Raw genomic sequence first — 72,089 nt, 5'->3', positions numbered from 1 at the left:
CACTTCTTTGTAAATGGGTTCATCAGTACTTTCTTCCAGATTCCATATATATACATTAATATATGCTATTTGTTTTTCATTTCCTGATCTACTTCACTCTGTATAATAGTCTTTAGGTTCATCCACCTCATTAAAACGGACTGAAATGCATTCCTTTTTTATGGTTGAGTGACATTCCGTTGTATATATGTACCACAACTTCTTTATCCACTCTTCTAGGTCAATGGACATATATAGTTAAGTTTTAAAAAAAAAATAGGAAACTTCCCTGGTGTTCTAGTGATTATGACTCCAAGCTTCCATTGCAGGGAATGAGGTTGGATCCCTGGTAGGGGAACTAAGATCTCACCCATGCAGTGCAGTGTGGCCAAAAAAAATTAAGATTTTAGAAATTTGCAGTGTCATTTATTCATTTTGTAAATATTTACTAAGTATCTATTCTCTAGATATGATAATGAGCAAGAAGTACATTGCCTTTTTTTCCATAGAACATACTTTCTAATGGCGAAGGAGACCCAATAAATATGTGAATGAATATCTAAGTGGGCTGGATGTTGTCTGTTGACCCTCCAAAACCATTGAGTGCTCTGCCTGGAATGACAACACATCTGGAGTATAACTGTGGACTTTCTTGGCCTCTGGTTTTCAGTTGGTTTTGGCCAATGGGAAACACCAACAGAATATCATAAAAATGGAGGAGAGTGAGGTCAGGGTATTTGTTTTCTTAGCTCCTTCCCTACAGATCACCGTGCAAGGGTTTCTGTCCCTTGAATGGACATCAGAGCTCCATGATCTGGTATACCGAGTCTTTTCAATTACAATTTCTTACTCCTTGTCTGTTCTGATATTTTCTCAGTAGCTTGACATGCAATTTCTAAATGTCTTTAAAAAGAAAATGTAGAAAGGAATTGCCTGGTGGTGCAGAAGTTAGGACTCAGCACTTCCACTGCTGTGGGCCTGGGTTTAATCCATGGAGCGGGAATTAAGATCCCGCAAGCCATGAGGTGCAGTCAAAAAGATGTAGAAGGCTTCAGTTATGCAATTTTTGGAATTAATATTCACATTTTTAAGGGCACAAACTATAATAATTTGTTCTCCCCACCAGCATTTTGCATGTTGTAATAACTACACAAAGAAAGTGAAAGTTGCTCAGTCATGTCCGACTCTTTGCAACCACATGGACTATACAGTCCATGGAATTCTCCAGGGCAGAATACTGGAGTGGGTAGCCTTTCCCTTCTCCAGGGGATCTTCCCAACCCAGGGATCAAACCCAGGTCTCCGTATTGCAGGTGGATTCTTTACCAGCTGAGACACCTGGGAAGCCCAAGAATACTGGAGTGGGTTGCCTATTCCTTCTTCAGTGGATCTTCATGACCCAGGAATCAAACTTGGGTCCCCTGCATTGCAGGCGAATTCTTTACCAGCTGAGCTACAAGGGAATCCCAAATAACTACACAAATACCACAGAAAACAAAAGCCAATGTTTTCGGAATTTATGAAAAATAACACCCATCAAAATTCATGGATAAAGGATATAATTTTGCCAAAATCCAAACAGGTCAACCAGATTCCCTGTTTAAATCTGTGTGGGGCCAGAAATTAATTTAGTCTTAATTTTTTAAGAGATCAAAGTCACATAATGTAAAATTTACCATTTAACCCATTTTATAGTGTATATAATTCAGTGTCTCATCAAAGAGTCAAAGTGTGCAACCACATGGTGCCATGATTTTAACCATCTTCTGTTCCAAGCTTAAAATTAAAAGGTGCTGGTTCCTTGAAAGGAAAGCAATGACAAACTTAGAAAGCATATTAAAAAGCAAAGACATCACTTTGCCGACAAAGGACCATATAGTCACAGCTATGGTTTTTCCAGTAGTCATGCATAGATGTGAGAGTTGGACCATCAAGAAGGCTAAGCACTGAAGAATTGGTGCTTTTGAACTGTGGGGTTGGAGAAGACTTTTGACAGTCCCTTGGACAGCAAGGAAAACAAACCAGTCAATCCTAAAGGGATCAACCCTGACTATTCATTGGAAGGGCTGATGCTGAAGCTGAAGCTCTAATACTTTGGCCACCTGATGGGAAGAGCCAACTCATTGGAAAAGACCCTGATGCTGGGAAAGATTGAAGGCGGGAGGAGAAGAGGGTGATGGAGGATGAGATGGTTGGATAGCCAACATGAACTTGTGCAAACTCTGGGAGACAGTGGAAGACAGTGGAGCCTGGTGTGATGCAGTCCATGGGGTCGCAAAGAGTCAGACATGATTTTGTGACTGAAGAACTAAGAGGTTCCAAGCCCACTTGGTACAAAGAGTTTGTTTGAAACAGAAGTGATGGTATACTCTACAATCAAGGTTCAGTTCATGCCCAGTGAGCCAGGCAAAAAAAAAATATGTGTATAAGTCACTAACCAGGACCATTTGGCATCAAATCTAAGCTGCCATTCTAATAGGGCAGAGACACTGGGCTTTACTTTATTCTTGTGTCTTGCAGGATGAGACACCTTCATCATATTTTCAACCAATTCCCACACCAAAACCCACCATTTCAAAGTGTGTGTTGTTCGGTGAGAAACACTTGTTTGTAGATGATGGGCAATAGAGGAAGTAGCATTTATGTTTTGTGCTTTAAGTTCATGTGTTGGTCAAAGGAGAATGTTTCCTTCTTTTCTTGGAATATATCTTCCTCTTCCATGACAGTGGCTAAGAAAGGTTTAGCTTCAGGACTTCCCTGGTAGTCCAGTGGCTAAGAATCTGCCTGCCCATGCAGGGGGACTCAGGTTGGATCCCTGGTCCAGGAACTAAGATCCCACATGGCATGGGACAACTAAGCCCATGTGCCACAACTACTGAGCCCAGGTTCCAGAGCCCATACTCCACAACAAAAGAAGCCCCCACGATGAGAAGCCTAGGTACTGCAACTGGAGAATAGCCCCTACTTTCTCTACAACTAGAGAAAGTCAGCAGCACAGACCCAGCACAGCCCAAAATAAATACATAAGATTTTTAAAAGACTATCTTAAAAAAAAAAGAGAGAGAAGTTTAGCTTCTTGGTAGAATGGTAGATATGCTAGAGTGCCAGGGTGTGTATTAGTTAGTGACTTGGTGAGAAGCAGCTGGACCAATCAAGTGAATTAAACAGAGACTTAATGAAGAGACTTAATAGTGTGGGCAGATAAAAGCAGTTCTGAACCTAGTACCGATGTGTGTGGTTTTCACAAAACCATTCTCTGACACCAGCTGAAAGTCCAACAATTCAACTCAACGGTGATACTGTCTACCCAGAGGTAGCATTATAAGTTCAGGACTTGGTTCCACAAGACTGCGCCCCCTCCCTGCAACTCCCAATTTCAGATGCCAACACAAGTCCAGGTTGTCACCTGTGCTTCTGTCCAACAGATTATAGATCAGAGATTCCCATGACCCCCTCCATGAGTTCCATGAGTTTGCTAGAATGGCTCACAAAATTCAGAAAACATTTTACTTACTAGATTACTGGTTTATTATCAAAGGTATAACTCAAGATTTGTCAAGTGGAAGAGATGTATAGGACAAGGTACTAGGAAAGCACACATTATTTCTGTTCCCTCTTCCCAAATCTCTGTGTGTTCTCTAACCCAGAAGCTCTCTGAATCCCAAGCTTTTGAGTTTTTATAGAGCTCATTACACAGGATTCCCTGATGGCTCAGCAGGTAAAGAACCTGCCTGCAATGCAGGAGACACAGGAGACGTGGGTTCAATCCCTGGGTCATGAAGATCTCCTGGAGGAGGAAATGGCAACCCACTCCAGTATTGTTGCCTGGGAAATTCCAAGGACAGAGGAGCCTGTTGAACCACAGTCCAATGGAGTGGCAAAGAGTCAGACACGACTGAGCATGAGCATAGGGCATTACGTAGGAATGACTGATTAGATTATTGCTACTGAGCATGAGCATAGGGCATTACGTAGGAATGACTGATTAGATTATTGCCATTGGTGACTGATTTGACCTCGAGCCCCTTTCCCCTCCCTGGAAATCAGGAGGATGGGACTGAAAGTTCCTACCTTTCATTATGTGGTTGGTTCCACTGGCAACCAGCCCCAACCATTAGGTACTTTCCCAAAGTCACCTCATTAACATAAATGCAGTTGTGGTGGAAAGGGGCTTGTTATGAATAATTCATATTCACCTCTAGACAGCATATTAAAAAGCAGAGACATTACTTTGCCAACAAAGTCCATCTAGTCAAAGCTATGGTTTTTCCAGCAGTCATGTATGGTTGTGAGAGTTGGACCATAAAGAAAGCTGAGCACTGAAGAATTGATGCTTTTGACCTGTGGTATAGAAGAAGACTCTCGAGAGCCCCTTGAACAGCAAGGAGATCAAAGCAGTCAATCCTAAAGTAAACCAACCCTGAATATTCATTGGAAAGACTGATGCTCAAGCTGAAGCTCCAGTCCTTTGGCCACCTGATGTGAAGAGTCAACTCATTGGAAAAGACCCTGATGCTGGGAAAGATTGAAGGCAGGAGGAGGAGGGGGTGACAGAGGATGAGATGGTTGTATGGCATCACCGACTCGATGGACATGAGTTTGAGTAAACTCCAGGAGATAGTGAAGGATAGGGAAGCTTGGTGTGCTACAGTCCATGGGGTCACAAAGAGTCAGACACGACTGAGTGACTGAACAACAACAATATATTCACCTCTATGGCTGTAAAGTGGTTTCAGGAATCAAAGACAAGATATTGTAATAAAAGATGTTCCCATTGCTCTCATCACTCAGGAAGTTCCAAGGTTTTTAGAATCTCTATGCCAGAAATAGGATGAAGACCAAATACATATTTCTTATTTTAAAACACAATATCAGACCTCCCTGGTGATCCAGTGGTTAAGAATCCTCCTGCCAATGCAGGGGACACGAGTTTTATCCCTGGTCCGGGAAGATTTCACATGCCATGGGGCAATTAACCCCGTGTACCACAACTACTGAGCCTGTGCTCTAGAGCCTGTGCTCTGCAATAAGAGAAGCCACGTCAATGAGAAGCCTGCACACTGCAACTAGAGAAAGCTTGTGCATAGCAACAAGGATCAAGTGCAGCCAAAAAGAGAAAAGAATTAAATGATTTTTAAAAGCCCACAATACCACAACAGGTTTAAAAGAAACAAAGGAGAGTGGGGCACCCTGGAAGTATAATAGCAGTGGGGGAGGTGGGGTTCTTATAACTTCTTGGCTTAAGGGAGCATCTGGATGGAGCAAGTATAGCAAACTGGAAAGGGTTTTAGCCTGTGACAGAAGAATCCAACCACTGTCCAGATGTGCAGTCCCTGCCAGGAAGAAGGAGTTGGGAAAATAAATATCCTCAACTCTCTTTTTTAAATCCTTCTTCCCTCCTTCAGGTGGCTTTGTTGTTGTTCAGTCGCTCAGTCGTGTCTGACTCTTTGCGACCCCATGGACTGTAGCACACCAAGCTTCCCTATCCTTCACTATCTCATGGAGTTTGCTCAAACTCATGTCCATCGAGTCAGTGATGCCATCTAACCATCTCATCCTCTGTCACCCCCTCCTCCTCCTGCCTTCAATCTTTCCCAACATCAGGGTCTTTTCCAATGAGTTGACTCTTCACATCAGGTGGCCAAAGGATTGGAGCTTCAGCTTCAGCATCAGTCCTTCCAATGAATATTCAGAGTTGATTTCCTTTAGGATTGACTAGTTTGATCTTGCTGTCCCAGGGACTTCAAGAGTCTTTTCCAGCACTGCAATTAGAAAGCATCAATTCTTTGGTACCTAGCCTTCTTTAGGGTCCAACTCTCATATCTGTACATGACTACTGGAAAAACCATAGCTTTGACTATATGACCCTTTGTTGGAGTTTTTCAAGTGGTTTCCACTGACATTTGTCTGTTTCTTTCTCTTCCAAACCCAACTGGAAGAGAGAGCACAAGAAGAGCCTGATTATATGATCCATACAGGACAACTCCAAGTACACAGAGCAGCATCTAAAAGGATGGTAGGATGGAGAGCAGATTCTTCCACAATCATTCAAACTGAACAGTCTCGTGTTTATTAAAGCTTGAGAGGTTGGCCATACCCTACTGAACTGTTCCCTAGATGGAACATTTGCTCCCTTGGTTGGCGAAGGAAAGAACTGGAATCCTGTGATGTGTGACAGGCTACTGCTTGACCAAGGAAGGATGAGGTCATCAGCAGATTCTCCTGTCTGATGATCTCTGCTTTTGTTCTTTTTCAATTTGTTCCTTGATTTATGGGACACTGCATTGTCTGCCTGGATCCCTCTCTAGCGGGCTTTGGATTCAAACTCTCCAAGAGAGACACAACTTGGATAGATTGATCAATCAACATCCAATAGAGAGAACTGCTCTAAGATAGACTTCTCTGCTTGGGATACATCATAGGTTATTGACACCCACAGACCAAACCATGGTCCAATCCTAAAGGATGGGAGGTGGAGTCACATGGTATGATGCCTGGCAACATGTGTGGAAAGAACTCCTTCCAGTCCACTTTGTGAAGTGTATCAGTTAGACTTGGCTGTGCAGCAAACAGTCCCCAAATTTCATTTGCTTAAAATAACAACTGTATTATTCTGTACATGATTTTGTGGGTTGGCAAGTGATTTCTTCTGGTCTAGTCTACCTGGCTGGTCTTGGCTGGTTCTTTCATGCATTTTTGGTCAGTTGGTGGGTCAGCTGTTTGCTGGATAATCAAACAGCCCACTCCTACATCTGGCAGGTTGGCAATCAGGGTGAAGAATTATTGGCTAGACAACCTTGGTTCTCTTCCACATGGCCTCTCATTCTCTAGCAGGTTAACTTGGGCTCATTTACATGGTGATCTTAGGGTTTCAAGTGCATCAGGGGAGGGAAAGCCCCAATACGTGAGCATTTTCCAAATCTCTGTTTGTATCCTGTTAACTTGCTATTCCACTGGCCAAAGTCAGTTACGTGGCCAAGTGTAGAGCCAGCATGGGTGGACTACACACAAAGATGGGTCATTCTTGCATCTATTCATGCAAATAATCTCTCACTTGCAGACTGATCTTCGAGCACACGGAATGCTCAGAATTTCATGGACTTCTCTTGGATTCAGGCATTTCACTTTAATATTTAGACACTTTTCACTTCACCTCAGCTGACAAAGATAGATCTAAACCTTCTTTAAGTTGCCATGCAAAATAAACTTTTTTCCATATTTTAATAACTGTAATTTTTAAAAATTTTATTGAAGTATGGTTGATTTACAAGGCTGTATTATTTCAAAAGAAACATTTTTTGAGTATCACATGAATCAAATATTTTGAATACTACCAGAGGGGTTGACTGCCAGCCTACCTATGCAGCCATATCTAGGTATTGTTTGAATATTTTACTGCATTGACTCTAAATAATTTATAACAAGAAACGGGAAACTGAAAGATACTCATTGCAAGGACGTGAAGCTGAATAAAGCAAACGGTATTTAAAATGGAGTTGGGAAAGCCAGAAAGGGGCGCTGTCATGCCTTACCAGTCACTGCCATTTGCAGACCTCAAACAGAAAGAGAGGTACTTTGCATTTTCAACAGGAAGACTACTGCTTTATTAGCCAATGGGAGGGAGGAAGGTTTTCTTCTTACTTGGTGACAGCCCAGCCAATGAGAGATTGTCGCAGGTCAGCCAATGATAAGCCCCTACACTTTCAACTCCCAGATTCCTCCAATGATCCTTTGTTTACAATAACCCTTCCCAACTGCTTTTCCCCTCTAAAAAGCAGTTTTCTGCCGCTGCTGCTTAGTCGCTTCAGTCGTATCCAACTCTGTGCGACCCCATAGACGGCAGCCCACCAGGCTCCCCTGTCCCTGGGATTCTCCAGGCAAGAACCCTGGAGTGGGTTGCCATTTCCTTCTCCAATGCATGAAAGTGAAAAGTGAATGTGAAGTCGCTCAGTCGTGTCCGACTCTTAGCGACCCCATGGACTGTGGCCCACCAGGCTCTTCCGTCCATGGGATTTTCCAGGCAAGAGTGCTGGAGTGGGGTGCCATTGTCTTCTCCGAAAAAGCAGTTTTAGTTCCCCTCTAAAAAGCAGTTTTAGTTCCCCTCTAAAAAGCAGTTCCTCTCCTTTGTTTCTCTGGACTTACATATAGTTTTTGCGATAGCATGCTTGTCCTGTATTGCAATTCTCTGCTACTTTCAAAGAAACTCATTTTTCTGGTAAAATAACTAGCTGTTTTATTTTTGTCTTTATTTAAAAAAAATTTTTATTGAAGCATTTACAATGTGACATTAATTGGGCTGTTTTATTTTCAAGGTCAACAGGGATATGTTTCACAACTATAATACAACCAGGGCAAGACATCAATCACTAAATGTATATTTGAACTTGTCAAACTAGGAGATATTTGCAATATTTGTGGTGGATCATACCAAGACTCTTTAAATATGAATGAGAAGACAATTTCAGGACACCGTATTAATGGGACCAGTCATGAATTTTACTAGTCAAGTGGTTGAATTTAATTACATTGGGTGATGGGGCTTCCCCAGTGGCTCAACAGTAGAAGAATCCACCCGTGATGCAGGACATGCAGCAGGAGCCATAGGTTTGATTCCTGGGTCAGGAAGATGCCCCAGAGGAGAAAATGGCAACTTGCTCCAGTATTCATGCCTGGAGAATCCTATGGACAGAGGAGCCTGGTGGGTTACAGTCCATGGTGTCACAAAAAAGTTGGACACAACCTAGTGAGTAAACAGCAACAATAACACACTAGGTGACCCTATCTCTAAGACCAGAGTTACGGGTACTCACTTTGCAGAAGTGGTAAGCTGAGAAATGAAAGGATAACAGGGAACTGGGTAACATAAAGTTTATCACACTCTTCCACACTCTGGACTTCAACCCTCTCATTAAAGAAGCCTTCTCGAAGTTGCATCCATTTTCTTGGCATAGATGGAGATTGGGACCACTCGCCATTACCTGGTTTTCCGCCTTGGCCACCATCATTGTTTCCAAATTCATTTTCTGAAGTATGGTCCATCCTGGTGATGTACTATTTAAATTACTTGGATGAAAAGAGAACTAATGGACCCTTATGCAATGAGAAGTAATGGACCCATCATGCAAGTGCTCCTACTGAAAAGTTGTTATGGAGCCATGAAAAACGCTGGGATTCTTGGCCTCCGGAGGAAAGAAATTCAGTCCAGGGCCAGTGACGAGGCTTGATCACTTGGAGCTTTTGTGTAATAAAGTTTTATTAAAGTATAAAAGAGATAGAGAAAGCTTCTGACATAGACATCAGAATGGGGCAGAATGAGTGCCCCCCTGCTAGTCTCTAGCAGGGGACTATATACCTACTGCTGCTGCTGCTGCTAAGTCGCTTCAGTCGTGTCCGACTCTGCGACCCCAGAGATGGCAGCCCGCCAGGCTCCCCCGTCCCTGGGATTCTCCAGGCAAGAACACTGGAGTGGGTTGCCATTTCCTCCTCCAATGCATGAAAGTGAAAAGTGAAAGTGAAGTCGCTCAGTCGTGTCCGACTCTTAGCGACCCCATGGACTGCAGCCTACCAGACTCCTCCGTCCATGGGATTTTCCAGGCAAGGGTACTGGAGTGGGGTGCCATTGCCTTCTCCCTAGCAGGCTGCTAATTAGAGAAAGGAAATGTCTCATAACTCAGAGAGTGGCACCAGGCCCCTCACACACAACATGCATTTTGAGATAACATTGGCACAAGGTGAGTCATCTTGGGTGATAAAACGATTGACATGAGTCTTGAAGAAACACAGATTTCCAAGCAAATACATAGTCTCATTAATATAGCTTAAGAGAACATTTACATGAGTAAAACATACTGGTTTGTTGAGTGAAACATACTGATTTGTCAAGTCGGTTCTGAGTCTTAGACAGAACCAACTTGAAGAAAGAGAGTCTAAGGTAGATACGTAGTTCATTAACATAGCTTAAGGAAAACATTTCCATAAGTAAAATGCATAGGCTAGCTCAAGGTTTGAGAAAAGTTAAGTTTAGGTGTAATCAGGTGTTGTTATGGCAACGCAGAATTTTAAAAGAAACCTCCTTTCAATTTTGTATAGAAAAGGGAAAAAAATCTGATACTTGTCCTCCTGCTGCTGAGCTCAATTCAGTTCAGTCACTCAGTCGTGTCCGACTCTTTGAGACCCAATAGCCTGCAGCATGCCAGGCCCCCTGTCCATCACCAACTCCTGGAGCTTGCTCAAACTCATGTCCATCAAGTCGGTGATGCCATCCAACTAGCTCACCCTCTGTTGTCCCCTTCTCCTCTGCCTTCAATCTTTCCCAGCATCAGGGTCTTTTCCAAGGAGTCAGTTCTTCACATCAGCTGGCCAAAGTATTGGAGTTTCAGCTTTAGATCAGTCCTTCCAGTGAATATTCAGGACTGATTACCTTTAGGATGGACTGGTTTGATCTCCTTGCAGTCCAAGGAACTCTCAAGAGTTTTGTCCAACACCACAGTTTAAAAACATCCATTCTTCAGCGCTCAGCTTTCTTTATAGTCCAACTCTCACATCCATACATGACTACTGGAAAAGCCATAGCTTTGACTGGATGGACCTTTGTCAGCAAAGTCATGTCTCTACTTTTTAATATGCTGTCTAGGTCTGTCATAGATTTTCTTCCAAGGAGCAAGTGTCTTTTAGTTTCATGGCTGTAGTCACCATCTGCAGTGATTTTGGAGATCAAGAAAATAAAGTCTGTCACTGTTTCCATTGTTTCCCCATCTATATTCCATGAAATGATGGGACCAGATGCCATGATCTTCATTTTTTGAATGTTAATTTTTAAACCAGCTTTTTCACTCTCCTTTTTTACTTTGATCAAGAGGCTCTCTAGTTCTTCTTCACTTTCTGCCATCAGGATAGTGTCATCTGTGTATCTGAGATTATTGATATTTCTCCTGCAATCTTGATTCCAGCTTGTGCTTCATCCAGCCTATCATTTTGCTTGATGTACTCTGCATATAAATTAAATAAGCAGGGTGACAATATACAGCCTTGATGTACTCCTTTCCCAATTTGGAACCAGTTTGTTGTTCCATGTCCAGTATTTCTCAAGAGGCAGGTTAGGTGGTCTGGTATTCCCATCTCTTGAAGAATTTTGTGATCACAGTTTGTTGTGATCTACACAGTCAAGGCGTAATCAATAAAGCAGAAGTAGATGTTTTTCTGGTATTCTCTTGCTTTTTTGATGATCCAACAGATGTTGGTAATTTGATCTCTGGTTCCTCAACCTTTTCTAAATCCAGCTTGAACATCTGGAAATTCACAGTTTATGTAGTGTTGGAGCCTGGCTTGGAGAATTTTGAGCATTACTTTACTAGCGTGTGAGATGAGTGCAATTGTGTGGTAGCTGAACATTCTTTGGCATTGCCTTTCTTTGGGATTGAAATGAAAACTGACCTTTTCCAGTCCTGTGGCCACTGCTGAGTTTTCCAGATTTGCTAGCATATTGAGTACAGCACTTTCACAGCATCATCTTTTAGGATTTGAAATAGCTCACCTGGAATTCCATCACCTCCACTAGCTTTGTCCATAGTGATGCTTCCTAAGGCCCACTTGACTTTGCATTCTAGTATGTCTGGCTCTAGGTGAGTGATCACACCATTGTGGTTATCTGGGTCATGAAGATCTTTTTTGTATCTTTCTTTTGTGTATTATTGCCACCTCCTCTTAGTATTTTCTGCTTCTGTTAGGTCCATACCATTTCTGTCCTTTATTGTGCCCATGTTTGCATGAAATGTTCCCTTGCTATCTCTAATTTTCTTGAAGAGATCTCTAGTCTTTCCCATTATATTATTTTCCTCTATTTCTTTGCACTGATCCCTGAGGGAGGTTTTCTTATCTCTCCTTGCTATTCTTTGGAACTCTTCATTCAAATGGGTATATCTTTCCTTTCTCCTTTGCCTTTAGCTTCTCTTCTTTTCTCAGCTATTTGTAAGGCCTCCTCAGACAACCATTTTTGCCTTTTTGCATTTCTGCTACTTAAGAGAAATAAAAAATGTCTGACTCTTGCAGCCTATTTCCTCCATTTGGGGGGCCTTACCCTTCTTGAACGTTACCATCTCGCTACCAATGCCTGCAGTCATCTCATCCAGCCACAAGACTCCTTGAGAAACTAAAGTTCAAGATAAGAAGAGATGAACTTCCTGTTTTGGTTGTTGTTAGCATGAAGAAGCTGCCAGACTGGGTGACCAGTGAGAATTTTCATCTTGTGGGTAAGGAGGAACTGGTTTTGCGTTTTTTCCACTGAAAATACAAAATGCTTTGTTTGTGATCTTGAGTCTTAAAAAAATATACTGGCTCTGGAAAGATTTTAAAGGATAGCTCGTTATATGTCCTGTTGCTTTATTTTTTAATTTAAATTTATTTTAAAATTTATTTTTAATTGGAGAATAATTGCTTTACAACATTGTATTGGTTTCTGCCATGCTTTATCTCTTGAAAGATGCTCTAGAAACATTATTTCATATTTATTTTCCCATTTCAGTTTAGTATGTATAGGACATACTAAAATGTTTTTCAAATACTCAAAAGAAATCATGAATTGTGTGTTGAGGGGCTTAAGGAGAACTAAAATAAAAGTTTCAATGAACAGAGTCTGAAGCAAATACTCTTTTCTCTCTATCTCTGTGAAATAAAATGTATTTTTTATAATGGGTCTTGTTTAAAAACAAGCAAACAAAATACTCTGTAAATCAATGTTGCTAGATATGTGAAATAAATCAGACCCAAAGAACAAATACCATATGATCTCACTTAGATGTAGAAACTACGGTAGTCAAATGCATAGAAGCATAGACTGATGTTTTCCAGGGATTGGGGAGGGAGGAAGATGGGAGTGGAAGTTCATAGGGTATAAAGTTTTGGTTACACAAGACGAAAAACTCCAGTAATGTATATACAGCTTAGTGTCTATAGCTAATGATACTGTGTTGTATACTTAAAATTTTCTAAGAAGGTAGATCTTATGTTAAGTTTTATTCACATACACACACACACTCAAATCATAAAGAGGGCAGGAGGATATTTTCAGATATGCTGGATATGTTTATGTCCTTAATGGTAGTGACAGTTTCATATGTATATATTTATTCTAAACTTATCAAGTTATATACATAAAATATGTACTTTTGCATGCTTTTTACATGATGACCATCCCTCAGTAAAGTGGTTAAAAAAAAAAAAGAAATCAACATCACTAGAGGTCTCAGCTCTTCTGAAAAATATTATCACCCTTTTCACACAAGATATTCACTTCAGTTAAACTGGTTTCAAAAGAGTCTTTAAAGATAAAGAATAACGACTAACTAGACTGGGTTTCTCTACGTTAAGAGTTTCTATAGTTTATCTTACAGTAGGCTTTTGGAAGGGAAGAGAAATATAAATAAAAAAGGAAATGAATGTTGAGAGAAGGGAAAGGATCAGGAAGTAACAAAGGTAAAGTCCATGGTCTCCAGATCTCCAGAGTTCTAATTATTCCCTCCAGATCCCAAGTGGCCTCATTTATTTATATTCCAAGTTTAGACCTAGGAGACAAGGGGGTTTGGGCTTCCCAAGTGGCATTAGTGGTAAAGAACCTCCCTGCTAGTGCAAGAGACTTAAGAAATGCAGGTTTGACCCCTGGGTTGGGAAGACCTCCTGAAGGAAGGCATGGCAACCCGCTCCAGTGTTCTTGCCTGGAGAATCCCATGGACAGAGGAGCCTGGAGGGCTACAGTCCATAGGGTGGCAAAGAGTCGAACAGTACTGAGCGACGACTACTGCTACTACTAACCTTGCTCCTAGGAGCCATTATGCTATAATCATCCTTGCAGAACCTTGCTTATTTCCCGGAATTGGAGTTGTTGAGTCAAAAGACAAGTAGAAATGAAAGGGTTTTGATAAACATCAACCACTTGCCTTCTAAATTTTGTGACCATCCAAAATAAATCCTCATGGGGCTTATTTATCCCAGGAACCCTTGTCACATCCTGCTTGGGAGTGCTTCTAAGGTTGTCATTCCTGGAACCTCGACTGCTATGGGAAGCAGGTGCCTGTTGCTACTCTCTGGTGAGTAGAACAAAGAATTCTCCCCACCCTCCAGTACCCTGGATACCCCAGCTTTGGTTGCTTTCCAGAATTTGGCACTTTCTCCAGAAATTCCTGTGTGTGTGTGCCCTATTCCAAACTCTGATACCGAGTCTCTTAGTTGCTCTCCTCCAAAGCAGAACTGAGACAAAAACTTGGATTTAATTAATTTAGGCTTCCCAGATGGTGCTAGTGGTAAAGAACATGCCTGCCAATGCAGGAGACGTAAGAGATCTGGGTTCGATCCCTCGGTGGGGAAGATCCCCTGGAGAAGGGCATGGCAACCACTCCAGTATTCTTGCCTGAAGAATCTCATGGACAGAGGATCCTGGGGGGCTACAGTCCATAGGGTCCCAAAGAGCCGGACACAACTGAAGCAACTGAGCACAAACAGTTTGGGAAGGAATCCCGGGAAGGAATCCCAGGAAGTCTTTAGGATCCTTTGGGAAGGGAAGCCAAAGAGGGAAGAGGGAAGAGAGAAGACTGGCAGTGAGGGGCCAGCACTGTGGGTAACTGGCACTCCAGTCCTGCTGGGTATCCTTTCTACTGCACAGTATGTAATGTGCCTTAGAACGGCAAAGAATCTGGATCAGTTCCCCTCCCGTGCTTCTTGATGCCCTTCACGGGTTGCAGAAAAACATCCTTTTACAGAAAGATACGGTAAGTTATCTGCTTACTGTGCAACCCCTTCCTGGGTAGGCTTAGGGGTCATGGCAAGCATCTAACATGCTGACTGACCACTATGCGGGTCCAAACTTGGAGGATCATTGCTTAGTATATTATTGTAACTGGAACCTACCCACCTGTCTGCTCTGAGCTTTAGGGACTTCAAGATAATAAAAAATACCACTGGGGGAATCAAACACAGTTTAAGTCTAGGCAGTTTGTAAGCAGTTCTTAGAGGCAAGCACGTGATGGCCATTACTTTATGACAGAAATGAACATATTTTTTCTTTTTGTAAAGATCCAGGTAATCATTATTCTCAGCTTTGGGGGCCATTTTGATCCCTGTCTTAATGCCTCAACTCTGCTTGTTGCTTTATAAAAGCAGCCAGAGTGGGACAGATCTTTTGGAATTTGTCTAGTGGGGTTTTCACAAAACTGCACTGGAAAACCTCATCCCCACCCACAAAAAAAGTAAATAAATAAATAAAAGCAGCCATCAACCTTTTGTGAACTGATGGGCACTGCTGTGTTCCAATAAATCTTGATTTATAGACATAGGAATGTGAATTTCAGGTAATTTTCACATTCCATGCATGCACTATATTCTCCTTGATTAAAAAAAAAAAAAACATTTAAAAACCACTAAAAACTTGGCAACCCACTCTAGTACTCTTGCCTGGAAAATCCCATGGACGGAGGAGCCTGGTGGGCTGCAGTCCATAGGGTCACTAGGAGTCGGACACGACTGAGCGACTTCACTTTCACTTTCATGCATTGGAGAAGGAAATGGCAACCCACTCCAGTGTTCTTGCCTGGAGAATCCCAGGGACGGGGGGAGCCTGGTGGGCTGCTGTCTATGGAGTTGCACAGAGTTGGACACGACTGAAGCGATTTAGCAGCAGCAGCAAAAACAATTCTTAGCTCATGGGCTGCACAAAACCAGGCGGGGGTCTGCATTTGGCCTAAGGCCATAGTTGGCTGACCTCTGCCCTGTGGTCATACTTCTTCTTTATGTGTCAAAAAAGTATTCACAAGGAAAATGCAGAGGCTTGAGGGTTTTTTTAGCTGTGCTGGATCTTCGTTACTGCTTGCAGACTACTTTCTAGTTATGGTGCTCAGGCTTCTCATTGCGGGGGCTTCTCTTGTTGTAGAGTACTGGCTCTAGGGTGCACGGGCTTCAGCAGTTGTGACGCACTGGCTTAGTTGCCCCATGGCATGTGGGATCTTCCCAGACCAGAGATCTACCCTATATCCCGCACATTGGCAGGTAGATTCTTGACCACTGAGCCACCTGGGATGCCCAACGAAGTGTCTATAAAAGCCCCCAAATCATGGGATTCCGAGAGCCTCTGGGTTGGTGAACACATGGAGATTTGAGGAAAGTGGTGCCAAGAGGGCGTGGAACCCCCACTCCCTTCCTCATACCTTGTCCAGTGTATGTCTTCCATTTGGCTCTTTCTGAGATATATTCTATGCATGCATGCCAAGTCATTTCAGTCGTGTTGGATTGTGACCCCATGGACATAACCCACTAGACTCTTCTGTCCACGGGATTCTCCAGGCAAGAATACTGGAGTGGATTTCCTTGCCCTTTCAAGAATCTTTCCAACCCAGGGGAACCCACGTCTCTTATGTCTCCTGCATTGGCAGGCGGGTTCTTTACCACTAGTGCCACCTGGGACGCCCAATATCCTTCTACAATAAACTGGTAATCCAGTAAGTAAATGGTTTCTCTGAGTTCTGTGAGCTGCTCTAGCAAATTAATTGAACCCAAAGAGGGAGTCATTGGAACATCCAACCCATAGCCAGTTGGTCAGAAGCCCAGGGGACAACTTGGAATTATGATGGGCATCTGAAGTCTTTGGGACTGAGCCCTTAACCTGGGATAGCTGATACTCTTTCTGGGGAGTTAGTGCCAGAACTGAGTTGAGAGGGACACATTCGGAGGTTGGGATTGACATGTACACACTACTCTATATAAAATAGGAATTCCCTATTCCAGTGGTTAGGGCTCTGCACTTCCACTGCAGGAATCACAGGTCTGATCTTTGGTTGGAGAACTTAAGATCCCACATTTCATGCTGCATTACAAAAATAAAAAATAGATAACTAATAAGGACCTATTTTAGGCTTCCCAGGTAGCATTAAAGGTAAAGAATCCACCTTCCAATGCAGGAGACATAAGAGATGTGGGTTTGATTCCTGGGTGGGGAAGATCCTTGGAGGAGGGCATGGCAACCCACTCCAGTATTCTTGCCTGGAGAATCCCGTGGACAGAGAAGCCATGGTGCAACCATGGTGGATCCATAGGGTTGCAAAGAGTTGGGCACAACTGAAGCAACTTAGCATAGCACAAGGACCTATTTTATAGCACAAGAAACTCTTCTCAATACTCATGTAATGATCTATATGAGAAAAAAAATCTAAAAAAGAGTGGGGGGGTGGGGAGAGGAAAAAAGAACTGAGTTTAATTATAGGATACCCAGCTGGTGTCAGAGGATTGCTTATTGTTGTGGGAACTCCCATCGTCCCCCACACACACTGGACTTGGGTGTAGAGTCTCTGATAGCTGTAATCAGTACTGTGACATTAGTGTTTATAGCCAATCTAGAAGAATCTGCAGTGAAGCTAGCACAAGTATGACTTGACAAGAGGAGACAAAGCCCCGACTGACGCAGGCTTCAGCCAAGCAGAGCCTCAGGGCATCTCCCACCCGCTTTATCTCTGCCCTTATTCTTCTAGGTCTCAGCGTCCTCCTGGCTCTGTCAGGATTGGAAGCAAAGGAGGCTGGAGGTGAGTGTGTTGCTATTGTTCAGTTGCTCAGTCATATCCTACTCTTTGCGATCCTATGGACCTCAGCACACCAGGCTTCTTTGTCCTTCACTATCATTGCAAATACTTCATACTTCAATGAGAAAAAAGACACCTTGGTTTGTTTTTGTAGTTGCATACATGAACCTCACTTTTCTACACTATTCGCTTGTTGGTTATCCTCCTCGTGTTTCCTTTTTACCAGCCTTCAGTTGTTGTTTTTCAGTCACTAAATCATGTCTGGCGCTTTGCAACCCCATGGACTGCAGCACACCAGGTTTTCCTGTCCTTCACCATCTCCCGGAAGTTGCTCAAACTCATGTGCATTGAGTCACTGATGCCATACAACCATCTCATCCTCTCTCAACACCTTCTCCTCCTGCCCTCAATCTTTCCCAGCACCAGGATCTTTTCTAATGACTCAACTCTTCACATCAGGTGGCCAATGGATTGGAGCTTCCGCTTCAGCATCAGTTCTTCCAGTTAATATTCAGGGTGGATTTCCTTTAGGATTGACTGGTTTGATCTCCTTGCTGTCCCAGGGACTCTCAAGAGTCTTCTCTGGCACCACCAGCCCCCAATACATGTAGCCAAAGAGAGCTTTATTGTTGCAGGGTTTTTTTGTTGTTGTTGTTAATTATTCTGGTTAGCTGATTCATATCTGGAATGAGAAGCTGGTTTATTTTTAATCCACTGACTCAGTCAGTCTATCAGTGTTTGAGGAAACTAGTCCTTGGGGAAGAGGACCTTGAAAACCAGCATGTGCTGTGCAAAAAGGATGCTAGTGGCCAGAGAGAGCCCTCAGTAAGGAAACATAGGTGCTGAAATCTGGAAGTTCTACTGACGAGCAAAATTGGTATTAGTGGCAGAGGTGGGGAATGGGTGGGGCATGGTGAGCATCTATGTTCAGCAGTAGGATGGCTTCCAAAAGGATGCCAATAAGCTATTCCCAAGAGGAGGTTCTTGCGACTGCGGCATCTGGTACATCATAGGTGCTCAATGAATATTTCTTAAATGAAATGAATGAACAAGCGAATGAATGGATTCTATGTTCCTTGCAGTTTCCTGTCCTCCGTGCCCAGAAAATGCTAACTGCCTCAATGGCACCTGCGTTTGCAAAGATGGATTTGAGTCTGTGTCTCTGTGGTACTCGAGGTCCGCTCAGAAATGTGAAGGTAAAGAAGAAGTCCGCATTCATCTTGGCATTTGAAAGGGACCAGGGGCAACCTTCCTAGTCTCAAATACTGTGTCACCTAGTGCTGCTGGTACTGCAATGGTACAATGATATTACAAAGTGGAAAATATTAGGACTGCCTCACTGTCCCCATAGAAGCCCCCAGCCCTTGCCTTCTTTTCACGTGCATCCCAATGCTGGCTTAGTGAGCCCTGATATTGGCTTGGTTTTTCTTCAGAGAAAAGTGGAGTTCTCAGGACCCTAGACTCTTAAAGTCTCAAGCACTGGTGATTGGTTTTTTTTTTGGAGGGGTGTGTTCTAAGGATTCCACAAGGGCGGGGAGAATTTCTTTTGTTTATCACTCAATACATAGGAAAAAGAACAATATCACATGGCAGATGCCCAACAAATAAGTGTTCCCTAAAGGAACAAATGAATAAACTCTCTCATCACTCAGCATCTTTCGTGGTGTGGTCCCAACTTAGCTTTTCAGTTTCACTTTTCACTATTCTCATCAGCTCTGGCCAAATCTCTTTTTCATTTCTACAAATTCTAAAGATCAATCTAAATGCCAAGGGCAATACCACTCCTGAATCCTGATTGCTAGAACTGGTTAACTGTTTGATGGCTTTGTTGTGTCAATTCATTAGGTGAAACAGAAAATAGTAGACTATTTAAGATGTATTTATTCCTTTTTAACTTCATTTTACTGTGGCAAATGTATGAATTACAATTTACCATGTGGCTCAGTTGTGTCCAACTCTTTGAGACCCCATGGACTGTAGCCCACCAGGCTCTTCTGTTCATGGGATTTCCCAGGCAAGAGTATTAGAGTGTGTTGCCATTTCTTCCTCCAGGGGATCTTCCTGATCCAGTGATCAAACCCAGGTCTCCTGTCTCCTGCATACGCAGGCAGATTCTTTACCACTGAGCCACTTGGGAAGCCAGATGTATCTTTCAGTGGTTTTTAATACATTCACATTGTCCTGCAACCTTCTCTACCATCCAACCACAGAACTTTTTCATCATCTCAAATGGAAACTTTGTACCCATTAAATGCTAAATTCCCATTCCTACTCCTCCCCCAGCCCTTGGCAGCCACCATCCTGCTTTCTATCTCTGTTAATTTGACTCCTTTCAGTTCAGTTCAGTTCAGTGGCTCAGTCGCGTCCGACTCTTTGCAACCCCATGAATCGCAGCACGCCAGGCCTCCCTGTCCATCACCATCTCCCGGAGTTCACTCAAACTCACGTCCATCAAGTCGGTGATCCCATCCAGCCATCTCATCCTCTGTCATCCCCTTCTCCTCCTGCCCCCAATCCCTCCCAGCATCAGAGTCTTTTCCAATGAGTCAACTCTTCGCATGAGGTGGCCAAAGTACTGGAATTTCAGCTTTACCATCATTCCTTCCAAAGAACACCCAGGACTGATCTCCTTTAGAATGGACTGGTTGGATCTCCTTGCAGTCCCAGGGACTCTCAAGAGTCTTCTCCAACAGCACAGTTCAAAAGCATCAATTCTTTGGTGCTCAGCTTTCTTGACAGTCCAACTCTCACATCCATACATGACTACTGGAAAAACCATAGCCTTACTAGACCGACCTTTGTTGACTCCTTTAGGGCCCTCCTATAAGTGGAATCATATGATAATGTATTTATTTATTTAAATTGTTTTTTTCAATTATAGTAAAATATGTATAATGCAATTTACCATTTTAATCACTGTTATTCATTGACTACTTTGTTACTGTACTTCACTGTTATTTAGCACATTCATACTGTTGTGCAACCATCGCTGCCTTTTGTCTCCAGAACGTTTTTTATCTTGCAGAACTGAAACTCTTTCCCCGTTAAACACTAACTTCCCTCTTCTCTCCCCCTATCCTCTGGTACCCACCATTCTACATTCTGTCTTGGAATCATACAATATTGGATGTATTTTTTTAGATGTTGTATTTTGAAACAGTTTGAGACTTAAAGAAAAACTGCAAAACAGTGCAATGAATTCTGTAGAGCTTTTACTCAGTTCTCTAAGGTCAGCCAATGATATGACAACCATCATACAGTGAGCAAAATCAGAGGATGAATAATGGGACAATAATATCAACTAGACTAGAGACTTTATACAAGTTTTACCGGTATAAAGTTTTACCCCCTGAAATCCACCCCCCTTTTTTTTTCTGTTCTAAGAGCCATTTCAGTGTCTCATATTGCATTTAGTCATCTCAGTCCTGCCTCATCTAATCTGTGACAGATTCTTAATCCTTCTTTGTCTTCTGTGATCTTGATCCTTTTGATAGGACATCAGAGAAGGCCTTCTGAACTTTATTTCACTCCACAGTGCATCCTAGAAATTACTTTGGCTTTATAAAGTAACTTCAGGAAAATTGTCATCTCTGTATTGAATCATCTTAACCAAGGAGAGATGTTCTGGGTACATTTATAAGTGATGTTGGGTAGTAGAGATCTCATGGGCAAGGGAAAACAATATGGTTTTATGAGAATAAAAAGTGATATTTTCTAATGATATTTTCTCTTGATTCACAGATATTGATGAGTGTGCGAGAGGGCTGGCAAAGTGCAAGAAGAAAGCATATTGCAGAAATGGAATTGGAAATTACTACTGCAGCTGTGTCCCACATTATCCTCTCTTCAACTGGGTGGCTGGTATATTTACAATTAATCATGCAGAATGTTATGGTAAGAATCTCCAGATACTCCAGTAATCAAATACTCCACTATGAAAAAGGAGGCAGGAGAAGATCCCTTGAGAGTTTCACCAATTTCAGGCTAGGGTAACAAGGTAGAGATCTGTCCTGGTCCTCACCCTTCAATCCATTGTTGTCCTTGGTAACCATTTCCTGGGAGATTTCACTCAAGCCCATGGCAATAGCCACCATCTCCAAGTAGATGCCTTTGTTGTTGTCGTTCAGTCATGTCCAACTCTTTGCGACCCCATGGACTGAAGCACACCAGACTTCCCTGTCCATCACTATATCCCTGAGTTTGCTCAAACTTAGGTCCATCGAGTTGGTGATGCCATCCAACCATCTCCTCCTCTGTCATCCCCTTCTCCTCCTGCATTCAATCTTTCCCAGCATAAGGGTCTTTTCCAATGAGTCAGCATTTCACATCAGTTGGTCAGTGTCACTTAAAATATGATGCTAGGTAGACAACAACTGAACGTTATTATCTCAATTAACACCTGTTTCTTTGGGAAGGGTTTCCCACACCCTAAACATGGTCTTTTTCTGTATACTGCCAAGGCGTCTCATCCTATGTATTAATATGCTGGACTCTTATAATCACTCAATTATTTGCTTGGCAACTTTGCCATAGGCTGCAAACTCCACAAGGGAACATATTTTGTCTCAGTTTTTAAAACCCTGGAGTATAGTTGCTTTACGATGGTGTGTTAGTATCTGCTCTACAATGAAGTGACTCAGCTCTGTGTATACACATATCTGCTTCCTCCCATCGCCCTCCATTCCACCCATCCAGGTTATCGTAGAGTGCTGAGCTGAGCTCCCTGCGATACTGCAGGTTCCCACCGGCTATCAGTTTTACACATGGCAGTGTATTTAGGTCAGTCCCAGTCTCCCAGTACATCTTTCCCTCTACCCCTTCAGTGCTCACATGTCTGTTCTCTATTTCTGCCCTGCAAACAGATTCATCCATAAGTTTTTCTAGATTCCACATAAATGTGTTAATATACAGTATTTGTTTTTCTCTTTCTGACTTACTTTACTCTGTATGACAGGCTCTACGTCTACCCATGTCTCTTCCAATGACCCAATTTCATTCTTTTTGTTGGTTTGTTTTGTTTCTTCTACTTATTTATTATTATTTAATACTTAAATTTTATATTTCATCTTAAAATGTATTTTATCTTAATTCTTAGTTATTTTTGTTCACTTTAAAGAAATTACTGTTTTCTAGATTCCATTGTTTCTGATGAGAGGTTAGCTATCAGTCTAATTGGTTTTCATTTGAATATAATCTTTTTTTCTCTTTGTCTTTGATTTTTAGCAGTTTTTTTTTTTAGGTTTTTAAAAAATTTATTTTGTTTTAATTGAAGGATAATTGCTTTACAGAATTGTGTTGTTTTCTGTCAAATCTCAGTATGAATCAGCCATAGGTATACATATATCCCCTCCCTTTTGAACCTCCCTCCCGTCTCCCTCCCCACCCTACTCCTCTAGGTTGATACAGAGCCCCTGTTTGAGTTTCCTGAGCCATACAGTAAATTCCTGTTGGCTATCTATTTTATATATGGTAATGTAAGTTTCCATGTTACTCTTCCTATACATCTTGCTCTCTCCTCCTCATTCCCCATATCTGTTCTCTGTGTCTGTTTCTCCATCGTTGCCCTATAAATAAATTCTTTAGTACCATTTTTCTAGATTTCGTATATATGCATTAGAATACGATAATATCTTTCTCTTTCTGACTCACTTCACTCTGTATAATAGGTTCTAGGTTCATCCACCTCATCAGAACTGACTCAAAGGCATTCCTTTTTACGGCCGAGTAATATTCCACTGTGTATATGTACCACAGCTTTTTTATCCATTCATCTGCTGATGGACATCTAGGTTGCTTCCATGTTCTAGCTATTATAAATACAGCTGCAGTGAACATTGGGGTACTTGTGTCTTTTTGAATTATGGTTTTCTTAGGATCTGTGCTCAAGGGCGGGATTGCTGGGTCATATGGTAATTCTATTTTTAGCTTTTTAAAGAACCTCCCATACTGTTCTCCATAGTGGCTATATCAATTCACATTCCCATCAACAGTGAAAGATCATGGCAGCTGTCTCTATTCACCTATAAGATTTAGCCTCCCTCTTAGTAAATGCTCCATGAACACCACTGACTGAATTTTTAAATGAGAAACCCCATCCTAATTCCCTGTGAAAATTCTACCTTAGAAGAGATTTGGGAATTCTTAGAATGAAATTAGGATGGTATTTGAGTGCAGAAGGAAACACTCAACTTGAATGTGATTGGAAGAAAGATCTATGTTAGAGTGTGTTATTTCCCATATTTCATTTGACTGTTACTTTTCTTTCTCAGAGGATGCCAGTGATAAGACACAAGCACCAGGGGACATTTGGGTAAGTAAGGTGTAGCCTAGGTTTGAAAAACAATCAGTCTGACCATACATTTCTCCTGCTCAAATACTACCATGGCTCTCTATGACTTTTGTTGTTGTTATTGTTCAGTCGCCAAGTCGTGTCTGACTCTTTGCAGCTCCATGGACTGCAGCATGCCAGGCTCTCCTGTCCTTCACTAACTCCTGGAGTTTTCTCAAATTCATGTTTGTTGAGTCAGTGATGTTATCTAACCATCTCATCCTCTGTTGCCCCTTCTCCTTTTGCCTTCAATCTTTCCCAGATCAGAGTCTTTTCCAATGAGTTGGCTCTTTGCATCAGGTGGTCTTCCGATGAATATTCAGGGTTGAGTTCCTTTGAGATTGACTGGTTTGATCTCCTTGCTGTCCAAAGGACTCTCAAGCATCTTCTCCAGTATGGAGAAGTTGGAAAGTATCTCACAGTTGGAAAGTTTCTCACAGTTGGAAAGTATCAACTCTTTGGTGCTATGCCTTCTTTATGGTCCAGCTTTCACATCTGTGCATGACTACTGGAAAGCCCATACATAGTCTTGACTATATGGACATTTGTCAGCAAAGTCATATCTTTGCTTTTTAACCTACTGCCTAGGTTTGTCATAGCTTTCCTTCCAAGATGCAATCATCTTCTAATTTCATGGCTGCAGTGACCATAAGCAGTGATTTTAGAACACAAGAAGAGGAAATCTGTCACTTGCCTTTCTGTTTGCCACAAAGTGATGGGACCGGAGGACATGATCTTAGTTTTTTTAATGTTGAGTTTTAAGCCAGCTTTTTCACTCTCATCAAGAGGCTGGCTCACTCAACCACACTTACGTATATTCCTGCTTTTCAAAGTTTCAATAACCATCTACCTAATTAGTTTTATTTCTTTGAAAGGAAATGCTGAGGAACAATGGAAGCAAAAACTACATTGCAAAACAGGCGACCCAACTACTTCAACATGTAGAATTGACCATATGGAACGAGAGTTTTGTTTCTCCAGGAAAGTATGAAAATTCTGCACTTAACATAGGTAAGAAACACTAAGCATTAGTTTTAAGGCCAGAAAATTTTATGAAAGTCATCTTTCATCAGACCTTGTGTTAATATATTCACATATCATGAACAGAGTTCACTTAAGTGATTTTTCCCAAATGCAGAAGACTGCTCCCAGGTGACTATTCCCTTGGAAAATTTTTATTTTTTATTGTTAAATTTTTAAAAATTGAATTATAGTTGATTTATGTTATTGTGTTAGTTTCAGGTATATAGCATAGGAGGGCTTCCCAGGTGGCACTAGTGGTAAAGAATCCACCTGCCAATGCAGGCTTTTTGCGTAGAAAATCCCATGGATGGAGGAGCCTGGTAGGCTGCAGTCCATGGGGTCGCGAAAAGTCGGACACGACTGAACGACTTCACTTTCACTTTTCACTTTCATGCATTGGAGAAGGAAATGGCAACCCACCCCAGTGTTCTTGCCTGGAGAATCCCAGGGACGGGGGAGCCTGGTGGGCTGCTGTCTATGGGGTTGCACAGAGCCGGACACAACTGAAGTGACTTAGCAGCAGCAGCAGCAGTAGCCAATGCAGGAGACATAACAGATGTGGGTTCAATTCCTGAGTTAGGAAGATTCCCTCGAGGAGGGCGTGGTGACTCACTCCAGTATTCCTGCCTGGGGAATCCCATGAACAGAGGAGCCTAGCTTCAGTCCATGGGGTTGCAAAGTCAGACATGACTGAATTGACTTAGCATGCACACATGCATGTATAGCATAGTGATTCAGTACTTTTGCAGATTACATTCCATTGTAGATTATTATGAGATATTGGGTATAACTTCATGTGCTATTCAGTAAATCTCTGTTGCTTATCTATTTTATATACTGTAGTCTGTACCTGTTAATCCCATAGTCCTAATTTATCCCTCCCCACTGCCTCTCCCCTTTGGAAACCATAAATTTGTTTTCTATGTCTGTGAATCTGTTTCTATTCTGTACATACACTCATTTGTATTATTTTTTAGATTCCACATGTAAGTGTTATCTGTAGTATTCGTCTTTCTATGACATTTTATTAAGTATTATATTCTCTAGATCCATCCGTGTTGCTGCAAATGGCAATATTTCATTCTTTTTAATGGCCAAGTAATATTCCAATATGTACCACATTTTCCTAAGTCAATCATCTGTTGATGGGCACTTAGGTTGCTACCATGTCTTGGCTGTTGTGCACAGTCCTGCTGTGAACACTGGGGCAAGTGTATCTTTTCAAATTAGAGTGTTTGTTTTTTCTGGATCTATGCCCAGGAGTAGAATTCCTGGATCATATGGTAGCTCTGTTTCTAGTTTTTTTTTTTTTTTTCATGAAAACTCTATTTCTTGGAAAACTTTTAAATGCTTAGCTTCCCTTGTTTAAAAAAAATTAGTTCTCCTTTCCCCAGGCACCCCATTACACATTGTTTAAAGAAAATTTTTCCCTTTAAATATTCTATGGTAAAGGCTGAGCTTGCCTGTTTCAGCCAGCTCTGGGAAGCATGACAGTCTTCTCTCTTCCCCTGAGTTGTGTGACCCACATGTGTTGCCTATACTTTCGACATTTCATCTCCACCAGTCAGAAATGTTAGGGGAGGACCACATGGTCTACCTTGCATGCAGTAAGTAAAATGACTAGTAATGGATCTGTCAAAGAAGGGAGTTATTAGCAAGTTTTTTAGGCATGAGAACTGAGCAAAGCAGGACTCACTTTCCTAATGTTTCCAGTTTATGAAACCAAGAAGTGCAATGAGACAAGTGAGAAGACTGTTCTAGAAGCTGGAAACAACACGATGGATATCGACTGCCCAAATGCTTTCAAAGGAACCACAAGAGGTACTGTGTCTAAGATGACCTATACTCTTGACCTATAATTTCTAGGCACTGTTGTCTCATTTCTAGGTGATGAAGCCAAGCTTCCAAAGCATTCAAGGTAAGAAGACTCTTCTGGCAGAATTTAAAGATCTGCCTTGACCACTAACCAGGCAATTTTGAGGACACAGTTTGTATGGACTTTGTGATACACGCGGAGGTTCAAACAGAGATTCCTTGACTTAGTTCCTTAAAAGGGACGGGCTGGTGCCTGCTCAGTTTCATGTGCTGATCCAAAAAGCTTACTCTTTTTAAAAAATTTTATTTTTTAAGTGAAGTCCCTGGTGGCTGAGCTGTTAAGACTCCGCCTGCAATGCGGGAGACCTGGGTTCGATCCCTGGGTTGGGAAGATCCCCTGGAGAAGGGAAAGGCTGCCCACTCCAGTATTCTGGCCTGGAGAATTCCATGGACTCTATAGTCCGTGGGGTCGCCAAGAGTCGGACACAACTGAGTGAGTTTCACTTTCGTAGTTGATTTACAATGTCATGCCAATCTCTGCTATATATCGAAGTGACTCAGATAATACACTTTCTTTTTTAAATATTCTTTTCCATTATGGTTTATCACAGCATATAGACCATAGCTCCCTGTGTTATAACAATAGAGCCTTGTCGTTTGCCCGTCCTCTATATAACAGTTTGTGCCTCCTCGCTCATCCTACATGCCCAGTCCCTCCCTCCCCCATCCACCTCCCCATGGCAACCTCAAGCCTGTTTGTGTCTGTGAGTCTATTTCCATTTTGTAGATAGGTTATTTTGTGCCATATTTTAGATCCACATGTAAGTGATATCATATGGCATATTTGTCTCTCTTTCTCACTTACTTCACTTAGTATGATAATCTCTAGGTCCATCTGTGTTACTGCAAATGGCATCATTTCATCATTTTTTTGGCTGAGTAATATTCCATTGTATATACATACCACATCTTCTTTACCTATTCTTCTGTTGATGGACTTTTAGGTTGTTTCCATGCTTTGATTATTGTGAACACTGCTGCTATGAACGTAGGGGTATATGTACCTGTTTGAATTATAGCTTTAGCAGGAAATATGCCCAAGAGTGGGATTGTTGGATCATGTATTGGTTTTTTGAGGAACCACCACACCATTTTCCATGGTGGCTGTACCAACTTACATTCCCACCAAATGTAGTATAGAAGCGTTTCCTCAGAGAAGCTCACTCTTGATGATGGCACATGAGTTGCCTCAAACACTCTTTCCCTTGAGAAGCATTATATAATCTCTCTATTCTGCTAGCCTGCTGCTGCTGCTGCTAAGTTGCTTCAGTCATGTCCGACTCTGTGCGACCCCATAGACGGCAGCCCACCAGGCTCCTCTGTCCATGGAATTCTCCAGGCAAGAACACTGGAGTGGGTTGCCATTTCCTCCTCTAATGCATGAAAGTGAAAAGTCAAAGTGAAGTGCTCAGTCGTGTCCGACTCCTAGCGACCCCATGGACTGCAGCCCACCAGGCTCCTCAGTCCATGGGACTTTTCAGGCAAGAGTTGGCAAACTTTTTCTGTAAGAACACAAGAGGACAAATATTTCTGGTTTTGGGGCCAGATGGTTTTTGTTTTATCTGCTCAACTCTTGACATTGTAGTGTGAAAGCAGCCATTGGTGATATGTAAATGAAGGGACATGGCTGTGTGCCAATAAAACTTTATTTACAAAAACAGGTCGTAGGCTGGATTTGACCCCCAGGCCATAATTTGACACCCTTGCTTTATTCTGTCATTTTATTTAAGTCTCTGCATCACATCCACACTATGCGACCCTTTCTAATTTATTTATTTGTTTGTTGTCTATCTCTCCCACGACATCATCTCCCTGATGGCAGGGACTCTGCCCATTTTGTTCCCTGTTGTGTTGTGATGCCTGGAACACTGTCCAGTACACAGTAGATGCTCAGTAAACATGTGACAAATGAATGAATGAATGCATGCATGAAAAGTATTTCAAAGAGAAAGACCCAGTTACCTTGAGAGAGTGAAATACTTGTTCCTATGCTCCTCTGTAAAATTCCTGGCTACTGGTTAATCTTCACTGTTTACTGTGAGCTGTAGAAGAGAGGAGGGAGAGGGGAAAACATCTAAAACTGAGTTGGTTTTTATTATTTTTTCAACCATTCACTCCTTTTTAAAATCTATTTTTTAATTGATTTTCGGTTGTGCTGGGTCTCTGTTTCTGCTTGCGGGCTTTCTCTGAGTTGCAGTGCTCAGTATTTCTCATTGTGGTGGCTTTCTCATGCATCCAGCCTCCACGGGATGCATGGGCTTCAGTACTTGTGATTCACAGGCTCTAGAGCACAGGCTCAGTAGCTGTGACTTACTTGCTCTGCGGCATGTGGAATCTTCGAGGACCAGGGATCAAATCCATTTCCTCTGCATTGGCAGTGATTCTTATCCACTGGACCACCAGAGAAGACCAGTTGGTTTTTTTAGATCGAGTGATATAGGTGGTAAGTGGTTTGGGGTAAAACTGGCATGGTGGCACGTGAATGATTGCAGTTTAGGAAACCGTGTCATACTGTGCATTCAACTTCTATGACTTAAATTCTTCTAGCATGAAAAGGGAAAGGGAAGAGGGTGGGAGGGAGACAGAGAGAGAGAAAGAGAAAAAGAGAGAGAGAGAGGCTGAGCGAGAGAGGTAGGAGGAGGGAGTGAGGGAAGGGTGAGAGGATAAATTGAACAGAATGGGCCGTCACGATACTTTTCCATTAAATTAGATACCCAGGAGTCAGCTTGAGGTGGAAGATGGGAATTATTTGGAATACTTTTTAAATTAATTTTTGTTGGAGTATAGTTGCTTTATAATGTTGTGTTAGTTTCTACTATCCAGCAGAGTGACTCAGTCATGTGTATACACATATCCCCTCTTTTTTGGATTTCCTCCCCATGTAGCTCAGCACAGAGCATTGAGCAGAGTTCCCTGGCTATACAGTAGGTTCCCATTAGTTATGCACTTTATACATAGTGTTGATACTGTACAGGGCTTCCCAGGTGCTGCAGTGGTTAAGAATGCACCCGCCAGGGCAGGAGATACAAGAGGTGTGGTTCAGTCCCTGGGTTGGGAAGATACCCTGGAGTAGGAAATGGAAACCCACTCCAGTGTTCTTGCCAGGAAAATTCCATGGACAGAGGGGCCTGGCGGGCTACAGTTCATAGGGCTGCAAAGAGTTGGCCAAGACTGAGCAACTGAGCACACACACATCAGCAGTGATATATGTCAATCCCAATCTCCCTGTTCATCCAGCGCCCCACTTCCCCCCTTGGTGTCCATACATTTGTTATTTAGGTCTGCGTCTCTGTCTCTTTGGCAAATAAGATCATCTGTACCATTTCTCTAGATTCCGCATATGCGTGTTAATATATGTTTGTTTTTCTCTTTCTGGCTCAGTTCACTCTGTATGACAGTCTCTAGGTCCGTCTGTGTCCCAACTTTATTTCATTTTATAAATGAGTAGTATTCCATTGTACAGACATACCACATTTTCTCCATCCATTCCTTTGTTGATGGATATCTAGGTTGCCTCCGTCCCTTGGCCACCATAAACAGTGTACAGGAATGAATATGAGGGAGTCATCATCTATTCAGAAACATTTGATTTCTTCATCCCACATGAGTTCCAGGCTTCTCAGGTGGTGCTAGGGGTAAAGAACCTGCCTGCCAATGCAGGAGATGTAAGAGATGGGGGTTTGATCCCTGGGTCGGAAAGATCCCCTGGAGAAGGAAATGGTAACTCACTCCAGTATTCTTGCCTGGAGAATCCCATGGATAGAGGAGCCTGGCGGGTTACAGTCCATGGGGTCGCAGAGAGTTGGACATGACTGAACGGGCACATGCACATGTGCATGCCCACACAAACACACACACACGCACACCTGAGTTTTACCTTCTGGAGACAAACATCTTGCCTTATGATTCTCCTTTTGATGTCTAATGTTCATATATAAATATTTTACAACACATGGATAGAATATTTTGCACATGCTGCTGCTAAGTCGCTTCAGTCGTGTCCGACTCTGTGCGACCCCAGAGATGGCAGCCCACCAGGCTCCCCCGTCCCTGGGATTCTCCAGGCAAGAACACTGGAGTGGGTTGCCATTTCCTTCTCCAATGCATGAAAGTGAAAAGTGAATGTGAAGTCGCTCAGTCATGTCTGACTCCTAGTGACCCCATGGACTGCAGCCTACCATGCTCCTCCATCCATGGGATTTTCCAGGCAAGAGTACAGGAGTGGGGTGCCATTGCCTTATATCCCTTATAATGTGTGATACATTTGACTATATATTACATATACAGAATAATAATCCCTAAGCCACATGTAATGTATTGATTGGGCAATGGAAAAGACTTCCAAGTGCAATTACGAATTTATATAACCCTTACAACCCCTTACAACCCTCACACAGAACACTAATGTACCAATTCCCCAACCTCTAGATACCCTAGCAAATGTGACTTTTCTTCCATTTTCTCAGATGCGAGTGCAGTGGCGCTTATCACTTATCGATCTCTTGGGGATATTCTAAATGGATCCTTTTTCAGTGATAGAAGAGGGATAAAGGAAGTCAACCTGAACTCTCAAGTGATAAGTGGCTCCATTGGTATGAAGGAAAAAGTTGATCTATCTAAACCTGTGTTCCTGACCTTCCAACATACTCAGGTGAGCAAAATCTAGGCTTTACCTTGAACAGGTGAATTATCAGTCCAGGCAGGAAACTGAATTCAACTCTGATCATTCAGAGTTAAGAGAACTAACAAATGTTGAGGCACTCAGAGATGGCAAATGTGGGACAGCTGGTATCACACTTAAGCATAAAAAGGCAACGGGGGAAAAAAAGCACTGGGGGGATGAGCATTGCCCAGTGAAGGCTGCAGGTATACAGGAAGATGGGCAATTGGAGATGGAGACAGTTGGCAGCATAAAAGCAGTACAGAAGAAATACCGGAGCTGCCTCTTCTCCCTCTCATCCATTTCTCTCATTGGTCTTATCAATGACCAACAACCTGGGGAAAGCAGTGCATAACAGTCAGTCCCAGGGAAAACCAGAGATGGGCAGAATAAATGAAGAGCAAATCCCACAGTGAAAGTGGGGTATGCAACACTTCCCCACAAGGGTTTCAGAGTTTTTCCAATCCAGTTTTCAACCCAGTGCACCTCACTTAACCTATAAAGTTGAAATGATAAAAACCAGAAGAAATCCACTTTCATGCTCTTCTCTTTCCAGCCAGGTGGTGAGAGGAGAAAATATTTCTGTGTCTACTGGAAAGGATCAAAGGATGGGGGCAGCTGGTCGACGGAGGGTTGCGCTCATTTGGGCAGCAATGATTCTCACACCCAATGCAAGTGCTCCCACCTTTCCAGCTTTGCTGTCCTCGTGGCTCTTGTTCCCAAGGTACAACAATTTATGGTCCCTTACAGTGAACTTGACTGTGTCCAGGAAGACTCTCCGAGTCTCAGGGAAAATAAAAAAAACAACTCTGAGATAAGGTGTCAAGCAGAATTACTTGAGAGGTAATTCCAGGAAGCATCAGTAAGGGACTGGGAAATGAAATGGGAAAGAGACAGAAGCCAATCAGAGAAGCCAGATGCCAGGTACCACTATGAGTAACTGGGGTTACTTCCCTCTGGGAGATTTTTGGAGTCAGGGTAGAAGACACACCTCAGAGTCATCCTAAATGAATGGCGAGAAAGCTGGGTTATTTATACACCATCTCCCTTCAGTCATTTGTTGAAAGCTACATCATTGACTCAATGGATATGAATTTGAGCAAATTCTGGGAGATAGCAGAGGACAGAAGAGCCTTGCGTGCTTCAGTCTATGGGGCTGCAAAGAGTCAGACGAGACTTAGCGACTGAACAACAACAACATCCAGGGAGTATTCGTTCTCTTGACATGTCCATGGGCATGGGCAGAGTGTGCTCAAGCTAGCAGAGAAAGCCCTCAATCATTGAAAAGTCGGTTGTCAGCCCCTACGGTGGAAAGATCCATGGAGACCTGTTACTCTGCGAGAAATAGAGCTAACCCCCATCGCCCAGTCACACCAGAACAAAGGCAACTGACCATCACCCATGTAAAAGCACAGCCCCCTAAACTTCCCAGGTCCCAACCATACCTCAGATAACTCGCATTTAAAGAAATTTACCTAACTTGTTTCCCCACTTATTTTAAACTCCCATTTATTGATCATTGACTGGAATATAACACCATATTTCTTACGTAAACGCACAACCTCATTTTGTTCATTTAACAGATTTATATATAAGTAACTTTCTTGTTGTTCAGTCACTAAGTCGTGTCTGACTGTTTGAGACCCCATGGACTGCAGCACGTCAGGCTCCTCTGTCCTCCACTGTCTCCTGGAGTTTGCTCAAATTTATGTCCATTTATAACCAGTGATGCTATCTAACCAACTCAATGAACATGAATTTGAGTAAACTACTATATGTCTGATGCCATTCCAGGCATTGTGGATACTACAGAGGACAAAACAGCCTTCATGAGATTATATTTGATTGCTGTCTTGTCCAATAGGATCAGACATATGGTTATTGAACACTTAAAATGTGACTAGTATGACTGAAGAAACAAATTCTATTCCATTTGAATGTATTGAAATTAAGAAATAGTATAAAATATTTTTCCACTAAATACAACTTTGTTTTTTGGTAGGACGGTGCTTTACTTTCACTCTTTAAAATATAGCATTTGATTGAGATGCTCGGTAAGTGTTAAGTACACACTGGGTTTCAAAGACTGAATATGGAGGGAAAAGAGGACCAACTAGTTCATTAACAACTTTTACACTGAATGTAATTTGAACTGATTATATTTTTGTTATATCATTATATTAATTATATGACATTCAACACATTGAACTGATAGTATTTTGAACATGTGTACATGAGTGCTAAATTGCTTCAGTCGTGTCCGATTCTTTGTGAGTGTAGCCAGTGAACTATAGCCCACCAGGCTCCTCTGACCGTGGGATTCTCCAGGCAGGAATACTTGAGTGGGTTGCCATGCCTGTCTCCAGGGGATCTTCCTGACCCAGCGATTGAACCTGCCTGTTACATCTCCTGAATTGGCAGGCAGGTTCTTTACCACTAACACCACCTGGGAAGCCCAGCATTTTGAACATGTACTATTAAATCAATTAGACTTGTTTCTTTTGACATTTTCAAAAATATGGCTACTAGAAAATTTAAAATTATGCACATGGCTCATCTGTTTCTATTTGTCAATGCTGGTCTAGCTCTGTGTGATAAATGCTATAACTACCCATATTTTGAAGAGGGAATCACCAAGTCTTAGAGAGATTAAGTCATTTCTTTGGGAGCTGATCTGTAAAGTCCATCCAATGCTCCATCAGGAACATACCTATAGAGCTGGAATAATATATTCCTCTTTTGGTGTCTTCTAGGAGGATCCTGTGCTGACCATGATCACCTATGTGGGGCTGAGCCTCTCCCTGCTCTGCCTCCTCCTGGCAGCCCTCACCTTCCTCCTGTGTCGATCCATCCAGAACACCAGCACTACTCTCCACCTGCAGCTCTCCATCTGCCTCTTCCTGGCCCACCTCCTCTTCCTCGTGGGGATTGATCAAACTGAACCTGAGGTAGGAGAATTAACATATTATTTATTTCATGGTCCTAATCCAATCTAGCCACTTAGTTTGGAGGAAAGATGGGATGAATGATGATAAACACCAATGATTGTGTAGGGTAAAAAGCAAGAATTCCCATTTTATCTCTGTGTAATTTTGAACATGACCCATAATTTCTTTTTTTTAATTTTATTTTTTAAGTATAAATTTATTTATTTTAATTGGAGGCTAATTACAATATTGTATTGGTTTTGCCATACATTGACATGACTCTGCCACGGGTGTACACGTGTTTCCCATCCTGAACCCCCCTCCCACCTCCCTCCCCATCACATCCCTCTGGGTCATCCCAGTGCACCAGCCCCAAGCTTCCTGAATAATGTATTGAACCTGGACTGGCGATCTGTTTCACATATAATAATATACGCGTTTCAATGCCATTCTCCCAAATCATCCCACCCTCACCCTCTCCCACAGAGTCTAGAAGACTGTTCTATACATCTGTCTCTTTTGCTGTCTCGCATACAGGGTTATTGTTACCATCTTTCTAAATTCCATATATATGCGTTAGTATACTGAATTGGTGTTTTTCTTTCTGGCTTACTTCACTCTGTATAATAGGCTCCAGTTTCATCCCCCTCATTAGAACTGATTCAAATGTATTCTTTTTAATGGCTGAGTAATACTCCATTGTGTATACGTACCACAGCTTTCTTATCCATTCATCTGCTGATGGACATCTAGGTTGCTTCCGTGTCCTGGCTATTATAAATAGTGCTGCAATGAACATTGGGGTACACGAGTCCCTCTCAATTCTGGTTTCATCCCCCTCATTAGAACTGATTCAAATGTATTCTTTTTAATGGCTGAGTAATACTCCATTGTGTATACGTACCACAGCTTTCTTATCCATTCATCTGCTGATGGACATCTAGGTTGCTTCCGTGTCCTGGCTATTATAAATAGTGCTGCAATGAACATTGGGGTACACGAGTCCCTCTCAATTCTGGTTTCTTCAGTGTGCATGCCCAGCAGTGGGATTGCTGGGTCATATGCCAGTTCTATTTCCAGTTTTTAAAGGAATCTCCACACTGTTCTCCATAGTGGCTGTACTAGTTTGCATTCCCACCAACAGTGTAAGAGGGTTCCCTTTTCTCCACATCCTCTCCAGCATTTATTGCTTGTAGATTTTTGGATATCTCTACTGACCCACAGGGGAAAATGAACTACTCTTAGGATAAACCACTGATATTTTATAGTTTATTTGTTGCAGTAGCTATTGTAACCCTAACTAACACCATCAGTCTGACACTCAAACATTTTGTTAAATCAGACTGATGGTGTTAGTTAGGGTTACAATAGCTACTACAACAAATAAACTATAAAATATCAGTGGTTTATCCCAAGAGTAGTTCATTTTCCCCTGTGAGTCAGTAGAGGGTGAGTGAACAGGTGTAAAGGGTATCTCTCCTCCAACCTCAGGCCATGGGAGGCTCTCTCATAGCATACACAGCTTCCAAGGTCATCCTGAGATTCTTTCCATTTTGACCAAGTGGAAAGAGAAAGAGGGTGGTGGAGTCCTAGGAGAGGGGTTTATATGGACCTCTCAAATCCCATTGGCTAGAAGCCAGTCACATGGTCAAACTAACTGCAAGGAGTGCTGGGAAATGTAGTCTCTGTTTGGTAAGTTGAGTCCTAGTGACAAACTGAGGGTGGATGGAGGCTTGGCATTTTGGTGGATGTGACTTTGCTGGTTTCTGCCATACATTTCATAAATAAAATTAATTGGAACCATGACCTTTGATGTCTGAGAGCTAGAGAAGATGGATGTCCCAGTTCAAGCAGAGAGAGCAAATTCTCCCTTTCTCCAACTTTCTGTTCTATTTATGCCCTTGACAAATTGGATGATGCCAATCCTCATTGGTGAGGGCCATCTTTGTTACTCAGTTTATTGATTCCAATGCTAATCTCTTCCAGAAACATCCTCACAGGCATGCCCAGAAAAATGTGTTATCAGTTGTCTGGACATGCCCTAGCCCAGTCAAGCTGAAACATAAAATTAACCATCCCATCCCCCCAAATGCCAAAGTCAATGGAGTATTGATTTGCTAACTCTTGTCTATTATGGATTTGAGTGCTGCTCCCACAGTGGCTCAGATTGTAAAGAATCTGCCTGCAATAGAGCAGACCCAGGTTCAATCCTTGGGTTGGAAAGATCTCCTGGAGAAGAACATGGCTACCAATCCAGTATTCTTGCCTGGAGAATTCCATGGACTGAGGAGCTTTGCAGGCTACAGTCAATGAGGTCACAAAGAGCTGGACATGACTGAGTGACTAACACTTTCACTTTTCACCCATGACATTCATTTCTTGGCACTTCTGGCTTGCCCCATGCACAAGATAGGCAGATTTCAATGGTTGGTGAGAGTCCCTAGAAGATGTGTTTCCCCTAAGCAAAATGGCACAGGTGTAAGAATTGAAATTCCAGGCTAGCATGCAGGAAATAATAAGTGTTAAGTATATAATTTGACTTCCCAGGTGGTGCTAGTGATAAAGAACCAATGCAGGAGACATAAGAGATGCAGGTTTGATCCCTGGGCAGGGAAGACCCCCTGGAGGAGGGCATGGCAACCCACTCCAGTATTCTTGCCTGCAGAATCCCATGGACAGGGGAGACTGGTGGGCTACAGTCCATGGGGTTGCAAAGAGTTGGACACGACTGAAGTGACTTGGCATGCACACAGGCAAGGATATAATCGGGTACAGACTACATCAGCTCCATGTTCCTAACTCTACTCTCCCCCCAGGTGCTGTGCAAGGTCATCGCAGGTGTACTGCATTACCTCTACTTGGCCGCCTTCACCTGGATGTTCCTCGAAGGGCTACACCTCTTCCTCACTGTCAGGAACCTCAAGGTGGCCAACTACACCACTGCAGGCAGATTCAAGAAGAGGTTCATGTACCCTGTAGGCTATGGGGTCCCAGCTCTGATTGTGGCTGTATCAGCAACAGTAGGACACAAGAATTATGGAACGTATACTCAGTAAGCATGATGAGTGCATTCATGGTGGAAGTGGTGTCCATTACCAATACAAAATCTGAAACAGTGGGGGTAGGGAGGGGCTGGCAAACTTCCTATAAAAAAAAAAAAAAAAAAAAAACAAAAAGAAAAACAACAGATGGTAACTATTATTGTTTTGCAAGCCATATGGTCTTTTTGGAAATTACTCAACGTTGCCCCTGTAGTGTTATAGACAATTTGTAAATTAATGGATGTGATTGTGTTTAAATAAAACTTTATTTACAAAAACAAAGAGAGGACCAGATTTGGCCTATGGGCCATAGTTGTAACCCTTGGAATAGAATCAAGTATGGGAGATTTTCTGCCTACTGAGTATTGGTAATTGCTTACTTTTACCAGTTTCATATTGCCATGTCCTTTTTCAGAATAAATTATATTGATAAATTATACTATTTTTTCAAATATAAGCTATGAAAGAATACAAAGTATTGGACATTAGAGTGCTTGGTACATGAAATATGCTTGATTATTAGTGTTGATAGTTTTTGTAGCTGAAAATTACTACTTTTACTCTCTTATTTTAGCAATCATTATTATTAGAATCCACCTTCAATGTGGGAGACCTGGGTTCAGTCCCTGGGTTGGGAAGATCCGCTGGAGGAGGGCATGGCAACCCACTGCAGTATTCTTGCTTGGAGAATTTCATGGACAGAGGAGCCGGGTGGGCTACAGTCCATGGGGTTGCCAGGAGTCAGTCATGACTGAGCAACTAAGCACAGTACATTATTAGAATACATTTATTGGGATTCCCTGGTAGCTCAGCTGGTAAAGAATCTACCTGCAATGCAGGAGACCTTGGTTCAATTCCTGGGTCAGGAAGATTTGCTGGACAAGGGAATGGCTACCCACTCCAGTATTCTGGCTTGAAGAATTCCATGGACTCTACAGTCCATGGGGTTGCAAAGATGCAGATAAGACTTTCACTTTTCACTTTCACATGGTATTAGAATACATTATTAGCTACAATCATTGGTCTTTAATTCTGTCAGGAAATGTATTAAAAATGCATGAACATTATCTCATTTAATCTTTACTATAAGATCTATATGATGGAAACTTTGATAAAAGAAATCAAAATAAATTCAAATAAATGAAGTGATAGTCCATGTTCATGGACAGGAAGACTCAATATTGTCAAGAAGTCAGTTTTTTCCTACTTGATCTATAGATTGAATGTATTCCCAACCAAAATCCCAGAAAATTATTTTGTGGATATTGACAATCTGGTTCTGATGTTTATAGGGAGTGGCAAATGACCCAGAATAGCTAACACAATATTGAAGGAGAAAAGCAAAGTCAGAGGACTGATAATACTATCTGACTTCAAGACTTGGTATATAGTCACAGTAGTTACTTAAAAGTGTTGAAAACATTTTGGTTGGCCCCACTTTATACTTGGGAAACTGAGGTTCAAAGCATGCAGTTTGCAAGAGATGAGGACCCATGTTTAATTCCACCTAATATTCAGATCTGAACCAAACAGGTATGGACACTGCTCAGATATTGCTACAGTAGCCGGAATTCAAGTCCTTTGCTTTCTCCTAAGAAATCAGCAGCTAATGCTTATCTTTCTCTCAACAGCTGCTGGCTCAAACTTGATAAAGGGTTCATCTGGAGCTTCATGGGGCCAGTAGCACTCATTATCTTGGTAGGTGACCAACCATTGATATTTACTGGTGAAACACCGAGTGTGTTTCTTACCTGTTAAAGTGGAAATGAGATGTGATAAGGAAATACAGCCTAATGTGATCAACCCTTCTTGCTGGAAATATTGTCTTCAGATGTCTTTCTTCAGCTTCCCCCAGCTCCCTGGTTCCTCTGATATAACATAACCCTCTGCTGGGAAGTCTTTTAAAAATCCAGGATTTGTTCATTTGACAAAACTTTAGAAAATATTCACTCTGCATAGAACATTTTCCTGTTTGCCAAGAAATTCCTGGTTACATCCGTCATCCTGGTATAGATGTGAATAGCATTCTTTCACTTTTAAAGTGTCCTGGCTTGAATGATAAATTATATAGTCATGCTAATCAACCATCAGATGCATGGGTTCTATGGTCTGTGTTGTATAAAAGACCAGAGCCTGTGTGCATATCACTACCCTTATAAAGTCTGTATCTTTTGGGAAAAGATTCTTAGGTCTACCTCAAGTTGGGTTGCATTACATAGCTTCAAAAGACAGTTCCAAGTCAATTTTCCATTCTGTTTCCACAGATAAACTTGGTGTTCTACTTCCAAGTTCTGTGGATTTTGAGAAGCAAACTTTCCTCCCTTAATAAAGAAGTTTCCACCATTCAGAACACCAGGTAAGAATGCATACCAGAATTAGTGGTACCCATAGATTTTTTTTTCCTATAGGACCACATTTTCTGGGACCACCCATACAAAAATAGGGTATAAAACTTCCAGGTAAAAGACTTTGCAGAGGAATAATTTTCAAGAGTGAGAAAAAAGCATTATTCTCAGAGGTCATAAACGTTAGGTTTTCCATTGCTCCTGTGCAGAAAGGTTCATCAGTACTATCTTCTTAGACTGCATGTATGCATTAATATGAGATATTTGTTTTTCTCTTTCTGACTTACTTCACTGTATAAAAGGGTCTAGGTTCTTGGAGACGCAGACACAGAAAATAGACTTGTGGACACAGCAGGGGAAGAAGAGAGTGGGATGAATAGGGAAAGTAGCATTGAAACAGATACATTACCATATGTAAAATAGATAGCCACTGGGAATCTTCTATATGATGGAAGGAGCTCAAATCTGATGCCCTGTGACAACCTAGAGGGGTGGGATGAGGTGGGAGGTCTGAGGGAGGTTGAAGATGGAAGGGGCATACCTATGGCTAAATCACGTTGATGTATGGCAGAAACCAATACAATTATTGTAAAGCAATTATCCTCCTACTAAAAATAAATTTTAAAAACTACTTTTAATTTCAAAAGAAAAAACAAATTGGGTTCTGCCTTCTTCAAGTTGTATGAGTTCGAGGAAGACACTTCGCCACATGAGCTATTCATGAGGTTTAACTAAGGTGATTCATGAGAGGGCTTCCCAGGTGGCACTAGTGGTAAAGAACGTGCTGAAAGCCTTGAGTGCCATGCGCACTATGTAGTGATAAATGAGAGGTATTACTGTTCTTTCCTTTTTCAGAGTCATGACATTTAAAGCCATCTCTCAGCTGTTTATCCTGGGATGTTCTTGGGGTCTTGGTTTTTTCTTGGTTGAAGAAGTTGGGAAGACCACTGGATCGATCATCGCCTACATGTTCACCATCATCAATGTTCTACAGGGGACTTTGCTTTTTGTGGTACACTGTCTTCTTAATCGCCAGGTAAGGCAAATCATTTTGTGTCTCACCAGCTTAATCTGAAAGTCTTGTTGAATTGTTGTTCATATCCTCGCCCTTCTCTGACCGTGTGAAAGTCGCTTAGTCATGACTGACTTTTGGCAACTACTGTCCATGGGATTCTCCAGGCCAGAATACTGGAGCAGGTAGCCATTCCCTTCTCCAGGGGATCTTCCGAACCCAGGGATCAAACTCAGGTCTCCCACATTGCAGGCGGATTCTTTACCATCTGAGCCACCAGGGAAGCCCTGGAGTGGGTAGCCGTTCCCTTCTCCAGGGGATCTTCTCTCTGACCTTGTATATTTATAATTTTGGAGTTGCCTTGATTCTAGGAAGAGGGTTTAGGTGCTTCTTGGGTAAATCATGTGCTCTGAGTCTCATCCATTCATCACTCCAATCTGGACCTGCCATATGGAAAAAAAAAGGATTGTTAGTCTAGTTATTAATAACTTCTTTTTAAGTAAACTTTTTATTTTGGAATAATTTTATAAGTATAAGAAAGTTGCATGTCTTTGTCTGCTGGTGATTGCCATAAAAAATATCACAGACAGAGTGATCTGGTCAATAGAAATTTATCGTCTCACAACTCAGGAGACCAGATGCCTAATATCAGGATGCCACTACGTTTGGGTTCTGAAGAGGACTCTCTTCTTGGTAGATGGCCACTTTCTGAAAGTGTCTTCACATGGGAGTGAGAATGAGAGTTTTCAGGTCTCTTCTTATAAGGATGTTGTTAATCCTATTGAACAGGGACTCGGTGCTTATGACTTCATGCATGCTAAGTTGGTTCAGTCGTATCCAACTCTCTGTGACCTCATGGTCTGTAGCCCGCCAGACTCTTCTGTCCATGGGATTCTCCAGGCAAAAATTGGAGTAGGTTGCCATGCCCTCCTCCAGGGGATCTTCCTGACCCAGGGATTGAACCTGTGTCTCTTGTGTCTCCTGCATTGGCAGGCAGGTTCTATACCGCTAGCACCACCTGGGAGCTTATGACTGCATTTAACCTTAATCACTTCCATCAAGGTCATACCTCCAGATGCAATCACATTGGGAAAGTTAGGGCTTTCATACATGAATTTTCAGGGGACACACTTTAATTCATAGCAGAACACATATCAGTCTGGATAAGGGAGATTCTGCTGTAGTAACAGCTCATCCCCCTCTGATTTCAGTGGCTTACAATGACAAAGGCTTATTTCTTGCTTATGCTACATAGCTGCAGTTTGATATGTATCATCTTCACTCTGTGATGGAGGCTGAAGGGACAGCCCTTATTTATTAGTAGAACATTAGTGTGTTCATGGCAAAGGGAAAGGAGATTATGACAAAGCACAGTTCAACTCTCTTTCATTGGCCAAAGCAGATCCCATGGCCATACCTGAATTTGTCAGAGAGAGGATGAATAATCCTTCTAGTCAGGTGCACTGTATGGAAAAGCACTGGTTTATTGGCATAATTTTATATTACCACAAACCCAGAAAGACCAGCTCTAATCCTGGTATTTCCACTAATTGGGTTGCTGTGTGACTCTGGGAAGGTTTCTTATGCTCTCTGAGCCTTGGTTTTTCTCATCTGCAAATATGGCAATACCAGCCTCACCAGATTGATAATTAAATGAGATAACATAAAACAAATGTCTTAGCAGTTTGTGGCACACATGTTCTCAGTGAGGATCATTATAATTTCACTCTTTATAGGGTAAAAATTGAAAACAACTTTCCTGGCTTTTTCCCCTTTGCTGTTGAGTAGACCTATCAGCAATTAAGATGCTGGCGGTGAAAAGACCATCTTAACAATTTACAAAGTTCTCTTTCATCTTTTAGTGCCTTAATGCTTGGTGCTCCTCACACACAGAAGTAAAATAGAACTTAATGTGAGTTAATGTTGAGTATTAAGAATTTAGATGTCTTTTAAAAAATATGATAATGTGGTTAAAGGAAGGCAATTCATGGAATCACAGTGGGTGGTCTGTGTCAGGGCTCTGAGTAAAAATGACAAGATTTTGCATGCTGGCCATGTGATCTTCAGTTCAGTTCAGTTCAGTTCAGTCGCTCAGTCGTGTCCGACTCTTTTCGACCCCATGAATCGCAGCACACCAGGCCTCCCTGTCCATCACCAACTCCCAGAGTTCACTCAGACTCAAGTCCATCGAGTCAGTGATGCCATCCAGCCATCTCATCCTCTGTCCTCCCCTTCTCCTCCTGCCCCCAATCCCTCCCAGCATCAGAGTCTTTTCCAATGAGTCAACTCTTCACATAAGGTGGCCAAAGTACTGGAGTTTCAGCTTTAGCATCATTCCTTCCAAAGAAATCCCAGAGCTGATCTCCTTCAGAATGGACTGGTTGGATCTCCTTACAGTCCAAGGGACTCTCAAGAGTCTTCTCCAACACCACCCTTCAAAAGCATCAATTCTTCAGCACTTGGCTTTCTTGACAGTCCAACTCTCACATCCATACATGACCACTGGAAAAACCATAGCCTTGACTAGATGAACCTTTGTTGGCAAAGTAATGTCTCTGCTTTTTAATATGCTATCTAGGTTGGTCATAACTTTTCTTCCAAGGAGTAAGTGTCTTTTAATTTCATGGCTGCAGTCACCATCTGCAGTGATTTTTGAGCCCCAAAAAATAAAGTCTGACACTGTTTCCGCTGTTTCCCCATCTATTTCCCATGAAGTGATGGGACCAGATGCCATGATCTTCGTTTTCTGAATGTTGAGTTTTAAGCCAACTTTTTCACTCTCCTCTTTTTAATGTGGTTAAAGGAAGGCAATTCATGGAATCACAGTGGGCGGTCTATGTCAGGGCTCTGAGTAAAAATGACAAGGTTTTGCATGCTGGCCATGTGATCTTAGGCAAGTCAATTTACTTCCAAGAGTCTCAATTTTTTCACATTTAATTGGGGGTAAGAGAAGAATCTTTCTTCTGTTGTTTCTTCTGAATGTTACATTGCATTGGTTAACATATTAACTGATACATTGTCTATAAAGTACATTAAACATTGCTAGTGTTCAATAAATAATGGCCTTCATCTTCGTAATCATCACATCACCATTACCTTCTTTGTCATCATCACCATCACGACCATAATCCTTTTCATCATTATTACTATCATATCATCACCATCACCATCACCACCATCATACCAATATCATCATCATTTTCACCATCACCCTCACCACCAACATCATCATTATTATTATCCTATATAGAATCCTTATGGTGCCTTTAATTTAGTAAATGCCTCTTTAACAACCAAGCAAATCCAGTCTAAATTAAATGAATCAGCATGAACATGGCAATATTATACCAAGAATCAGTATAAGGGTGGCAGAGAATATGTCTTGGCATCCACACCTTTAATTTCCTGTTTTAGGGTCTTTTCTCCCAAACCAAGCTTTGGATGTAACACAAGCCTCTATATTCCTTAGGTGCAGATGGAATTCAAGAAGTGGTTTAGTGGGGTGCGGAAAGGGGTTGAAACTGAAAGCTCTGAGGTATTTCGCTCTGCTACTCAGACCAAAATGGTAAGATGGGCTCTTCTGCAATGCCGTGTACTTGTCTGAACTCAGTATCTCCTGCTACTCGGAACTTCCTGGTTGTTTGATCTGAAAAAAAGAGAGAGATTACATTAGATTCCTGCATTAAGCTGTGGAAGTTTCTGGGTTTTGAGACCAAACCCAGAAAATCTCTTTTTTCCCTTTTTATTCCTCTCCCTTACTTCCTTTCTTCCCTTTTCCTATCTTTCTTCCTTCTTTCCTTTCTTTCTTCCTCTTCAGTCCATTAACAAATACCCAATGATATTTAACAGAAATGTTACACGTATTCAACAACATTCTTTTAACAAAAATTAACTGAGTTCCTAGTTTGTGCCAGCCACTGTTTTAGATATTGGGGGGAAATCCTCGCCTTCACAAAGTTGATATTCCAATAGGGAGTAGACAGACAGTAAATACCAAAAGTAGATTATACAGAGTGCTACAAAATGATATATGCTCTAGAAAAAATATAGAGCAAAGGACTCACAGATACAGAGGACAAACTCATGGCTGGACTTGAGGAGAGGCGCTGTAGGGGTGGGGACATGGGGGGGTACGAACAACTGGGTATAAGATGGGCTCAGAGATCTATTGTACAACACAGGGAATATGCCCAATATTTTATAATAACTTCAAATGGAAATTAACCTTTAAAATTATATTAAAATTTTAAAAAGAAAATGAAAAGGGGAAAAATTTAGAAAGCAATCAGGAATGCACCAGGCTGAAAGAGTTTTGTTGTTCTTTAGTGGCTTAGTCGTGTCCAACTCTTTGTGACCCAATGGACTATAGCCTGCCAGGATCCTCCATCCATGGAATTTTTCAGGCAAGAATACTGGAGTGGGTTGCTGTATCCTCCTCCAGGGGATCTTCCCATACAGCGATTAAACCTGCATCTCCTACACTGCGGCTAGATTCTTTACCACTGAATCACCAGGGAAGCTCTGGGGAAGTTTATTTTTAAATAATGTGGCCATAATGAACCTCCCTTCCCAGGTGGCTCTGGTGGTAAAGAACCTGCCTGCCAATACAGGAGACATAAGAGATGCAGGTTTAATCCTTGGGTCGGGAAGATCTCCTGTAGGAGGACCTGGCAACTCACTCCAGTATTCTTGTCTAGAGAACCCCATGGATGGAGGAGCCTGGTGGGTACACTTCATAGAGCCACACAAAGTCAAATACAACTGAAGTGACTTAGCGCACAGCACATTGAACCTCCCTAAGACTCTGGCACTTGAGTCCTCAGTTGTGTCCAGCTATTTGTGACCCCATGGACTGTAGCCCAGCAAGATCCTCTGTCCCTGGAATTCTCTAGGCAAGAATACTGGAGAGGGTTACCATTTCCTTCTCCAGGGGATCTTCCAGACCCAGGGATCAACCTGGGTCTCCTTCATTGCAGGCAGATTCTTTACTGTCTGAGCCACTAGGGAAGCCAAAAAACTTGATGAATATACCTAATTTTTAAAAAATGACCCCTGGGTAATCCTCTGGTGGTCCAGTAATTAGGGCTCTCTGCTTTCACTGCTGAGGGCGTGGAGTCAGTCTCTGATGAGGGAATTAAGATTCCTAATGCTAAGACCCTAATGCTGGGAAAGACTGAAGGCAGGAGGAGAAGGGAGCAGCAGCAGATGAGATGGCTAGATGGTATCACCGACTCAACGGACACGAATTTGAGCAAACTCTGGGAGATAGCGAAGAACAGGGGAGCCTGGCCTGCTGCAATCCACCAGATCGCAGAGTCAGACATGATTTAGCAACTGAACAATAGCAACAAAACAAGAAATTAAGACTCTCAAATCCAGTGAGCAATTTCCACTAGCCAGGCATTGCCCTAGGCAGAAGGAAAACAATAGTGACCAAAGCAATGAAATTTATAGAGAGTAGAGATTGACCAAAACACCTTTAGGGGCAGGACAAATATCATACAGTGAGTATGCAGAGAATTAGAATATAATGATAGGTCATGAGGAAAAGACTATTTTGGAATGAATGATTAGGGAAAAACTGAGGAGGTGACATTTCAACTAACTATATAGAAGAGTCCAGAATAATAATCATAATCCCTTATTTTTTTTAATGTGGATTATTTTTAAAGTCCACATTCTTGCCTGGGAAATCCCATGGATAGAGGAGGCTGACGTGCTACAATCCATGGAGTGTCAAAGAGTCAGTCGCAACTTAGCGACTAAACAACAACAAGATTTTTAGACTTTACTGAATGTGTTACAATATTGCTTGTTTTATATTTTGGTTTTTTGGCCCTGAAGCATATGGGATCTTAACTCCCCAGCCAAGGATTGAACCCACACCCTCTGCATTGAAAGGCAAAGTCTTAACCACTGGACCCCCACAAGAGTCTCATAATCCCTATCTTTGGACAACGTGTTACATTCTAAAAAGCACATAATCAGAGACTTTCCTGGTTGTCCAGTGGTTAGGATTCTGTGCTTCCACTGCAGGGGGCATGGATTAGATACCTGGTCCGGAACTAAGATCCCGCATGCTGTGTGGTGGAGCTGCCAATAAATAAATAAGTAGTATATAATCAACCTAACCAAGCTTGCAACCTCCATTAATCCTCTGTAGCGTTTAAGTGATCCATCACTATTGGGTTTCCATAGAGCCCAAGTGTCTGGATTCAGATCCCAGATTCTACCACCTCCAGGCTGTGTGACCTTGCACAAGCCACTTGATATCTCTGAATCTCAGTTTCTTCATCTGTAAAATGGGAATGATAATATCTGTCTCATCATGAGAATTAAATGATATCTTATAGGTTAAGTGCTTCAAACGCTACCTGGCACACAGCGTGTTAGTTGCTCAGTCATGTCTGACTACTTGTGACTCCATGGACCGTAGTTCACCAAGCTCCTCTGTCCATGGAATTCTCCCTGCAAGAATACCTGAGTGGTTGCCATTCTTTTCTCCAGTGAAACTTCCTAACCCGAGGGCTAAACCCAGGTTTCCTGCATTGCAGGCAGATTCTTTACCTCTGAGCCCCAAACACGTAATGTTTGTGAAGAAACTAAGTTTTGAAACCCCATCATAGATGGTGTTATGGGGTGTTGAGTAAAAAAAACCCAAAAAACACACAACCTAAAAGTTGAGAATTATGTTTTATTTGTCAGACTTTCCGAAGACTTCAAGAAGAGCTCTGAGGGACTGCTCCAAAGAGGCAAGGTTATATAAGTCAGGTTATATAAGAGGTTTACAACAAAGATCAGGTAGTCAGAACAGCAAAAGATTACTGTTAATTAAGGGAGATTAACTTAAGGGACATCTTAAGGAATTTAGTGCTTTTCTATGTACAGGAAAATGCGAGTCTACATGTTTGCTCTAAGTCCCTTTAGTCGTTCCCACTCTATGCGACCCTATGGACTGAAGCCCTCCAGGCAAGACTACTGGAGTGGGTTGCCATGCCCTCTTGGATCTTGCCCACCCAGGAATAGAGGATCTTCCTGACCCAGGAAGATCTTCCTGACTCAAGTCTCTTAAGTCTCCTGCTTTGCAGATGGGTTCTTTCCCACTAGCACCACCTGGGAAACCCACGAGAGCCTAGGCTCTTTGAAATAATTCCTTTGATAAGCATCTTAGCTATTTACCTCCATATCCCATTCTTTCTCATCCTGAGTCCCCTCAGGGTGCACCTTTGTAGGTGGCTGTACCATCCTTTGTTTACTGATACATCAGGCAACATTAATAGCACCCCACTCCAGTACTCTTGCCTGGAAAATCCCTTGGACTGAGGAGCCTGGTGGGCTGCAGTCCACGGGGTCACTAAGAGTCAGACACGACTGAGTGACTTCACTTTCACTTTTCACTTTCATGCATTGGAGAAGGAAATGCCAACTCACTCCAGTGTTCTTGCCTGGAGAATCCCAGGGACGGGGGAGCCTGGTGGGCTGCCGTCTATGGGGTCGCACAGAGTCGGACATGACTGAAGCGACTTAGCAGCAGCAGCAGCAGCTTCGGATTTACTGAGCTTTGAACCTTAGGGCAATTCTAGCTTGTCACTTCCAAGCACGCTTAGAAGTTTTAGTTAATTTCTGAGGTGTTCATTTCCCTTCAGCTTTTTCTCCACATTGTTTCCCCCAAATAGGAGAAACTGGAGAAGTCATCGGAATTCTTTTGCAAAAAAGACTCTGCGTCTATCCAGCCACCGCCTGGGCCTCAACTTGTTAGTGTTTCTTGGCTCAAAACAGACAACTGAGCTGCGTGTGGACTGCGCCCCCTCGTGGTCATGTATGGATGGGACCAATGCCACTGTTGACCTTACCTGTGAAAATGAGTCCTAACTGATTTCCTCATCTTGGTTTCTCTCTCCATAGAAGGAAAGGGACACCTGGGGGAATTCTTAGATTCAGAATCCAGTATTGTGTGTCAGGCGCAATCAAATGGTTAAGAAATCCTTTTTAATGATGAGAGAAATAAGTGGATTTTCCTCTGCTAGACATTACCAACTTGCCTATGACTGACTAACATCTGGATCCAGCTTACAGATTCTCCTCTGGCTTCTCCGCTGCATTTTATGCTCCCCAAGATTTTGCATTTCTGGACACCTGCATAATTCAATAATTCTCATATGAATTAATATGAAAAGAGGGTTGCATGCTTGGCAATGCAAAAATGGGACACCACCAGTCCCACTTAGGAGTGAATTGTCTTCAGGAAGAAGTTTGCAGTCAGAACACCAGCACTTTTCCGTTTTCTTTGCCTGAAGATTTTTTTGAACCTACCCTACTCTCTGATTAAATATAATTTTGTTTTTTTAGTTTCATCTCTGAAGGAAAGTTACAGGGCTCAAAATAGCCTGGCGTTAAAGTTCCCCTCCAGGTCCTCCCCACCATTCTATGCAAAACAAAGAACTCTCTCACCCCAAGAAAAAATGGACATTAAGGTTGATTATGCCCAGCTCCCAGCCGGTCCAGCCTCTGGCCGATCTCCAAAATTCCTTGCCCCAGCCGTTTAAGAGATAACTACTCTGAACAACCTTGAAGAACAGGCCCCCTTAAGACAACAGCTTTCCACATACATGCCTATATGTACTTACTCTTTTCTTGGGTAAGTGCAGCAGCTCGATAATCTGACTGTTGCCCCTTCTCGCCTCATTAAAGGTGATCTGTTCCTATAGAGTGCTGGTCTCGTTATTTTTCTGAACCTCGCCTTCTTTAACTCCCTTACCCTACATTTTTGGTGTCGAAACCCCAGGAGGTTGACGGTTCCTTCTCCTTCTCCACGGCCAGCTCTTCGCAGCGTGGAAGCCTGCCAAGCTCTTTCCCGCTGGGGTTTTCAAGACCTCCTCAAGAGGACGCCCTATGCCTTCGTGAGCGGTACAAGTCCTGTGTAAGGGCTTTATTGGTTTTCTATGTAACCCGAGGAATATTGGCCTCTCTCTCTCTCTTCCTCTTTTCTCTACACTTTTCTTTTCCATGAGACCGACCAACTCCAGGACAGAGGCCTTTTGCCATTCGATCCCTTTACATGCAACACTCCACTCAAGCCGGCCCCTAAATTAAGGTAAGATCCGGACGCTGTTCTAGAGGCTCCCTAGAACCCAGTTCTCTCTGATCCCGGGACCCCCGGCCTAGGACCACTCTGTAGGCGATGGTGGGGGACCCTCCACCTCGACACAGAGCTCTCTTCTCGTAACTCCTATTGCGACTACGGGTGACAACTCGAGCTCCCAATAAGAGCCTTTGCTTGCCTTTCAATTATGGGGTCTGGCCAATCTGTCCCAAAAGATTCCTCTCTAGCTTGTGTTCTCAAAAATCTCAGACCACTCACTCACTGAACTCAAAGCTAACTGCTTAAAACAACTCTGTATACAGATCTGGCCTCAATACCAATTAGACAATCAAAATTAGACAATCAAAATCCTGGCCTGAGATCGGGACTTTCGATTTCAATATTTTATCAGATCTCACTAACTTCCTCAAATGGAATGGCAAATGGTCAAAGGACCCCTATATTCAAGCCTTCTGAGACCTTAGAAGCCATCCTTCTCTCTGCAAAGACTGTTCATCAAATCCTCCTCTGCTGTCTCTCCCTGTCCATTACAAAAGAATCCAAATCTAAAGCCCCTAAAAGGCCCCCTAAACCCTCAGCCCCCGATTTTGACCCAGCAGATGAGCCTCCTTCCTACCGCCCCGGAGAAAAAGCTTCCGGAGACGAGACCCCATCCTCTAGCCCTTCCTCCTCCGAAACAGAAGGCGATGACTCCAGAACCCCCAGAGATTTCCAGCCCCCTCCATCGGCCAGGACCCGAAGCAAACACATTTCCTCTCAGAGAGGCAGTGGGACCAGAGGGCCCTACACGGGTTCATGCACCTTTCTCAATTTCTGATATGAGCCAAACTGAAGAAAAATTGGAATCCTTTTCAGAAAATCCTACTAGATACATAAAAAAATTCCTCCGCCTTACACAAGCATATCATTTAACCTAAAATGATCTTTATTACATCCTAAATGCCACTTTAACCCCTGATGGAAAGAAATGGATATGACAGGCAGCCTGGACTCCTGCTGATCAGCTCCATAACCAAGATAGGACAAATCTGGTGATTGATGATGCAGTCCCTTTAACTGAACCACTGTGGACATATCAAGCAGGCAATGCCAACATCTGGTACCTACATCATATGATCATTTGTTTACTAGAAGCAATGCTAAAAAGCTCTCACATTCACATTAATAATTACAATAAGATTAGGGAAGTGACTCAAGAAAAAGATAAAAATACTGCCCTTTTTCTTTCATGGCTTACTGAGGCAGTCCAAAAATACACTAATCTAGATATTTCCACCCCCGCCGGACTTCTGTACCTACATGTCCAGTTCATAAGCCAGTTAGCCCCCAATATTCGCTGAAAACTATGCCAGTTAGAAAAGGGCCCTAAATCCCCTCAGTGAGATCTCCTAAAATTAGCCTTTAAAGTTTTCAACAATAGGAAGGAAGAAGCAAAAAAAGAAAAAGAAAAAAAAAAAAAGGCCACATATGCTTTATTCGCTGCAGCTATCCAAGGGAAAAATTCAACCCCTTTGGCCCATCAACCTCAGCCCACCCATAGGAGACTACTCTCCAGGTCCCTGCTTCAGATGTAACCAAACAGGACACTGGGCTAAGTCCTGCCGAAACCCCTGCTGCTGCTGCTGCTGCTAAGTTGCTTCAGTCGTGTCTGACTCTTTGCGACCCCATAGACAGCAGCCCACCAGGCTCCCCCGTCCCTGGGGTTCTCCAGGCAAGAACACTGGAGTGGGTTGCCATTTCCTTCACCCACCAAACCCTGCCCCACCTGCAAACAACGGGTCGACTGGAAAATAGATTGTTCTCAGACACTACCCACCAAATCTTGGGGTCCACCCCAGGCCCAACAACAATGGGCCAGGAACCAGACTCAGGGAGGCCCTGGCACCCCAGACCATGGTTCCTCGAATTAGGTGAGACATGATCTAATCATGCCTGGGTTATTCCAGTGATGGAGCTCAAGCTCCAGACCCCAAGTCCGCCCCATACAGATAGACTCAAAGCTTCAGGTAATTGGCATGGTGGCCAGACACAAAGTCTCATTTGTAACACTGGAGTGGCCTTTTCACTTTTAACCTCCTTTAAGGGCCCTCTCCAACCTTCAAAAGTGGCCATCATATGGGTCTCAGACATCCCTTTCTATCCCAAAATAACCCCTCCTCTCCTTTATTCCTTTGGCAAAACAACACTAACACATTCTTTTATAATAGTTCCTCAATACCCAGTGACAGTGATCGGATGTGATCTTCTGGCTAAGCTAAAACTTCCCATTTTTAGATCCCATATCACTTCTTTGCATTCAAATGGCACCTGAACCCCTGGCCAGCCCTCACTCCCAAAACCTGCCCCCTGACCTTTCCCCGATAGATCCTCAGGTCTGGGGCACCGAAGCCCCATCAGTAGCCAGACACCATTCCCTATGCAGGTCTTTCTTAAAAATCCCTCTCAAATAATAACCCAAACTCAATATACCCTGATCACAGAATCCCAACAAGGACTTAAACCAATAATCTCCCGACTGCTCAAAACCAGCCTTTTGCAGCCTATCTGTTCTCCTCATAATACTCCTATACTGGCAGTCAAAAAGGGACCCCACTCATGGTGTCTAGTCCAAGATCTTCACAAGGTCAATGAGGCCATAATACCTGTACACTCCGTGGTCACTAACCCTACACCCTTCTCTCACGTATTCCCCCTGACACACTCTATTTCATGGTTTTAGACCTCAAAGATGATTTCTTTACTATACCCTACACCACTCCTCACAGCCCCTATTTGCCTTCACCTAGACAGCTCCAGGGATGGGGGAGCCTGGTGGGCTGCCATCTATGGGGTTGCACAGAGTTGGACACGACTGAAGCAACTTAGCAGCAGCAGCAGCAGCAGACAGATCCAGATACATATCAATCTCAACAGTTAACTTAGACCGTTTTACAGGAGTTTAGAGATAGCCCTCATTTTTTCGGTCAAGCCCTCCAAAGAGACCTACAAACTTTAGACCTAGGTTCTACTACCTGACTCCAATATGTACATGATTTATTGTTCCTCTCGCCATAACTGCCTGGTCCACACTGCGACAGTATTAAATGCCCTAGGCGACTGGGGCTACAGAGTCTCACTCTCCAAAGCACGAATTACTTCCACCACTGCCGATCACATGGGATTACTTCTCACTCCCACATCCAAAATAATCCCAACTCAGAGATTTTGAGCCTTGGCACAGACCCCCAGGCCCCAAATCAAGAGAAAACTTCTTTCTCTATTAGGTCTATTAAACTTCTTCCAAATATGGGTCCCAAATTTTGCCCTCCACACAAAACCTCTCTACCAAGCTACTCGAAATGACTTGAATGAACCCTTATTGGCCCCCACCTCTCTCCACACCCCAATACAGACTCTTATCAAACATTTACTACAGGCCCCTTCTCTTTACTTACCTGATTACACCAAGCCTTTCTTCCTTTTTGTACATTTTCGACAAGGACATGCCTTAGAGATTCTGGGCCAAAAAAAGGGGAGACTTACGGGGCCCCTAGCTTATCTAAACAACTTATCTAAACAACTCGATCTCATCACGCTCGGATGGCCACCTTGTCTCCAGGCCTTAGCTGCAACCACCCTCTTAATACCTGAAGCCCAAAAACTAACCCGAAATGCTCCTCTAACTGTATGCTCACCTCATTCCTTCAAAGATTTACTCTCTCATCGGGCTTTCCTTTCTCTGCCCCCTGCTCAATTACAAATCCTCACCCACACCTCCTTGGCCCATCCCTTTCTTTTATGCCTTGTAAACCTCTCAATCCTGCTAGCTTACTCCCTACACCAGATCCAGAAGCAGAACACCTATTTCATGACTGTGTTCAGACTTTAGATGTGACACTTAATCCCTTTGAACATATAACTGATCAGCCCCTTACTGACTCCAAAGTCCCATCGTAGTTCATAGATGGCACTGCCCAAAAACAAGCCCCATTTGGGGCTCGATACACTATAGTTCAGGGACAGCCCGACAAAGTTATCCCCGCTAGCCTCATCAAGTCAGCCACACTCCCAACTCACACGTCCTCACAACAGGCTGAACTGATAGCTCTTACACAAGCTTTGACCCTAGCCAAAGACCAAAAGATAAACATTTACACTGACTCCAAATACGTCTATAACATATTACATTCTAACATTATAATCTGGAGAGAAAAGAGATTCCTCTCTCAGAAAGACACACCCATTCTCAATGCTTCTTTTATTTCTGAACTCCTCCATGCAGCTCAGCTCCCAAAACAAGCTGCTGTAATACACTGCCAGAGACATCAGCGATACAGTCCTATCTCCTTTTATGTGAAGTCGCTCAGTCGTGGCGACTCTTTGCCACCTGTGGAGTCTAGCCCACCAGACTCCTCTGTCCATGGGATTTTTCAGGCAAGAATATTGGAGTGGGTTGCCATTTCAACAACAGGCCGCCTCTGTTAGTCCTGCCTTTACTATCGCCCAAATTGGGGAACCTAACACCCACACATTACTTTCATATTTACATTCCTTTTTCCACCCCTCTGCAAAAGTACTTAAGGCTTTCCTTCAGAACTTTATTAAACTGACTAAGGATGATGTGACTTATTTAAATAATCTGACCCAAACTTGTGCCATTTCTCAGTAGACAAATCCTAACATTTGACTCCCTCCTTTCCCCACCCACCAAATTCGTGGACATCTTCCTGCACAAGACTGACAGATAGATTTCACCCACATGCCACCCGTAAAAAGGGTTAAGTTTCTCCTAGTCCTCGTAGATACATTTTCTGGATGGATTGAAGCTTTCCCGACTACTAACAAATGAGCCCCTACTGTGGCTCAGCTTATTCTTACTGAAATCCTCCCAAGGTTTGGAATACCTTCCTCCTTCCAGTCTGACAACAGGCCCGAGTTCACATCCCAAATCACCCAAAATATTGCATGAGCCCTTCTAGTTCCTTGGAGGCTTCACATTCCTTATCATTCCCGGTCTTCTGATAAGGTTGAGAGAGCCAACCAAGTTCTAAAAGAAACTCTGACCAAATTAACAATCAAACTTCATCAAGACCGATCTAAACTCCTCCCTTTACCCCTCTTAAAGGTCCGGGCCTTACCAAAAAAAAAAAAAAAACCCTTAAATATCAGTCCATTTGAGGCCATGTATGGGAGGCCCATAATACCTTTGGGTCTACCCCCTTCCCAGGACAGTCCTAAACTGCCTTCCCACCTTCCTTTTCCTTTAGTTGCCCAGATACGAAATGCCCTTTGGCAACATATGGATAACTTACTCCCTCGACCACACCCCAGTCTTCCATACCCATCCCTTCAAATAGGAGACAAAGTCTATATGACAGTTCAGTCCCACTCAGATGTAACCCCAAAATGACAAGGACCCTACATAGTAATTCTGCTGACCCCTACCACTACAAAATTAAAAAAAAAAAATCACCCCTTGGGTACACATCACCCTGTTTAAAAAAAAAAAAAAAGGTTATGCAGCCCAATGATGAAAATGCTTGCCAGACTAATATTTATCTAGTTTCTCACACAGACCCTACAACTCTAAAATTCTCACAGCTTCCACCAGCCCCAACTGGCAACAGATGAGCCTGTCTGTTTCACGGCTACAATTATTCCTGGAACAACTTCTGGCAGATATCTGGGTCATGAGTCCTCAAGGATCCACCCTCAAACACACTGAAGATTACATCTCCGCCCTGTGGCTACAGGAAACCTTTTATAACTTGTACCCCTTCTCAGACCATTCATTTTTATCATCCTCCTACTCACCTTTGGGCCTTATTTGTTTAATCTTTTCCAGAAATTCCTCCAAGGCCGAATCTGAGCCATTTCCCAAGACCAAGTCAAGATTGTTCTTTTGTTTGAGACCCTGATGGCTAGAATAAAAATCAACACTACGGGCCTTAGACTTCCTTCCTCCCAGACCACAAACCCCTGATCCTCATTTATCAGCATGAAGAAGCCCTAAACATTAACTGCGTCCATCTCTCTTTCTCTTTTTATATATATTCCTTAGGGCCTGGAATGAAGAAAAGTTACGTGGCTCAAAATAGTCTGGAATTAAAATTCCCCTCCAGGTCCTCCCCACCATTCTACGCAAAACAAAGAACTCTCTCACCCCGAGAAAAAATGGACATTAAGGTTGATTATGCCCAGCTCCCAGCCGGTCCAGCCTCTGGCCGATCTCCAAAATTCCTTGCTCCAGCCGTTTAAGAGATAACTACTCTGAACAACCTTGGAGAAGAACAGGCCCCCTTAAGACAACAGCTTTCCACATACATGCCTATATGTACTTACTCTTTTCTTGGGTAAGTGCAGCAGCTCGATAATCTGACTGCTGCCCCTTCTCGCCTCATTAAAGGTGATCTGTTCCTATAGAGTGCTGGTCTCATTCTTTTTCCGAGCCTCGCCTTCTCTAACTCCTTTACCCTACAATCTCCATGTCCTGGTATAAATGCTCCCAAACTAAAACCGTGAGGCATATCACATCAGTAATTTGATCTGATTTATTCTGTTCTACTGTTTCTAAATTCATTTCCAAACATGTTGGGTTTTAGGTGTGTGTTTCAACATTAGAATTATTAAGTGCATGGATAACTTTGTGACCAGACAGTGTTTCCAAAACAATTTTAAATTGTAATGACAGTACAATTATGATTCATTAAAAAAGAAAGTGTAGAACATACTGTAAAGTTAAGCATATAGTCAAATTCAGAATACCCCAATACTGTAATTATGACAGGCTTCCCAGGGGCACTAGTGGTAAAGAACCCGCCTGCCAATGCAAGAGAAATAAGAAACTCAGGTTCGATCCCTGGGTTGGGAAGATCCCCTGGAGAAGGAAATGGCAACCCCCTCCAGTATTCTTGCCTGGGAAATCCCATGGACAGAGGAACCTGGTGGGCTACAGTCCATGGGGTCACAGAGTCAGACAAGACTGAGCATACACCATACATAATGCTATAATATGGCGGTGTGTTAACAACTTAGTCTTAGTAAAGGTTAAAGGATGAGATATTAAAAATAACTGTAGCTACCTTAATTTGTTAACAAATAAAAAATATAAAAAGAGATTGTAATTGTCATATCAAAGACAAAAAAGGAGAGAAGAGTGTAGTTTTATGTGTGATTGGGGTTAGTGAAAATAGAAGTCACTCAGTTCCTTTGCAACCCCATGGACTATACAGTCCATGGAATTCTCCAGGCCAGAATACTGGAATGGGCAGCCTTTCCCTTCTCCAGGAAATCTTCCCAACCCAGGGATTCCCCACATTGCAGGTGGATTCTTTACCAGCTGTGCCACAAGAGAAGCCCAAGAATACTGGAATGGGTAGCCTATCCTTTCTCCAGTGGATCTTCCCGACCCAAGAATCAAACCAGGGTCTTCGGCATTGCAGGCGGATTCTTTACCAACTGAGTATCAGGGAAGCCCCGGGGTTAAGTTGCTATCAACTTAAAATGGATGATTTTAGCTGTAAGATGTTTTATGGAAGCCTTGGGGTAACCACAAAAGCAAAAACGTATAGTAGATTCACACACACACAAAAAATGGAATCACTGTATACCACCTTGGAAAATCATCTATTCATAAAGGTAGGCAGAGAGGAAAAAGGGAACAGTGGAGCTACAAAAAAATTGCCAGGTAATAATTAGTGAAATGACATTAGTGTGTCCTTAACTAATAAGGACCTACTGTACAGCTCAGGGAACTCTATTCAATACTCTGTAATAGCCCACATGGGGAAAGAATCTTAAAAAATAGCAAATATATGTATACATATAAATGATTCACTTTACTGTACAGTAGAAGCGAACACGACATTGTAAATCAACTGTATTCCAGTTAAAAAAACAAAACCAACATTTATACAATGGAATATTACTCAGCTGTTAAAAAGAATGAAATAATGCCATTTGTAGCAACATGGATGGACCTCTAGATCGCCATACTGAGTGAAGTAAGTCAGGCAGAGAAAGAGAAATATCTTTATTATGACATCTCTTATATGTGGAATCTAAAAAGAACTGATACAAATTAACTTACTTACAAAAAAGAAACAGATTTACAGACTTCAGTTCAGTTCAGTCGCTCAGTCCCGTCCGACTCTTTGTGAACCCATGAATTGCAGCACGCCAGGCCTCCCTGTCCATCACCAACTCCCAGAGTTCACCCAAACTCATGTCCATTGAGTCGGTGATGCCATCCAGCCATCTCATCCTCTGTCGTCCCCTTTTTCTCCTGCCCCCAATCCCTCCCAGCATCAGAGTCTTTTCCAATGAGTCAACTCTTCGCATGAGGTGGCCAAAGTACTGGAGTTTCAGCTTTAGCATCAGTCTTTCCAAAAACACTCAGGACTGATTTCCTTCAGAATGGACTGGTTGGATCTCCTTGCAGTCCAAGGGACTCTCAGGAGTCTTCTCCAACACCACAGTTCAAAAGCATCAATTCTTCGACACTTAGCTTTCTTCACAGTCCAACTCTCACATCCATACATGACCACTGGAAAAACCATAGCCTTGACTAGACGGACCTTTGTTGGCAAAGTAACGTCTCTGCTTTTCAATATGCTATCTAGGTTGGTCATAACTTTCCTTCCAAGGAGTAAGCGTCTTTTAATTTCATGGCTGCAATCACCATCTGCAGTGATTTTGGAGCCCCCCAAAATAAAGTCTGACACTGTTTCCACTGTTTCCCCATCTATTTCCCATGAAGTGATGGGACCAGATGCCATGATCTTCGTTTTCTGAATGTTGAGCTTTAAGCCAATTTTTTCACTCTCCTCTTCCACTTTCATCAAGAGGCTTTTTAGTTCCTCTTCACTTTCTGCCATAAGGGTGGTGTCATCTGCATATCTGAGGTTATTGATATTTCTCCTAGCAATCTTGATTCCAGCATATGCTTCTTCCAGCCCAGCGTTTCTCCTGATGTACTCTGCATATAAGTTAAATAAGCAGGGTGACAATATACAGCCTTGACGTACTCCTTTTCCTATTTGGAACCAGTCTGTTGTTCTATGTCCAGTTCTAACTGTTGCTTCCTGACCTGCATACAGATTTCTCAAGAGGCACGTCAGGTGGTCTAGTATTCCCATCTCTTGAAGAATTTTCCACAGTTTATTGTGATCCACACAGTCAAAGGCTTTGGTATAATCAATAAAGCAGAAATAGATGTTTTTTCTGGAGCTCTCTTGCTTTTTCGATGATCCAGCGGATGTTGGCAATTTGATCTTTGGTTGCTCTGCCTTTTCTAAAACCAGCTTGAACTTATGGTTGCGCATGCATGCTAAGTCTTCTCAGTTGTGTCCGCTCTTTGCTACCCTATGAATTGTAGTCCGCCAAGCTCCTCTGTCCATAGGAATTCTCCAGGCAAGAATACCAGAGTGGTTTGCCATGCCCTCCTCCAAGGGATCTTCCCAACCCAGGGATTGAACTTGTGTCTCCTGTGGTTCCTGCATTGCAGGCAGATTCTTAACTGCTGAGCCACGGGGGAAGACCATGGTTGCCCGTACATACTGCTGTATTTTAAATGGATGACCAATAAGGACCTACTGTATAGCACACAGGACTCTGCTCAATGTTATGTGTCAGCATGGATGGGAAGGAAGTTTGGGAGAGAATGGACACATGTACATGTATGGCTGAGTCCCTTTGCTGTTTGCCTGAAGCTATTGCAATGTTGTTAATTTGTTAAAATCCTATACCAAATAAAAAGTTAAAAAAAATTAAAGCTTTACTGAGAAATAAAATGGACTTTTACATAAATATAATTTTAAAATAATTTTAAAACTAAACAAAAATTGTAACAATAGTAAATGTTAAAATAGCAGCCAAGAGTCACCATAATTCATTTGAAGAGATTTTGTGTGCATTTTTAAGGTCATAGACAAAGGACTGTATCCCTTTTCTACTTAGGGGGCTCAAATATCTCCTCCATGTGGTAGCAATATAACCAGAGTATACAAATCACTTCCTCTCCCAGCTTTGAAATTATGTAATTTCTCTTGAAAAGCTGGCTTCTCCTATGGCTCAGTGGATAAAGAATCTGCCTGCAAAGCAGAAGACATAAGAGATGCGGGTTAGATCCCCGGGTTGGGAAGATCCCCTGGAGAAGGAAATGGCAAGCCACTCCGATATTGTTGCCTGGAGAATCCTATGGATAGAGGAGCCTGGTGGGCTACAGTCCATGGGGTCACAAAGAGTCGGACACAACTGAAAGACTAAACACTTTCACACTTTCTCTTCCTTGAAAAGTTAAAATTTAGGGAAATTCACATGGTTTCAAAATGTGTACACATAGAGTGATTTGTTTATATTATGCAATTTCAAATTTACATAGATGGAACTTGCATAAAACAAAATATTTTTCAGGAGGACAATTTGGCACTAACTCTCCAGATTTAATCATTAAATAATCCTTCCATTTAAAAACTTCCTTGATAGGAAACTATCCAGGGGCTATTGTGATAAGCATAATTTATAACTACAGGGATGTAGGATATATAAATTCAGGTCAATGATGTTGAATTTAAAAAAATGTCCAGCCTAAAATTTGAGAGAGTCGGGCTTCCCTGGTGGCCCAGTGGTTAAGAATCTGCCTGCCAGGGCAGGGGACATGGGTTTGATCCCTGATCCAGGAAGATTTCACATGCCGTAGGGCAACTAAGCTTGTGCACCGCAACTACTGAGCATGGGTGCCTAGAGCCTGTGCTCTGCAACAAAAGAAACCACTGCTTTGAGAAGCCTGTGCACCGCAACTAGAGAGTAGCCCCCGCTTGCCACAACTAGAGAAAACTCAGGAAGCAATGGAGACCCAGTGCAACCAAAAATAAATACACATTTTTTTTTAAATGAAAGTTGAGAGTTAAGTTTTATTTGGTGGATGCAAGGGCAGGATCCAAGATACATAGGAGTTTTTGCAATAAAAACCAGGTAGTTGGAACATCAAAAGTGACTTAAAGTGAAAGTCGCTCAGTCGTGTCCAACTCTTTGCAATCCCATGGAGTTCTCCAGGCCAGAATACTGGAGTGGGTAGCTTTTCTCTTCTCCAGGGCATCTTCCCAACCCAGGGATCAAACCCAGGTCTCCCACACTGCAGGCAGATTTTTACCAGCTGAGCCACAAGGGAAGCCCAAGAATACTGGAGTGAATAGCCTTTCCCTTCTCCAGCGGATTTTCCTGACCCAGGAATCGAATTGGAGTCTCCTACATTGCAGGTGGACTTTTTACCAACTGAGCTATCAGGGAAGCCTTGGAACATCAAAAGGTTACTGTTAATTAAAGAAAACCAGATATCTCAAGTTAAGAAATTTAGCGCTTTTCTAGGTATGGGAAGATGCAAGAGTCTGGGCTCATGGAAATCATTCCTTTGACAGGCACCTCGGCTTACCTGTGCTTTCTCTTCCCGAGTTTCCTCTTAGAGGTTGTCTGCAGTGGCTGAGGGCTTGATGCCGGGCATCCTGTCTTTTTTTACCCTGAGTTCCATCAGGGCTCACCATCTGGATGGCTGCCATATCCTTTGTTTACTGAAGTGGCAGGCAATATTTTTCATTCACAATGTGATTTGTTCTATCACCCTGAATTATTTGCTGTGATGTATCAGATGGAGGAAAAAGGAACACTTTGTACAGACAATGTTGCCTTAAACTTGTACATACAGTTACAAAATTACTAAGCTACCATGCTCAAAGATAGCCCAGGCTAGCATGGCTTAACTTTTGTTGTTGTTCAGTCGCTAAGTCGTGTTCTCTTGTCAGACTCTTTGGGACCCCTTGGACTGCAGCACACCAGGTTTCCCTGTCCTTCACCATCTCCCAGAGTTTGCCCAAACTCATGTCCATTGAATCAGTGATGCCATCCAACCATCTCATCCTCTGTCGTCCCCTTATCCTCCTGCTTTCAATCTTTCTCAGCATCATGGTCTTTTCCAACGAGTTGGCTCCTTGCATCAGGTGGCCAGAGAGTTGGAGCTTCAGCTTCAGCATCAGTCCTTCCAATGAATATTCAGGGTTGATTTCCTTTAGGATTGACTTGTTTGATCTTCTTGCAGTCCAAGAGACTCTCAAGAGTCTCCTCCAGCATCACAGTTCAAAAGCATTAGTTCTTAAGTGCTCAGTTTTCTTTATGGTCCAACTCTCAGCTTTGCCTATACGGACCTTTGTTGGCAAAGTGATGTCTCTGCTTTTTAATATGCTGTTTAAGGCTTGTCATAGCTTTTCTTCCAAGAAGCATGCATCTTTTAATTTCACAGCCACAGTCACCATCTGCAGTGACTTTGGAACTCAAGAAAAAAGTCTGTCACTGTTTCCACCGTTTGCCCATTTATTTGCCATAAAGTGATGGGACCAGATGCCATGATCTTAGTTTTTTGAATGTTGAGGTTTAAGTCAGATTTTTCACTTTCACCTTCATCAAGACACACATACACATATACATATATCAGATGAATGCATATATATGGTATGTCATTTAAGTTTTGAAATGAACTTTCCCTATTATTCAAAACAATGCAGGTTTAAAAAAATATAATAAAGACTTATCATGGGAACTGGATGACTTACAAATTTTCTCTCATGACAAAAAATGTAGTCCTGACCTGCCCTCATGTTCTTAGCTCAATTTACAATCTAAATATGTGTTCTGTTATCAAAGCCTCACAGAATTGGGGGTGGGGTGGTGTATGATTGTGTGTATGCCAGTGTAAACTTGCCTGTCTTTACAGTGCTAAAAAGTTTAATACCAGTTTTGGAAAATCATCTTGCAAGTCATCATCATAGCCAGGATGATACTACTACTATATATATTAGTATATGATATGTATATGTATATTGGTAAATACCAAAATTGGTACCAAGACTACGTCTCCCACATTGGCAGGTGAATTCTTTACCCTAGAACCACCAGAGAAGCCCCACTTCTATCTATCTATCTATCTATCTATCTATCTATCTATCTATATAATGACAAAGTTTGGCGTGATGTGTGTGAGTATGTGTCTTCAAGCAAAATTGATGAGGTTCGTTGTTTCACTCGCTCATTACGAAAAGAAAGAAAAGAAAAAAGAAAAACCTGAGTTTTTTATGCTCACCTGTTTCCCCACATGCAATGTTTTTACCACATACAATGTTTAGGAGAATGAACAGGATAGGTAATCAAAGTGTACCTAGCTGGAAAAGTCAGTGTATTATTTCTACCATTCTGTAGATATAGGTGACTTCTAAAGAAAATATTGGTTTTTTTAGAGCAGTTCTAGGTTCACAGAAAAACCAAGCGATGGGTATAGAGAATTCCCTGCCACCTGCACACAGGCAGAGGCTCCCTGACTGGCCCACCCACAGCGGTACATTTGTTAAAACTGATGAATCTGCATCAATACATCATGGTCACCCCAAATCCATAGTTCACCAGTTAGGGTTCACTCTGGGTGTTGTGCATTCCAAGGGTTTAGATAATTGTGTAATAATCTGTGTCCATCATTATAGTCTCACACAGAGCATATTCACTCATGAGCCCTAAAACTCATCCACCTATTCATAATCTTACTGCTAATGCCACATTTGGGGGGTTTTTTATAGCTAATATCGCATTGTATGCTTTTAAAGACTTATTTATTTATTGGCTGTGGTAGATCTCTGTGGCTGCACATGGGCTTTCTCTAGTTGCCTCCAGCGGGGGCTTCTCTTTGATGTGGTGCTCGTGCATCTCATTGTGGCGGCTTCTCTTCTCGCTGAGCACAGGCTCTGAGGTGCACGGGCTTCAGTAGTTAGAGCACACTGGCTTAGTTGCTCTGCAGCATGTGGGATCAAACCCGACCAGGGATCAAACCCGTGTCCCTTGCATTGCAAGGCTTAACCACTGGATTCTTAACCACTGGACCATCAGTGAAGTCCAGCTTATTGTATATTCCATTATGTATATATATATAATATGTAATATATATAAATATATCACATCTTTTTTCAATTTAATTACACTTGATTTACAATGTTATGTTAGTTTCAGGTGTACAGCAAAGTGATTTGGTTATATATATCTATAATCTATATATATATATATATATATATATATATATATATATATATAATCCCCCCCCCCTTGGGCTTCCCAGATAGTGCTAGTAGTAAAGAACCTACCTGCCAATGCAGGAGACATAAGAGATGCAGGTTAGATCCCTGGGTCAGAAAGATCCCATGCAGAAGGAAAAGGCAACCCACTTCAGTATTCTTGCTGGGAAATCCCATGAACAGGGGAGCCTGGGAGTCTACAGTCCATAGAGTTGCAAAGAGTTGGACACAACTGAAGCGACTTAGCCTGCATGCATGCATATTCTTTTTTCAGGTTTTTTTTCCCATATAGGTTATTACAAAATATTGAATACGGTTCTCTGGGCTGTACAGTAGGTCCTTTTTTTAATCTATTTTATATATAGTAGTCTGTATATGCTGACCCCAAACTCCCAATTTATCCCTCCTTCCTGCCTTTCCTTTTTGGTAACCATAAGTTTAGTAGTCTGTATATGCTGACCCCAAACTCCCAATTTATTCCTCCTTCCTGCCTTTCCCTTTTGGTAACCATAAGTTTGTTTTTGATGTGTGTGAGCTGGTACCCTCTTTTCAGAGAATGCAATGGCACCCCACTCCAGTACTCTTGCCTGGAAAATCCCATGGATGGAGGAGCCTGGTGGGCTGCAGTCCATGGGGTCGCTAAGAGTTGGACAGGACTGAGCGACTTCACTTTCACTTTTCACTTTTCACTTTCATGCATTGGAGAAGGCAATGGCAACCCACTCCAGTTTCTTGCCTGGAGAATCCCAGGGACGGCGGAGCCTGGTGGGCTGCCGTCTATGGGGTCACACAGAGTCGGACACGACTGAAGTGACTTAGCAGCAGCAGCAGTACCCTCTTTTAAGATTCCACATGTAAATGGTATCATATGATATTTGCCTTTCTCTGTCTGGCTTACTTCACTTAGTATGATAGTCTCTGGGTCTATTCACATTGCTACAAATGGCATTATTTTATTCACTTTTATGGCTAATATTCCATTATATAAGTATACTACATCTTCTTTATCCATTTATCTGTTGATGGGCATTTTCATTGCTTCCATATCTTGGTATTGTTAAATGGTGCTGCTACAGACATTGGGGTACATGTATCTTTCCAAATTAGCATTTAAATTTTTTTAGATATATACCCAGGAGTGAAATTGCTGGGTCAGATGGTAGTTCCCAAATTGAAGATTTTTTTTTTTTAATTTCAAAAGTTATTCAGGTGACCTTGACATAATACAATATCACATACAAGCAGTCCTTTTGACCTCTCCTCCACCCCCACACCAAGGTCAGACAAAGACAGTACAGAGCGAGAGGAAGTCATGGAGGAAGTTAGAACATAAGACATTCTCAGGACTCTTGTCCACTCTCTCCCGCCCAGGTGGTGGAGCATTTGTGGAGCAATCTATATAATTTGGCAGGTGCAGAAGCAGAAGGAATCTCTTTCAGAATGAACTGTCAGATACCGTCCCAAACAGGGTCCCCAATAATGCAGATTGACAAAAGAACAAAAAGATGCTTCTGAAATATCCAGAGCAGTGTCAGTGATGTAACATCAGCCAGAAGCCAGAATTAGAAGAGAAAGGGAGTAGAGACCATGAATGACTTTTTTCCAGCTTCATTGCAGTGCAATTGACATATAATATTGTCTAAGCTTAAGTTTACTTACATGTTGTGTAAGTAAATCGTGTGATAATTTGACACATATACAACTGCAAAATGTTTACCATCAGATTATTTAACACATCCTTCACTTCACATAATTAACATAATTTTAAAAGAACTGTTTCAGAAGGTGCTCCTCATTGCTAATTATTAGAGAAGTACAAAGCAAAACTATAATGAGGTATTACCTCATCATTCTAATGATGGTCAGAATGGCCATCATTAAAAAGTCTACAAATAACAAATGCTGGAGAGGGTGTGGAGAAAAAGGAACCTTCTTACACTATTCATAAGAATATCAGTTGGTGTAGTCACTATGGAGAACAATATGGAAGTTCTTTTAAAAAATTAACAACAGACCTACCATACGACCCAACAATCCTACTCTTGTCAGTGTCACCACTGACATTGCTCTGGATGTTTCAGAACCATCTTTTTGTTCTTTTGTCAATCTGCCTTACTGGGGACCCTATTTGGGATGGTATCTGCCAGTTCATTCTGAAAGAGATTCCTTCTGTTTCTGCACCTGACAAATTATATAGATTGCTCGGCACCTGCTCCACCAGCCGGGTGGGAGGGAGTGGACGAGAGTCCTGAGAATGTCTCATGTTCTAACTTCCTCCATGACTTCCTCTCGCTCTGTAGCGAGAGGATCCATGCACTGTAATGTTCATCAGTTGAGCTCAGTTCAGTCGCTCAATCGTGTCCGACTCTTTGCGACCCCATGAATCGCAGCACGCCAGGCCTCCCTGTCCATCACCAACTCCCGGAGTTCACTGAGACTCACGTCCATCGAGTCGGTGTTACCATCCAGCCAGCTCATCCTCTGTCGTCCCCTTCTCCTCCTGCCCCCAATCCCTCCCAGCATCAGAGTCTTTTCCAGTGAGTCAACTCTTTGCACGAGGTGGCCAAAGTACTGGAGTTTCAGCTTTAGCATCATTCCTTCCAAAGAAATCCCATAGCAGCACTATTTACAACAGTCAAAATATGGAAGCAACCTAAATATCCATCCACAGGTGAATGGATATCAAAGATGTAATACATGTAGACAGTGGACCATTAGCCATAAAAAAGAATGAAATAATGCCATTTGTAGCAACATGGATGGACCTATAGATTCTCATATTAAGTGAAGTAAGTCAAACAAAGATAAATATCATATGACATTGTCTCTATGTGGAATCTATAAAAAAACGATACAAGTGAATTTATTTACAAAACAGAAACAGATTCACAGACACTGAAAACAAACTTATGGTTACCAAGTGGGAAAGGGGAGGGTGGAGGAATAAATTAAGTGTTTGGGATTAATAGGTACATACTATTATATATAAAATGAACATCAAGAACCTATTGTACAGCACAGGGAGCTATATTCAGTATCTTGTAACAACCTATAATGGAAAAGAATCTGCAAAAGGATAGATATATACACCAGAAACTAACACAACATTGTACATCAACTATACTTCAGTAAAAGAGAACAGTTTCAGATTTATAGAAATGTGATGATAGTACCGATGTAGCCAGCACCCACGTACCCCCAGGAGTAACATCTCCGTAGACACCGAGCGTCTCCTTCACTTCTCTCTCCTGTGTAATGCCTTAGAAACAGGAATAGCATTCGTATTCCCAAGGCAAATTAACAGATTAGTTGGAGCTCAATAAATATTTGAGAAATGAAGGAACAGAGAGCCAAAGGAGGAAAGAAAGAACCACTTAATTCGGATTCATGAAATCTCAATCTTTAGTCTCTTGCTAACCCACAACCAAATTCTGATCTTTTTCTTGAAAAAAAAAATCGTTTTTTTTTTTAAAGAAAAAATTAAAACCAAAGAATTACTATGTATTATATCAAACACTTATATACCCATCACCTAGAAAGGACAATTAGTAACATTTTATTGTGCTTCCCTGGTGGCTTGGTGGTAAGGAATCCACCTGCCAATGCAGGAGACCCAAGTTCAATCCCTTGGTTGAGAAGATCCCCTGGAGGAGGAAATGGCAACCCACTCCAGTATTGTTGCCTAGAGAATCCTATGGACAGAGAAGCCTGGCGGGCTATACAGTTCATGGGGTTGCAAAAGAGTCAAACACTACTTAGCAACTAAGCAGCAACAACAGCAGCATTTTATTATATTCAATTTGGGTCTTAATTAGCAACATTTTATTATATTCATTTTGGGATTTTAAACAAAGAAAATAACTTTTGACAGATCCAATGACTCCCTTTGACTCTCCAACCCTAGGTTCTGTTTTTCTTCCCATTCCCCCAAGGCGGCAAATAGTATTTATTTAGCATATATCCTTCCTTTCTGATTTTCACACATATGTTTATTATATGCATCCAAATACATATGCATCTCAACATATATTCATGCATAAAACACCCATATCAGTGAACAATGTCTAGCATTGCTTTGTGCATTTCCATTTTAATCTATATTTGCCTAAATACATAATAAATACTTACAGTTCATCTTATATTTTTAAGTTCAACTGGTCTATAAAGATGATGTCTGTGAAACTGGAATGTCATACTGCATGTTATATTAGCAAGCAAACACACATTCATCATTCGTTTGCACCCTGAGCTCTGCTAGTTACCACAGGAAGAAAATGGGGGAAGTGGGTTTTTGCAGCAACATGCATCAGGGTGCCACCTTTACAGAGCTAAATAATCTAGTCTGAGAAAAAATACCCATCAGTATCTAGGAAGTGAGTATGGCAACCAGACAGCACATAATTAAAGCACCCCATTTCTCAGTGCATGTTATTTTTTAAATGTGGGGAAAACACTAAATGCTGGTATAAAAACTTTGGAACATTATTTGTCCATATCTACTGCATCTCTGTGATCTTTATTCCTATCTATTGTTATCTGTATATACTTTTTGCTGTGTGTGTGTGATTTCACTCCTAGGCATATTCCCAAAAGAAATGAGTACCCATGTACACCAACAGATATGTATGGATAAGTAGATTGGGACATATTCATGGAATGGAATCCCATATACCAATGAAAAAGGACAAAGCACAGCTACATGCCCCAACATGGATAAATCTAATAGACAATAATTAACAAAAGAAGAGCAATTGAAGAGACAACAGATGGTAAGAGTCTACTTATATAAAGTTCAAGAACAGACAAAAATAATCTGTGGTGGTGGAAATGGGTTAATTCCAGGGTTGGGAGGATGGTACTGACCAGAAGGGGACATTGGAGAATATTCTGAGGGACTGAAAAGGTTTCCATGTCTTGATTACCCTCCCTCTGAAGAGAGGAGAACACTTCCTGAGACACTAGCTTGCTGTACTCCCTCTTTGCCTGACAAAGAATAAATCTGCTCTTTCTTTCTCCTTCGAAACTCTGTCTCCGTATCTCATATCAGCATTGTGTACAGAGAACCAATATTTTGGCGTCAGTAATGGTCGTCTGAGTTTGTACGAATCTACAAACTCGTTGAGTTGCACATATTCATTATGCACAGCTTTTTTTTTTGTATGTAAAAAATTACTTAATTAAAAGAAAAGAAAATAGAAATAGCCTTCTATGAATGAAAGGCATCAATCTGGTCTCTGATGGAAGGAAGTAAGATTCAGGTGGAGAATATAGCATGATCAAGTTGTTGTTGGGCATATGTTGGGGCCGAGAGGCGAATGCAGAGAGAAAGGCCATGGTGGGACATTCAGCATCTCACAAACGTGGGCCTCCATCTGGAAGAGATCAGCTCAGTGATTTGATAACTTCATCTTTGTAGGACTTGATCAAAAAGCAGCTTATAAGTAATAGCTAATGTGAAGACATCTATAGCTAAGATATTTCTTTAAAAAGCAGAAGAAAAGAGACTTCCTTCTTCTGATCCCTTCCCCTGCTCCCCGCAAATTTGCAAGTTTATTTTGGTCAGAAATAGCAAATCAGAATGGAAACTAACACCTTGGCCCTCTTGGCCCTGTTCGGACTTTGCACTTCCAGCCTGGCTGGGTTGTTGGTCCATGAACTAAATTCTGAATATTGGCCCTAATGCCCACTTATTCTGGAACTCATCATTCTCCTTCATGTGTCAAGGCTTATTTAATCTCTCCAGCATCATCTGAAATCACATATCCTTCAAGAAACCATTTATTGTGGATTATCAAAAACACTAATTTGAAAGGATACATGCATCCCAAAGTTCATAGAAGCATTATTGACAATTGCTAACATATAGAAGTAACCTGAGTGTCCATCAACAGATGAATGGAAAAAAGATGTGGTATACACACACCCTGGAATACTTCTAAGCCATAAAAAGGGATGAAAATTTGCCATTTGCAGCAACATGTATGAACATGGAGGGCATTATGCTAAGTGAAGTAAGTCAGGCAGAGAAAGATAAAAACTGTATGATATCACTTAGAGGTGGGATCTGAAAAATACAAAAAAAAACTGGTAAATATATAATAAAAGAGAAGCGGACTCACAGATGTAGAGCACAAGTTACCAGTGGGGAGGAGGGGCAATGTGAGGATGGGGAAGTGGGAGGTGCGACAGTGTTTTCATTGTCACATCTGGGGGGTGGTACTGCTAGCCTCTAGTGGGTGGGGCCTACAACAGGCTCCCACAGCAAAGAATAATCCAACTCCAATGTCAATAATCCCAAGATACAGAAAAAATATGTAGAGCATAATTAAAAATTTTCTAACATTAGTAGGAGCTCTGAGCATAGAGCTTAGATGTAAGTTTTATTTTCTTCTATTTCAAATCCATGTTTCTAAGATTTCTATAAGAAAGGTACTTTAAGATTTTTAAACATCATTTTATTATGAAAACTTGCCAAGCTGCAAGAATTGTACAGTGAATGTCCATGTACCTGAGAGAGGCTGGGACCTGGGACCCTTCATTGCAGTGGTTCCACCTGGACAAACATCTCCCTGAACAACAAAAGGCAAAATGGGACTAATAACTTCACATATGCACAGATGGGGGCAAATTATGAACAATAAGATACAAAAATGCCACAAGCCAGTTGCCATTTCTGAGGGGTGGGAGCAAAATCAGGTCCTGCACACAAACCTGGAATCTTCAGTGAACATTTTACTTGTGTTTTTACAATGTATCTCCATGTCTGCATTGCCCTCTCACTTCATTCGTTCATCTTACTTTTAAAAATTAATTCATTTTTTTATTGGAGGATAGTAGCTTTACAGAATTTTTTTGTTTTCTGTCAAACCTCAACATGAATCAGCCACAGGTATACATATATCCTTTCCCTTTTGAACCTCCCTTGCATCTCCCTTACCATCCCACCCCTCTAAGTTGATACAGAGCCCCTGTTTGAGTTTCCTGAGCCATACAGCAAATTCCCATTGGCTATCTATTTTGCATATGGTAATGTAAGTTTCCCTGTTACTCTTTCCATACATCTCACTCTCTCCTCCTCTCTCCCCATGTCCATAAATCTATTCTCTATGTCTGTTTCTCCACTGTTGCCCTGTAAATAAATTCTTCAGTGCCGTTTTTCTAGATTACATATATATGCGTTGCTGCTGCTGCTGCTAAGTTGCTTCAGTCGTGTCCGACTCTGTGCGACCCCATAGATGGCTCTTCTGTCCCTGGGATTCTCCAGGCAAGAATGCTGGAGTGGGTTGCCATTTCCTTCTCCAATGCATGCATGCATGCTAAGTTGCTTCAGTCATGTCTGACTCTGTGTGACCCCATGGACAGCAGCCCACTAGGCTCCTCTGTCTACAGAGTTCTCTAGGCAAGAAGACTGGAGTGGGTTGCCATTTCCTTCTCTCATATATGCATTAGAATATGATATTTATCTTTCTCTTCCTGACTCACTTCACTCTGTATAATAGGTTCTAGGTTCACCCACCTCATTAGAACTGACTCAAATACGTTCCTTTTTAGGGCTGAATAATATTCCACTGTGTATATGTACCACAGCTTCTTTATCCGTTCATCTGCCGATGGGCATCTACATTGCTTCCATGTTCTAGCTATTGTAAATAGTGCTGCAATGAACAATGGGATACATGTGTCTTTTTCAATTTTGGTTTCCTCAGGGTATATGCCTAGGAGTGGGATTGCTGGATCATATGGTGGTTTTATTCCTAGTTTTTAAGGAATCTCCATACCGTCTTTCATAGTGCCTGTATCAATCTACATTCCCACCAACAGTGCAAGAGCATTCCCTTTTCTCCACACCCTCTCCAGCATTTATTGTTTGTAGACTTTTTGGTGATGGCCATTCTGACTGATGTGAGGTGATATCTAATTGTAGTTTTGATTTGCATTTCTCTAATAATGAGCGATGTTGAGCATCTTTTCATGTGTTTGTTAGCCATCTGTATGTCTTCTTCAGAGAAATGTCTGTTTAAATCTGTTTCCCACTTTTTGATTGGGTTGTTTGTTTTTCTGGTATTGAGTTGTATGAGTCGCTTGTATATTTTGGAAATTAATCCTTTGTCAGTTGTTTCATTTGCTATTATTTTCTCCCATTCTTAGGGTTGTCTTT

The 72,089-nt window shown here is 42.1% G+C and overlaps 1 protein-coding gene, 1 long non-coding RNA gene and 1 other non-coding gene across 4 annotated transcripts; all 3 read left to right on the top strand.

Annotated features, from left to right (window-relative positions):
* The first annotated feature begins 12,168 nt into the window (after positions 1 to 12,168).
* Positions 12,169 to 49,453, top strand: LOC518134 (adhesion G protein-coupled receptor E4). 2 transcript variants are annotated; one of them, XM_002688899.6, is made up of 17 exons: positions 12,169 to 12,226; positions 13,965 to 14,059; positions 17,486 to 17,536; positions 18,616 to 18,729; positions 21,275 to 21,427; positions 23,803 to 23,843; positions 24,737 to 24,872; positions 26,598 to 26,705; positions 31,226 to 31,410; positions 31,976 to 32,143; positions 34,173 to 34,367; positions 37,163 to 37,398; positions 39,019 to 39,085; positions 39,652 to 39,743; positions 40,588 to 40,768; positions 44,214 to 44,309; positions 48,421 to 49,453. In XM_002688899.6, exons 2-17 carry the CDS (start codon positions 14,029 to 14,031, stop codon positions 48,529 to 48,531), a joined length of 1,965 nt encoding a protein of 654 aa, XP_002688945.2. In that variant the 5' UTR covers positions 12,169 to 12,226; positions 13,965 to 14,028; the 3' UTR covers positions 48,532 to 49,453. The 2 variants fall into 2 exon arrangements, with proteins under 2 accessions (XP_002688945.2, XP_005208946.1); XM_005208889.5 differs by lacking the exon at positions 44,214 to 44,309.
* On the top strand, positions 15,132 to 15,196 carry LOC112447600 (U7 small nuclear RNA). Its single transcript, XR_003035795.1, has one exon. It is a non-coding gene; the product is annotated as a U7 small nuclear RNA (small nuclear RNA).
* A 302-nt stretch (positions 49,454 to 49,755) lies between the features above and the next one.
* Positions 49,756 to 56,248, top strand: LOC132345708 (uncharacterized). Its single transcript, XR_009495188.1, has 2 exons — positions 49,756 to 49,838; positions 55,888 to 56,248. It is a non-coding gene; the product is annotated as an uncharacterized lncRNA (long non-coding RNA).
* Positions 56,249 to 72,089: the final 15,841 nt, after the last annotated feature.

The sequence above is a fragment of the Bos taurus genome, chromosome 7 (assembly GCF_002263795.3).
Source record: "Bos taurus isolate L1 Dominette 01449 registration number 42190680 breed Hereford chromosome 7, ARS-UCD2.0, whole genome shotgun sequence".
In the NCBI taxonomy this organism is placed as follows: domain Eukaryota; kingdom Metazoa; phylum Chordata; class Mammalia; order Artiodactyla; family Bovidae; genus Bos; species Bos taurus.
Note: the sequence above shows the minus strand (reverse complement) of the source record. Positions and strands in the feature narration are given on the sequence as shown.

Coding starts and splice junctions, on each gene's coding strand:
- LOC518134 (XM_002688899.6), top strand. CDS start 14,029: ATGGGAAGCAGGTGCCTGTTGCTACTCTCTG. Junction 37,399..39,018: donor AATTATGGAACGTATACTCA/GTAAGCATGATG, acceptor TTCTCTCAACAG/CTGCTGGCTCAAACTTGATA. Junction 40,769..44,213: donor ACTGTCTTCTTAATCGCCAG/GTAAGGCAAATC, acceptor TATATTCCTTAG/GTGCAGATGGAATTCAAGAA.